Source organism: Zalophus californianus, chromosome 1, assembly GCF_009762305.2.
Source record: "Zalophus californianus isolate mZalCal1 chromosome 1, mZalCal1.pri.v2, whole genome shotgun sequence".
NCBI lineage: Eukaryota > Metazoa > Chordata > Mammalia > Carnivora > Otariidae > Zalophus > Zalophus californianus.
In genome coordinates, this window is record NC_045595.1 from 135,197,359 (window position 1) to 135,267,106 (window position 69,748).

The window sequence follows — 69,748 nt, forward strand, 5'->3', positions numbered from 1 at the left end:
GCTGGACTCGGGGCTTGATCTCACAACCCTGAGATCATGACCAGAGCAGAAACCAAGAGCTAGATGCGTAACCGACTGTGCCACCCAGGTGCCTGTGTATATAGATGGTTTTAATTGGTACTTCAAAATGATCTCGATAAATGGGTATTATCTTCATTTTATAGATGAAGAAATAGGAGGTCAGAGAAATTAAATGACTTAAGGCCCCACAGCTGGTTAAAGACGCAGAGTGTAGCCGTGAGCCCAGGGCCCTTTAAGCCAAGTGGCTTCTAGTATGACAAGAGCCCGAGACTTCCCTCAACTTCCATGGCTTGGTCTGTGATCCTCTATCAGTCCTGGGGTGGGATGGGGTGGGGGTGGGGCTGTCTCTCTGTGCCTCAGTTTCCCTCTATGTCAACTGCCCTGAAGCTTCATGAAGAAAGACATGGGATAAACTTGGTTCGACCACATCAGTCATGTAAGCCCCTCCTCTGTGCTAGCAAAGGAGCGCCCAGAAGTGAACAGATCATCAGCTCTGCCCCTCAGTTGTGGGAGGATGGGGTCCTTGACCTGCTGCCTACAGTAGGATCACCTGGGAGTCTTCTGTGCCCCATGTACCTGTATGCTCAGCTCGGGTGGGCTGGCATCATTTAGAAGCAGCCTAGGAGATGCTGCCTGAGTTGAAGGTCACTGGGTCTGGAGGACTATAGTCGGGCTGCTGGGCAGTGCTGAGACCAGCCTGAGGTAAAAGTCGAGACCTCCATGTCTGCCCGCCCACGGTGGTGTGCTGTGAACATTATCAAAGGGATCTGGGGGCAGGGGAAGCCTGGGGCGCTCTGGTCCCAGCCAGCCACTGGCTGCACTAGTGTACGTACCTGATGAAAGCTGGAAAAGTGGTGACTAAGCCCCCCTTGTTCTCCCTCCCACAGATGGAAACTGAGTCACGGAGAAAGCCTGAGGCTCTGGCTTAAGACCACAAATCCAACTGTGCTGAGATTGAATGTGAATCCAAGTTATTCGAGTTGGAAAGGTCCTGGGCTCAGGTCTAGCCTCTGGCCAGCTGTGTCACCTTGAACAAGTCAACTAAGGCCTCTGAGCCTGTCTCTCAGTGGCATGAGGAGGACAATACCTACTTCCCAAGATTGTTTTGAGGCTAGGCTAAACTAAAAAAGCACTACCTGGGGGGCACTTTGAAAACCTTAAAATCCTAACATAATACAATGTACTCTTAGACCACAAAAAAGAGGGAAGAAAGAAAGAAGGAAGGAGGAAGGGAAGGAAGGCAAGGAAAGAAAGGAAGACATACAAACCTCTCCCTTTACCCAGATTCAGCACTAGTCAAGCTCCTTAAATTCCTCTTGGATATTTGAGGAGCCTTCTTCACTTGGCTCGTCCCGGGTAGAGACTGATTCTCTTTTATCTCCCCAATTCCTGGAGTTTCCATGGCTCTACTCTCTGTAAGTAGGAAAAGAGGAACACCGATCCTCCCCACGCTGGAGTTTTTTCACATTTGGTGGGTCATTTGCGGCCCAAGGATGTAGCTGTTCAACCAGTGCCCCCTGGTGGTGACTCTTTTGAACCTCTCTAATTTCACTGACCGGGAAGGTTGGGGTTCAGAGGAGGAAGTACCTAGATGGATGGGGCTTAGGTAAGGAGAATCAGGCCATTGGGCCCATGCGTGACTTGCATATTTGCACTGTGGCCACTGTGCCCATCGTGCCAGCACAGGGGTGTCTAATGACAGAGACTGACCCATGTCCATTGCCTAGGTCTTTTCGTGTACTTGGTTGTTTCGTGTCTCTTCCATACTACTGTGCTCTCCGGTGGGTGTTAACATGTGACACAGAGATCTTCACCCTTTGGCCTACTCCCATATGTCTACCCATATCCTCTACCCCAGTCCGCCCCATCTTCATCTACCTATTTTTTTCCTTCCAGGCCCCTGACCAGCCAAGCCTTTAGCCACCATCCGCGCATTGTACCTATTTTGACTTCAGGACACTTCTCTGTACACTCAAAGGAAATGATGAGCTGCGCTCATAACTCATAAGGCCTATTTACTGGAGGGTTTTCACCCAGCGTTTTTCAAGGCCACCCCTGAGAGAGGCTGTAGTACACTTACCATCATTTGCAGTTGGCCGTAACCCCAGCTCTGGCTTTTTCTTCCTCCTTCAGCTGGTTGGATAGGAATCCCTATAGCCATGGATGTGAGCTGAAGGAGGCGCACTGAGACAACAATGTTGGGTTGGGGGCGCCATGGCATGGCTGGCCTGTACCTTCTGTTCCTGCCTCTGCTCAGTCCCGGAGGTACCATCTCCATTGTACAAGTGGCTGGTGCTGGGCCTGCCGGGCCTTCCATCCTGACCAGACCCAGCTCAGGACGGGCAGTTCTGGCTGCACGGTCACTTGGTGTCCCGTGGAAGTTTGTTTTGTTTTGCTGGTTGATGAATAGTTCTCTGCTGCAGATGGCATGACCTTGCTGGAAAGCTAAGGGGTCTCATTGTGAGTGTCCCATGGGAGCTTGCCACCAACCCCACAAAGCCTCTTTCCCTGCCACTGAACACTTCTACACCATAGTGTTGGCCGGTCATACGGTTCAGGGGACAGAGCTGCCAGCCTCTCAGGTAACACAGGGCCACTTGCAGACTCTAGAGTGGGGCAGGCTGAGTCCCCTTCCATCTCAGACGAAGCTCCGCAAATGAAACATGGTAAGTTCTTAGACAGAAAGAAAATGAGGTTGCTTTTTGCTGGCCCTTCTCATGTTGTTTTGGATCTTTTTATATACCTGTCTCCCAACTAACTGTGAGTTGCTCTGGGGCAGCATTTAGTCGCAGCTCCTCTGCCTACATAGCAATGTGATCCTGGGCGTGCCACCTCCCCTCTCTGAGCCTTGGTGTCCCCCTCTGTAAACTGGGAACATGTCAGTGCCCGCAGCACCGTGGAGCTGCGAGCATTAAGAAAGCACGTAGGCCCCTGGAATGGTGTCTGCACGTAATCAGCGATCCTTAAAGGCTGGCTATCATTCTTCTCCTCTGTGACCCTCTGACAAAAGATGACCCCACCCCACCCCCAGAGCTCAGTAAATCTGTGCTAATGTGTTAGTGGGTGTCGGTGACTTCATGTAACCCTTGGGTCACATGTGGTTAACATGTGTGTATTTTAATAGGCTTTTTTACAGTGACTCTAATGATGTGTGGATTGTTTGGGTGCTGTGGGGTTGTGCTCTCGAGTTGTAAACTCACCAGTTCTCCGCTCCCCATTATTCTTGGAGTTCTAGCCTAGTTCCTCTGCAGCCCTCACGGAACTGCTGGGTGTTTACGAGTGGTTTTTGTGGTGTGTGTGTATATATGCATGTGTGTTGTTTGTGCGTTGTTAATGTGTTATATGTATGCATATGTCCTATAGTTAAGTCCCCAGAAGCAGGAAAAAGATAGCCCCTACCTGGATACCACCACCTCACCCACTTCCACGGCTCTGAGCCCGTCCCTGCTCCCTCAACTCGACTGTGGGCAGCACCTGTGCCCTGATATCTGTATCTTAGTGTCTAACCCACGGCTTTGGCTAAATGTGTGCTCAATACAGCAGTACTTTGCTAATTGAATGCGGAAAAAAAAAAATCAGTCCTGGGATAGTCTTTTCTGGGCAGCGCTGCAGTGCCCTCTAGTGGATTTTCCCTGAACTTCTTAAGGTTTGAGGTTCCACCGCTCGGAAGTCTGTTTTGGGAATCCAGCCAGGCTTGGTCTCCATTGCTGTTTGTCGTTCTGCCTTGCAGAGAGGGAGGCTCAGTAAGAACTGAGGGTGTGTGTGGGCGAGGCTGGGGTGGCCAGGGAGAAGGGTTGAGTCAGTAGACCAGATCTGAGACCACTTGGCCCAGGAAAGTAGAGTAAGTAGGGGAAAGCCCAACCTTTCCCTTTCTCCCCGACCCTCTCTTCTTTTCTTCTCAAGCAGAAATGACTCAACAGTTGCCCTGATTCTGTTAAATTTTTTTTAAAGGGTACCTAAAATAAGATGACACATAAAGGTCACAATTCTCTTACACCAAGTTAATGCTTGCACACCCACATCTAATACATAAGTAAATCTTGTTGGTTCTGAATCTAAAACACATCCCCAATCCATCCTCACTGTCAGGTCATTGCCCAAGCCACGTTATCTACAGTCTGAATTATCCCAGTTACTCTACCCTCTGGGTTCTACTCTTACTCCTCTACACTCCAGACTTCATGCAGTACCAGAATGTTCCTTTATTCTTTATTTTTTTAAAGATTTTATTTATTCAGGGGCACCTGGGTGGTTCAGTTGGTTAGGCATCAGACTCTTGTTTTCAGTTCAGGTCATGATCTCGGGGTCATGAGATCGAGCCCCTCGTTGGGCTCCCTGCTCAGTGAGGAGTCTGCTTGAGATTCTCTTTCCTTCTCCCCCTGCCCCTCCTCCCCCCACTCGCATGTGCTCATTCTCTCTCATAAATAAATTAAATCTTTTTAAAAAAATTTTTAATTTACTTATGAGAGAGAGCGTGCATGCACGTGAGGGGTGTGTGTGGGGGTGGGGGTGGGGAGAGGAGCAGAGGGAGAGGGACAAGCAGACTCCGTGCTGAGCACAGAGCCTGATGTGGGGCTCGATCCCACGACCCTGAGATCATGACCCGAGCTGAAATAAAAAATCAGAAGCTCAACTAACTGAAACCTGAGATCATGACCCGAGCTGAAATAAAAAATCAGAAGCTCAACTAACTGAGACCTGAGATCATGACCCGAGCTGAAATAAAAAATCAGAAGCTCAACTGAGACCTGAGATCATGACCCGAGCTGAAATAAAAAATCAGAAGCTCAACTAACTGAGACCTGAGATCATGACCCAAGCTGAAATAAAAAATAAGAAGCTCAACTAACTGAGCCACCCAGGTGCCCCCAGAGTGTTCTTTTAAAATCGGAAGTCAGATCACATTGCCATGCCTTGTTTAATAATACTTTATTTGTCCCCTACTTCACTTGAAATAAAACCCAAACTCCTTCCTGTGGCCTACAAGACCCCATGTGTGGAAGAAAAGAACGATGCCACACTAGAAGGCAGAACAGGACCAATCGCTAGGGGTGACAGAGCGTGAACTTTGACCCAAGGAAGGATGAAATTTTCAGTAATCACAGCTGTGCCCGCTGTCTGTGCAGTGAGTGGTATGGTCCCACTATGGAGAGAGCAGAGCTGCTGCTGGAGACATCTCTGTTCAGGTTGGCTGGAGGCTGGAGTAGTGATCTCCTGTCACCTTCCTGCACCAGAATTGTGTATCTCTAGGAATAAGACATGTGAAGAGCAAATTCCCACTTTATTGGTGGTGGCGAGGTAAATAGAATCTGGACAGAGGCAGTAGCTCTTTAGGAAGAGAAACAGCCTCTGCTTCTTCAGGAACATGTCTTCCAGTGAGGCGCTCCATACTTGACGGGCAGCCCTTTCTGTTGGCACCAAACGTTGGGCAAGCCAAGTCTGTCTGCCTTCCCTGAAACCCTCCCCTCACTCAGTTCTCTTTTGCAGAGTTCTGGACACTCTTCCAAAAGCATGCCAGAGACTGTCCTGTGTGTTGGGGACGTAAGGATGAAGGGTACGTACTATGCTGTCAAGAAGTTCATGGACTTGGGGGCCCTGTTGGCTAGCAGTTACAGCACCTCAAGGAAGCTTGGACTGGTGGGGTAAGTGAGGAGGGAGAAGCACACAGGAACTGCAGTGAGTGAGCCCTCCATCCTGGCTGAGCATCAGCATCACCTAGGAAACCGTGTGGTCAAGGGCTCTGGAGATTCCAAGTCGGGGGGTGGGGGGGCTTCATTCAGCTCAGAGTCTGCTTAAGAGTCTCTCCCTCTCCCTCTGCCCCTCCCCCTGCTCGAGTGCACACTCTCTCTCTCTCTCTCTCTAAAATAAAATAAATAAATAAAATCTTAAAAAAAAATTACACAGTGGAAGCTTCTGTATTCCCCTTCTGATTCCCTCACCTCTCCCCTGCAGCCACTCTCTGGGAGTTGGGTACTTATCATTTTCACGCATCTTTATGTTTGTTTACCACCTATATGAACACTCATAAACGGCACATAATCCCCTTCTGTGTCACAGACAGTGTCACAGGAAAGAGATCCTCCTGCAACTTGCGTTTTTCTCTCAAAATTGTTTTTGACATTTATCCACGTTGATGCGTATATCTCTAACTTATGTATTATCATCACTTTTTAAAATTTATTTTTTTAAATTGAGATATAATCAACATATATCATTGTATTAGTTTCAGATGTTTAGTTTCAACACAATGATTTGATATTTGTGTATATTGTGACATGTCACTACAAGGATTCTAATGTCCATCACCACAAACATAGTTAGAATTTCTTTTCCTTGTGACAAGAACTTTTAAGATCTACTCTTTTGGCAACTTTCAAATCTATGATTCAGTCTTATTAGCTGTGGACATGATGCTGTACATGACATCCTTAGGGCTTATTTATCTTATAACTGGAAGTTTGTACCTTTTGACCACCTTCACCGATTTCACCCATCTCCCCCCACCAAACCCCTCCCCCAACGCCAGCCTCTGGCAATTACCAATCTGTTCTCTGAATCTATTAGTTTGCTTTCTTTGTTTTTTGTGTTTTAGATTCCACATAGAAGTGAGATCATGGAGTATTTGTCTTTCCCTGGTCTGACTTATCTCACTTAGCATAATGCCCTCAGGGTCCATCCATGTTGTTGCAAATGGCAGGATTTCCTTCTTTTCTGTGGCTGAATAATATTCCATTGTATATATGAACACATGTTCTGTATCCATTTATTTGTCAATGGATACTTAGGCTCTTTCCCTGTCTTGGCTTTTATAAATGCCATGAACATGGGGGTGCAGATACATCTTTTTGAGATCATCATTTCACTTCCTTTGGGTAATTATCCAGAATGCTATGACTTGCTGGAAGGCATGGTGGTTCTGTTTTCGTGTTTTTGAGGAACCCCCATACTGTTTTCCAGAGTGGCTGCACCCATTTACTTTCCCATCAAAAATGCACAGTGATTCTCTCTTCTCCACATCCTTGCCAATATTTGTTATCTCTTGTATTTTTGATACTAGCCATTCTGACAGGTATGAGGTGGTATCTCATTACGGTTTTGATTTGCATTTTCCTGATGATTAGAGATGTGGAGCACCTTTTCATGTGTCTGTGGCCATCTGGATGTCTTCTTTGCAAAAATGTCTATTCAGATCTTCTACCCACTTTTATTTATTTATTTATTTATTTATTTATTTATTTATTTATTTATTTAAAAGATTTTATTTATTTATTCATGAGAGGCAGAGAGAGAGGCAGAGGGAGAAGCAGGCTCCCAAGGAGCAGGGAGCCCGATGCGGGACCTGATCCCAGGGCCCTGGGATCATGACCTTAGCCGAAGGCAGACGCTTAACCATCTGAGCCACCCAGGCACACTTCTACCCACTTTTAAATTGGATTGTTTGTTTTTATCATCCCTTTTAAAAATCCGTGACTCTCTTGATGGACCCTTAGGTTGCCCTCAATTTTTTACTGTTACAGACAACACTGCCATAAAGATTTTTGCTCAGCTTTCTTTCTGCACACATAGGAGAGTCTCACAAGGGTGTACCCCCAGGAGCGGAATAACTGGGCGGAAGGCATGCGCTCTTCAAACCCTGTCTGCTCTAGGAGCGTGCCCTCTCCTGTACGTGCACAAGCCTACCTTCTAGTCTGTGCTTAGGAGACTTTTGTAGTAAGAACAGTGGAAGAATAGTTACACAGGAATGCATCTAGACTGTGTTCTTGGCTATGAGGTCCTCAGCAAAGTCTGGAGGGGGGTCGCTAAGGCAGTCTGTGCCGTTCTGAATTCAGAACATCATGCTGTGACACAGGGAGTAAGAGACATGAGGCACGCTGGGGATTTGGACAGGCTCGCTGGCCATCTCCACCAATGATCTGCTTCAAGGCATCATCCTTTTGTCTTGACCTTTTGTTCCAGAGAGTAAATAGGGAGCCCAAGCTTCTAGGCTTGCCTGTTTGTGACAGTTGCCCCAGTAGAATCACTACTAGCACCTCCTTTGACTCTTGGGAGTGTTCAGGTTTGAGAGTCACCCTAGTTATAAGAGTGGCAATTCAAATCCATTTCCCATCCAGACCGTTCCGATTTCTGATGCTCCGCTGAGATCAGTATGGATTTGACTGAGGGCCCGAGAGCCCATGTGTTGCAAATCAACACGGGAAGAGCCGCAACTGTTGCTGCAATAAGGCTTAAGATGGAAAGAGGAGCCCTCGGAGACTTTCAAAGGGAGCTGACTACAGCCCAGAATCCCTTCCCTGAGAAGGCTCTGCTGCTCTCCCTGAGGAGCCCTGGCCACGCTTCTCGGTCACTGCCCACAGGACAGCCAACTCCAGGGACAGGTGGTGCTGGGTCCCTCCCCGTCTCCTCAAGATCAGAATCCATTCCAGGCCACCAGACAGTGCTCCCTGCCAGCCCCCTCACGAAAACAGTTCCTGGATGTGCTTTTGTGAGTTGTGGCCAAGCTCTTGTGACAACACCTCCTGGAATAACAAAGGGATCCTTTATGGGCAGCCGGCTCCAGCTAACAGCTTGTGGATGGCTGGACTCCCTCTGGCACTTTCTTTTCTAGACGTGTGGGCACCCCCCCCCCCCGCCCCATCCCACATCCATTCAGTTCAAGACAATCTGGGATCCTAGCTAGATAATTGGGCCATTTGATCAACCTGAAGAGGTAGGTCAGGGAGGTATTCCAACACTGAAACTTCCGGAGGAAATGACTGGACACAATGGCAGATCTGTGGTGGGGGACAGCTCAGGGCATCCGCATTCGGTGGATCCCTTCCAGCACTTTGCTGCCTCCGGAACGAATGCCTGCAGATCTGCGGTGTGCTCATACAACAAAGGCTTCTCCTTAGAAATAAGTCCACACAGGATCTCCAGCTGATCAGCCTTGGAAGCTTAGCCTCTCCCTTTAAAGGGTAGACCCATTGAGGATTACTCCTACCAGTGGCCTTCAAGACTCCTCTGGGGATCACCACCTCCATGGGATCTGGGTTGAGCTGCCCCACCCTCCGGTGGCCCAGGAGACAGTGTACCCTCTTGCTTTTGGGCCTCCTCCATGATCCACGATGAGTGTGTGTGTGTGTGTGTGTGTGTGTGTGTGTGTTCACACACACATGCCTGTCACAGCACAGTTACTCTCGCAAGGACAGTGATGGTATCTTAATGATTTCATGCACGAGCAACAAGTTACCTCTTCACCTGGAAGGGGTTGGTCCCAGAAGCAGACTGGATAGAGGAAGACAGCGACACTGGCAAATCTTCTTTTCCCTTCTGCCTTTCTCCTCTGTCTCATTTTCTATTGTCCAGACCATCTCCATGTCTGGGGAGGTTGGCAACCAGCAAGTCCCAATTCACAACATTTCAGCTCTGGGAAACGAAGGCAGCTCCATGGTCTCCTGCTGGTCCTTTGATCACCCCTGGGACCATGGTGTGGGGTACACCTACTGGAGGGTTCACTGGAATCACATCCTTGGACTGGGGGAGAAGCAGTTCCCCAAAGTGGGGGAATCGAGCTGATCTTGAAGAGACAGAAATAACAGACGTGCAGGGCCGGAGCACAGAAGGCTGAGCAGTTCCTAAAAAGACCGATTCTGAGCTGGAGACCAGGACTGCTCTTGTAGTAGGGAAGACTCTGGCACCTCTAATAACCACAGGCCAGCCAGGTTATACAAGGACCATCCCCTCTGCAAGAATGACAGGTGATTATATCTACAGACTCTGAACATCATCAACAATAAGCAGATGTTTATTGAAGACCTGTTAAATGCCAGACGCTGTGCAGGCCTGGGGGGTCCGTGGGAGCAGATCAGATCCAGTCTCTGCCCTCACATGGTTCACCATCTACTGGATGCCCAAGGTCCACTGCATGGCCCCCACTGAGCCTCACCTCCACACCGGCTTTGGTTCCAGGACCACTGGGAAGGGTGGCCATCCATCATCCCCTAAGCTAACATTCTTAGAACGACGCTTGATGGGCATGGCCCATTTCATCCTGGCTATAACTCTATGAGGCAGACCTTGGGATTTAGGGTCAGAAACAGGCCTAACATAAGCAGAGAAGGAGAGAGGGAGAAAGGAGTTTGGAAGAGAGAGAGAAGGAGGGAGAGAGAGAGAATATGTTGCAAAGACACTGCATAATTCACAGAATTGAAGCAAAAGATGAAGAGGCAGGCCAGGCTTCGGGACGGACTGGGACAGGACCAGGGCTTGCCATAGCTGTGTGTGGACCCTGCTCAGCGGGGAGGCTGCTTCTCCCTCTGCTTGCCGCTCCCCCTGCTTGTGCTCCCTCTCTCTCTCTCTCTCTCTCTCTGATAAATAAATTTAAAAAATCTTAAAAAAAAGTTTGGGGACCAGTTATTAGGTAACTGCAACCAAACAAGCAGGAGAGGAAGGATTCCCTTATACCAAGGCTGTGGCTGAGATGGATGTGAGGACACGGAAGAACAGGAGCAGGAAAAGAAGTGCTAAGGAGTTGAAAATCTGTCATGACTGATAATGAAGAGGATGCGTGAAGGAAGGACAGCAGTCTACACGGACACTCTGCTTTCTGTGTGTGGGCACCTGGTAGATGGAACTGCCTGTCCTTCACTGAGATCCAGACCCAGAAGGAAGCAGTGGGGCTGGGGGCAAAGGGAGATGAGTATAACTTTGGACGTATTGGATTTGAGGGCATGGTGGGTTTGACACCCAAGTGGAGATGTCCAGGAGCCAGGGGACGGGTCTAGGGCATGGAAAAGAGCCACAGACACAGGTGTTGTCCCCCGGGGACCCTGTATTATGAGACCGACAGAAAACCGAGTCGGGGATCACGGCGTTGAGGAGTAGCTGAGAATATTCTTTGGGTTCTGCAGTTGTGTGAGAAGATGCGGGGGAAGGTATCTCATTTGGTACCGCACACCAGAGCGATTCTTTCGGCCTCTGCTGGCCCCACTGCTTCTCCGCGCTCCTCCGACCTGGGTAAGTCAGTCTCAACATTTTAGCGGCCATAGCGTTTTCTGAGCGCGGCCTTGCTGGCTCCCCAGTGTGCTTTATAACATTGCACACCTTGGTGGGAAGCTCCAGGAAGGCTGGGACCGTACCCATTTGGCTCATGGTTGTATCCCTGTAGTAGGTGGAATTATTACTCACCCTCAGTAGTATTAATAATAATAGTAGTAGTAAATGGTACTAGCATTTATTGAAGATCTACTATGTATTAGGTACTCCATTCAAGCTTTTATATGCTTCTTCCACTTAATGCTCAGAACTGTCCCATGAGGTCGGTGTTGCTGTTTTACAAGCGAGGAAACAGAATCAGAGGGGTGGAGTGACTTGCCCGAGGTCACCGAGCTCCTGAGAGGTGGCGTCAGGTTCCCAACCCAAGTGCCACGGATGCTGAAGCCCTGCTTTCTCTCCCTGCGCCCTACTTCCAGCTGGGAGCAGGACGGGCATCACATTGAGGGTGCTGTGGGGAGCAGCAGAGACCTGGGAAGGCCTGACAAAACGCATTCCGACAAGGAAAAAGCTGTGAGGTCTGCCCCCAAAATGGCAGCTTTGGAAAACAGAGAGGAGAAGATGCCTCACTTGTACTGTGTCTGCTGGAACCCTGAGGCAGATCAGGCACCATTTCTGGCTGGGCCAGGAAAGGAGCCCAGGATGAACTGACCATAGCCAGTACCTGGGCAGCTGCTGGGGACAGAAGACAAGCAGGGAGAAGGGGCTGGGCATCCCGATGGCCCTTTGCCCCCTGAGGTGGGTACAAAGGACCCACACTGCCCAGAGACCAAGGCCGGGCTGGCAGAGGAAAGGAGAGCCCCCAGCAGGTCTCACTGACCCCGGCAGTCCTGAGTAGGCCTCTGTAGGGACCCTTTTATATCAGGCGAGTATGGGGGAAGGAAGGGGAGAAGCTAGACTAAACAGCATAGTTTTATAAAGCAAATGGGACTGACTTCATTCTCTGCGTGAAGCTTAAAACCCACCAGGGACTTCCTATCTCCCTCACCTGAACTCCAAACTCCTTAACGCGGCCGTATGGCTACCGCTGACAGTCACCAGTGACTCCTGGACTGTCCCCCCAGCACGTATTTTATGATCTCCCTACCTGCCCCCCAACATTAGCCCTAGTTGACATCAGGGCCCAGGCCCTGCCCCCAAACCAGTCTTTCTGGGGCACCCTTCTTTTTCAAAAACTCCCCAGGTGATTGCATGGTGTGTCTGGGGCCATGGAGCCCGGCTGCCTGGTCTTTTCCCTCTGTCATTCTCCCCTGGCTGCCTCCTCTTCTTCTTGGGGCCTCAGCCTGGCCTCCGCTCAGTGTCTGCCACCTTGGGAAGGTGTCTGTGACCCCTCTCCTGGGCAGGGTGGGCTGGTGCCTGTCTCTGCCTGTGCCCCACAGCACACAGTAACTGTTCACTAAGTGGGCTGAAATGTCAATATTACATCAAAATCCGTCTCCCCAAATTTCCCTGAGTCCCCAATAGTCCCTCCTTCCTCGTTAAACCTGAAAGCCCCAGCCTTTTCCATTTTTTTTAAACTTTCCCCAGATGTCTATGGATATTAGTCCTTAATTAGCACTTCTGGATCCCTCTGGGTCCTCACTGTCCTCCTGAGCAGGGAGCTGGCTCTCTGTTCCTGCAAACATTAGAGTTTCCCCAAATAGCTCCTAGAAATGGAGTACAGCTGCTCCCCAAGAAAAGACAGTTTGTAACCCAGGGCTCCGCACAGGCAGGCTCAAAGGAACTGAGGCGTCCCCCTCTCTGGGAGACATTTAAAGCACCTCCACTTAAGATCACAGAGAGGTTTTGTCAATACTCATCCATTTCTTCCTCCGCCCTTCCTCAAGGGAAGCCAGAACCCAGCTCTTGTCAGAGAGGCTGTGGAGTAGCTTCAAGAGAGTGAAGGGGATGATCCAGGTTGGATCAGAAGAAGAGGAAGGCAAGAAGCTGCCAACTGACCATTAATTGGCTTTGAAACAGCTAAGAGCTTCACTTGGGTCCAAACAACTCCAGGCAATGTCCAAAAGCAACCGTGGAAGAAGAGGCCTTCACCTTTCTCCCCTCTTTCGAATGGGCGGCTCGGAAGTGGGGGAAGGAGCCAGGAATCCACAGGGCATCCTTCTCCCGCCGACTGCCAGGGCCTGGAGGGAAGCCAGGCTGCGCGCCTCCTGGGGCTTGGGACGGTGCCCGGGTACAAGGAAGCAGAGCCCCCGGCTCCCCTTCACGACGAGGAGGTGCTGACAGCAAGTGCCCCGGCCCAGCCAGCGATCCAGGGAAAGGACTGCTGCTGCCAAATCACTGGGTGTGGACAGCTAGTCTTTGTTGGATTCCTGGCTCCATGCACAGTCCCTCTCTGATCTGTTTCCTCACCTGAAAAGGAGGGTTTTGTTGAGCCAGGTATCCATGGTCCCTTCTAGCCTCGTCTTCCAGGGCTGGTGAGAAAGCAGAGGGGAACAGAGTGGGAGGAAAGCTCAGAGTGACTCAGGGAAAAGATGGGAATGGAGCGCCCTGTCTGTGGGATCTGGCGCGTCTGCATGGCAGCAGGCTCCTGCCTGGAGGTCCTGCCCATCAAGGAATGGTGGGAAGACAACTCTACATCTTGGAGGAGACATCCGATAAGGAAACTGAGGTCCAAGGAACTTTAAAGACACACAGAGGCGCCTGGGTGGCTCAGTTGGTTAAGCGTCCGACTCTTGGTTTTGGCTCAGGTCATGATCTCAGAGTCGTGAGATCGAGCCCCGCGTTGGGCTCCCGGCTCAGCACCAAGTCTGCTTGGGATTCTCTCTCTCCCTCTCCGTCTGCCCCTCCCACTTGTGCTCTCTCTCTCTCTCTCTCTCTCTCTAAAAATAAATAAATCTCTAAAAAAAAAAAAAAAGACTCACACAAAGTCACACTGGTAGCAAAAAGGGACCTTTGTCCACCACAGGGATGGCAGGTAGGTTTGACTTCAGGTGCCAACCCTGATTGATAAGGGCTGTCTATAGCACCATACTGAGGAAAAAGTTCAGAATCAATGAGCGATGTCCGCCAAAGTCTTGGGAAGGGGAAGTGGCAGCATAAATACCACCTACTGGCCATACTTCCTGACTTGGTCAGTAAATTGTTACTGAGAGACCACTTCATGCAGAGCACTGGGCCTTACACCGGGGATTCATTGTTCTCAGAAAGCTTACATTCTAGGAGGGGAGACAGACGATACACGTATAAACAAGTGACTAAATAGTATGGTCTCAATTAGTACGCAGGAGTATAAGGAAACGAAATAGTGCAGTGGGCTAGACGGTGACGGTGTGGAGGACGAGGGAGGGAATCAAAGTGGGCTGGGGGGTCACCTCTAAGTGGAGACCTAAATTCTGAGAGACAGCAGCTCTGTAAGAACTGGAAAAAGACCATCAAGGCAGAAGGAACAGCCAGTGCAAAGGCCCTGAGGTCATGCCTCCAAGGGACAGAGAGAGACCAGAGTTGAGGCTGTGTAGATAGCAGGGGTATGGGTGGGTCCACAGGACTGGGGTAAGGAGTGGCCATGAGACAGAGGCCCGGATTCCACCTCAGCCTCCCAGGCACTTCTACCTCCAGGTCTGTTCTCAAGCCCTAGAGACCTCTACCAACATCATTCAAGGCTCTAGACCACAGATGGGATCTTGGAGCTCATCTTGTGCAACCCTCCCATTGTAGAGCTAGAAAACCTGAGACCCTTTGGGGGGTGTGGTCAGTGGTGGAGGTGGGAGTGGTGAAGCCACCTCTCTGCTCAATGTGCACGTGTGGATGTCTAACCAGCCTCCTAAATGTAGCCAGTCCAAAATGACACCCTCAGTCCTCAACCCTGCCCCTCCCCGACCAAATGGCTCCTCCTCAAGTCTTTCTTTCTCTTCCTGTAAATGACCACCCACGCTGCTGTTCAGACCACTGTGCTACCACCAGCTTGGTCATCATCAACTCTTGCCTGCGGTCTCGTCACTGGTCTCCTTGCCCCCATCCTGGTCCTCGATCCGAGCCCAAAAAGCACTCATCAGATCCATCCCACCATCATTTACTGCCAACTTCTCTTCTCCCAGTTTCAACTTTCTTTTTTTTTTTTAAAGATTTTATTTATTTATTTATTTGAGAGAGAGAATGAGAGAGAGAGAGAGAGCATGAGAGAGGGGAGGGTCAGAGGGAGAAGCAGAGAAGCAGACTCCCCGCCGAGCAGGGAGCCCGATGTGGGACTCGATCCCTGGACTCCAGGATCATGACCTGAGCCGAAGGCAGTCGCTTAACCAACTGAGCCACCCAGGTGCCCTCCCAGTTTCAACTTTCTTGCAACAATCCCCAACCCACAAATCCAGGGACACGTATTTATTATCTTTCTTTTTTTAAAGATTATTTATTTATTTATTTATTTATTTATTTATTTATTTGCAATATATTGCAGAGGGGGAAGCAGGCTCTGCACTGAGCAGGGAGCCTGATGTGGGGCTCCATTCCAGGACCCTGGGATCACGACCTAAGCCCAAGGCAGACGCTTAACTGACTGAGCCACCCAGGTGTCCCTATTTATTATCTTTTTAAAGAGGATCTGAAGTTGGTCACAGCCACAGGGCGCATTAAGCCCCGATTCAATTCATAGGCACTCCTCTAGTTGTCAGCATTTCCAGAGAGGTTCGGGGCCTGGGTATTAATTATCATAGGGACCATTTAACAGCCACCTGCTGTGCTCCTGCCCTGCGGCCAGAGTATCACAATAGGCCTGCAAGGGAGGTATGGTCATCATCCCACCTTCATTCCCATGGATACTTGGACTCAGGAAGGTTCATCTTCTTATCACCCAGCTGGTGAATGACCATGCCAGGATTTGTACTCAGCAAGCTCTGGCTTCTACGTTAAGCTTCCTCCTAGTTTCAAATGGGCAAAGGATGATGGGCTCAGAGAGAGGGACCTTGACCTCCCTCTGGACATTTTCCCTTCATTCCAAATCAAAGTTCAGAGGCTGCTCCTTGGGTTCCTTGGCACCTTCTCAGCTTGGAAGGATAGGTTAGGACCTTCTGCCCGCCTGGCTCCAAAGAGATGGAGGTGGCCCAGCTTTCCCAATCTGGCCTGGCTTTCGGTCCCCATGCCTCCACCTGCCCCCCGCTCCCATCGGCTCTGTTGCCAGGTGGTCACCTTCCTGCCCCAGGCTGTTGTAGCCAGCACCTGGATGCCCTTCAGCCTGTCGGCCCCTTGATCAGGAAGCATTCCCGTGGGAACCATGGTGCCAACATCCGGTGAGGACGGGCCCTCTGTTACCTGCTAGCCCTACTATCAGGCGCAAGAACAAAGGAGCTTGGTGCCTGCCGCTGGGCAGGCTGTGTTTGTCCAGGGCGAGGCCTAGCCTGGCACAGCTGCTGAGCAAACAGGAGTGCCGGCCTTACAGATCCGCCTTACAACGAGCAGGGCTTCGGCTGAGAGGTGTTGCTGTCAGGCCACCTGCCAAAATACTACCCTGCCCAATGCCAACCAGCACCCAAGGGCAGAGGGGACTGTAGGGCAAACAGTCCTCTCTGGGCCTCAGGTTTTCTAGCTCTACAATGGGAAGGTTGCACAAAATGAGCTCCAAGATCCCGTCTGTGGTCTAGAGCCCTGAATGATGTTGGTAGAGGTCTCTAGGGCTTGAGAACAGATCTGGAGGTAGAAGTGCCTGGGAGGCTGAGGTGGAATCCGGGCCTCTGTCTCATGGCCACCCCTTACCCCAGCCTGTGGACCCACCCATACCCCTGTCTCTGGCTGGGAGGATGGACCGCTTTCAGAGCAATGTCGTCAAGCACCAGATCATGACTTCATTTGCTCTTATGGAGCTTCCAGGACTGGAACTAAGGCACTTCATGATCCAGAGGATTAACTATGACCATCTTGTTTCTGAGACCACCTAGAGTCTCCTCTTTTACATTTGTCCCCCAGCAATCTCTGGGTAGCTGGGGAAGGCCCTGAGAGGGCTCGTGGAAGGATGTTTCTCCAGCTAGGACAGTGAGAGGCGGCATGGTGATAGTCATTCTCAGATGTCAGCGAGCATCAGCAGCACCTGGAATGCTTATTTAAAATGCAGAATCCTGGGGCGCCTGGGTGGCTCAGTCATTAAGCGTCTGCCTTCGGCTCAGGTCATGATCCCAGGGTCCTGGGATCAAGCCCCGCATCGGGCTCTCTGCTCCGTGGGAAGCCTGCTTCTCCCTCTCCCTCTCCCCCTGCTTGTGTTCCCTCTCTCGCTGCGTCTTTCTCTGTCAAATAAATAAATAAAATCTTTAAAAATAAAATAAAATGCAGAATCCTGGGCCCCATACCCCAGAGATTCTGAGTCCCAAGGTCCAAGGTGGAATGGGTGGTTCAGGATTCTGAGTTTTTAAAAAGCACGTAGGTGATCCTAAGGTCTCTGATGAAGTGGAATTAGGGAGTCTAAAAGCTATACGGTCCTAGATGCAGATCCCACCCCCGTCACTTATTTGCACTATGACTTGGGGCAAGTCACCAAGGCTTTCTAGATGTCAATTTTGTTTGTAAAATGAGGTTATAATAACACCTTCTGCTTAATAAACAAGACCTATTTTTTCAGTGTTTATTGTACGTTGTAAACATTCGTTGAGCAAATGGGGTAGAAGTTCATTGCCAATCCAGAAACCGGTGGGGGGGGGGTTCCTCCTTCATGGCTCCATCCACCACGTATCTCTCAACCACTCAGTCACAAATCTCATGAATTCTACCTCCTAAAACATCTTGGACCTGCCCACTTTTCTCCATCCTTAGTCTCCACCCTAGTCCAAGCCACCACCTTCCTCTACCTGCCCACTGCACAGCTTCCTCTCCATCTCCTTATTTCTACCCTTACTTCCCAGGGCAGCCATGCTAATCTGATAAGGCAAAGCTTTTGCTTCAAGCTCCAGCTCTCAGGAAGGCCTTATGAGTCTAAAAACAATTCCTCTTGGCCCCCTACACCTACTTCTAAGTCTCCTTTCTGCCTCTAACTAACTCTACACTCAAGATATTCTGAACTTCGTTCAGATTCTTCTAGTGAATATCAGTTTCTCTTGCCACTGGGACTTCACACAAAGTGTGTTTGCTGTGTCTGAAACAGCCACCCCACCCGACCCCGTCTCCAAACACACATCTTTCACATACTACTTATCTTTCATATTTCAACTGAAATGTCATTTACTCAGGGCCAGATGTAGCTATTCCCCTCACATGTGCTCTGGCAACTCTGTCTTTCCTCCATAATAATACCTATTATACTCTACCGTGATGACTTCATGCCTGCCTCCATCACTAAACTAGCTCCAAGAGAAGGCAGACCTCTATTGCTGTAGCACCGGCAGTAATAGAGTCTATGCTCAAAGAACGGCTGAATGAGTGAATGAATGAATAAATAAAAGAGCAGAAGGCCCTGGTCATAGGATGTGTTGCGGATGGTGGCCCCCTTGATGGTGCCTAAACTCAGTTTAGGGTCTGGAGGTGCCTGGAGAAAAGACAGCCACGTGGGGGCGTCCCTGGGCGCGTGCAGACCACAGGGGGGCGCCCTCAGCTTGTTGTATATGACTGGCATCACTTCATACTCAGGTTCGGTTACTAGTGGCCAATTGGAAACAGGAGGCGGGGTTTTCGCTTGATTGACAGCATCGCTCCGCCCAATCTAATTCATCTTTTCCTTGGCCCCGCCCACTCCAGGCTTCGGAGACCCCGAAGGTGGGCTTGATGGAGGCGCCGCCAACTGAACTCCAGCAGAGAGCTCCCGAGGCCGAACCAGTGCGCCTGGCAGTCTGTGAGTGGGCGGCCCGCAGCTAGGGGCGGGGCCACGGCGCTGACAGGCAGGAGGCCGGTCCCGCCCCTCTCGCCCAGAGCGGCAGCGCCGGCGCTGGGGACAGCAGAAGTGAGTAGGTGAGCGGCGCAGCAAGATCCCTGCTCGGACCCCGGACGGCGCGCGCACCCGGAGCCCCGGATCCGAGTCGGGCCCGCGGCAGACCGCCAGATAACTGTGCCCCCGAACTACCACCACTTGCGCCCTCCCGCTCCCGCCAGCCTCCCGGAGGTCTCGGCTCCGAGCTCTCCAGCGCCCGGGATCTCCCTGGACCGGTCCGTCCAGATTCCCGCGGGTCCGACCTGCCTGCATCCCCCAGCATCGCCAGGCTCGGGCCGCCGCCTCGGTCCCGGAGCCGCCCGCCTGGATCGCACCCTTTCCTTGCCCGGATCTCCTGGGACCGTACGCGAGCGTTCCTCGGAGCCCGAGGAGCGGACCCTTCCCCGGGTGCCTGCAGCCCCGCCGGCGCGGCCCGGCGCGGCCCGGCTCGGCTCCCGGAGCCCGCCCCGGCCATGGCCCGAGCCCGCCCGCCGCCGCCGCCACCGCCGCCGCCGCCGCCGCCGGGGCTCCTGCCGCTGCTTCCTCCGCTGCTGCTGCTGCCGCTGCTGCTGTCCACCGGCTGTCGGGCGCTGGAAGGTGAGCGGCGTCGGGGGGCGCGTCCAAGGCTTATGGTGCCCGGGGTCGCCCGAGCGTAGGCCGGAGGGGGACCCGCGGGGTGGGTCAGATGCCCGCTGGGCGCACGTCGGAGGAGGCTCCGTCACCCGCGCCGCCGCTCCGGGGGCCGGAGGACGGGGTGGGGAGGACGCCCCCGGAGCCGCCTCGCAGGCTTCAGCTGGCTCCGAGGCCGGCGGTACGCGGATCGTGGCTCTCGAGCAGCTAGACTCGGGTTGAGCGTCCCCGAAAGTCACGGCAGCGCTGTGAGCTCTTGGGGGAGAACCCCGCACTCACCGCAGAGGAGCGGGGCCCTCAGCGGCCCGGGGAGGCGAGGGAGTGTGGGCGACCCACCGGGCGAAGCGGGGGCCTCTGAGACTGCCGCGGGGCCGTGGCGGGTGGGGGCGAAGCGGGACTCCCAGGTTGGGGGGGCGGCGTTGGTTAGGAAGCCGTTGGAGTTGACTGTGAGAGGTGTGAGTACGTGCACCCCGCTTTGTCAGGGGATGGCTGCGGGGGTGGAGAGGCGGGGGCCTGTTATTGTTTATGGTTTATGGAGCGCCAGTTACCCACGAAGTGCTGCGTGCACGGGCAGTGCGCTCTGCTCTGCGGCTCTCCTCCGCCTTCTAGCAGGACATCCGAGTGCTCGGGTCTCCGTTGAGCCCCGAAGTTCAGGGTTTTGCCCCATTTGCCGGTGGGGAAAGGCCGAGTTTCTCAATAGGTTGTGTGAAACCTACCCAGACGGTGCTGGGGGGGGGGGGTAGCTCCAACTTGCAAGCCACTGTACTTGGGTGAACAGGATGCTGTTGGCTCTGGTGGGAGAGCTCACACACATGTGGCCACTTGACACGAGCCTGCGGGAGACAGAGGCGCTGACACTGGTTACAAACAATAGAGGCACACACACAGAGTTTCCAAAAAATTTGAAGCCATTAAATGAGAGAAAAAAACCTTCCTTAATGTGGAGGGCAGGACACCACAGAAATTTGGGGGAAATTGGAATATAGACAGTACTTATTTTCGGCGTCTTTCACAGCCAATCTAGTCACTTTCTTCGTACAGAAACAAAAATATGAATTCTGTGTAACTTGGTTTGTTTGTATGTTCACAACTGGCAAACTTAAAGGTTGGAAGGAAGAAAGAGCACGGTTCTGAAAGAAAGGCATCTTCTGGTGCTTTCCAATTTTCTCTATGGAAAAAATGTTCCTATGAACCCCCACCCCCTTTTATCTCTGAGCCCACCAGCCCTGACAGACCGATTCACACGGGTGGACACATGCAAATCCAAGCAGACACACTGAGGTCGCGCCCACATGTGTGTGATAGGATCTCAGGCGTGAGAAACCAGTGTGGGGCTTTGTTGTTGATTGCCTCAAGGGTGTGAGCCAGGGAGCCTGTTGAGGTTCCCAGGTCTGTGTCTCTGTGTCTTAGCCCAGGAGGGGCAACAGAGGCACAGGCGCTTATGGGGCTGTGTGTGTGCTAGGCGTGGGGCCCTTGTCAGGTGTGGTGGGTGCTGGTGCTGCCAGTGGGGTGGAGGGGGTGTGGTTTGGGTCAGGTGAGCAAGGGCTACCCGAAGAGGCTCACTCCTTCCTCCCTTTCTTCCTCCTCTTCACCCCTCACGATCTGCTGGACCCTCAGTGGCAGGCCATAGCTGGGAGCTGGCCTCCAGGCCTCCAGGCCTCCAGTCCTCCAGTCCAGAACACTGAGGGGCTGACCAGGAGACAGAGGACCCATGAGCAGTAGCAGCACAAGAAAGAGAGGGTAGCAGGGCCCCAACTTGTCCCTCCTTCCCCCCGCCCCAGCTGTGTCTGGGGCTACTCCCCGACTGGGCAGGTGGTGGCTGGCAGGCCAGGCCAGTGTGGGGTGCCCCAAGGAAGTAGCAGTGCCTTCCATGTGTGGCTTTTACCAGTTCCTTTACTTTTGCCATACCTCAGATCTTAGGGTTTTCAGTTTGTGTGCAGGACAATGAAAACAAAAAGAGAGATGCTTTGGGGCGCAGACCCCCACACAGAAGTACGCCTACCCACTCAGGTCTCCCTCGTTGTGAGATGGATTAGAGTTGTAGGGAAGATTGTGTCCTTAATGTGTGTGGGGTGCTTAGCACACAGCCATTATTATTTAGGGATTAAATGCTATTATTATTATTCTAGGGTCTGCTCTCTGAGGAGGGACAGAAGTGAAACTGGTGTGTGCCTTACCTGCTGGAGGGAGGTTAGAGGAAGCGGGGGGGGGGGGTGAAGGGGGAAGGTTGGTCTGAAGAGAAAGTTGTCTCCCCACTTCCATCTCCCTTCAGCTCTGGGATGGGATGGGATGGGTTGAGAGCGAGGTCAGGGGCAGCTGTCTGTGTCCTGCCCATCCCCCAACCCTGTCTGGAGCTTGAGGGGTGAGGTGGGAGGACTTGGTGGTCCTGGGCTATGACCACCTGGCAGGGCTAGCTGGGACCCTCCCCACTCCCAAGCTTTACAGGCAGGGGATCCAGGCTCCTTGCTCCAACCTTCCATTTGGCTTTGCCAGGATTTGGTTTGCCCTGGGCCTAGGGGAGCCTTTTGGCTCTCTGCATCCGGGGGCCATTATATCTAGGCCCAGAGTCCTGAGTTGTGTGTACTGTTTCGGTCATGGATCCCCTGGTTAGGTGCTGTCTAGCACGTGGTTGCTCTACCTCCCTACATACTTGGGGTCCACCAAGACTGCATCCAAGGACCTCATCGGTTTTCCTATGAGGATGGAGCCAGGGTCCTTGCTCGTCCTCCTTGCTTGAGGAAACTCCTCTCACCTTGCCCTCTGACTGCTTACCTCTCCCTGCAAACACACACAGATTTTGCCCTCAGATTTACCCTCAGTCCTAAGGAAACGGGGCCACCTCCTTGCAGACTCTCCTTTCGAGTAGTGTCTCCCAGGCCCCCGAGCCAAGATCCTTCTCCCCTTCAGGACCACGAACCGGAAGGTGAGCAGACCAGGAACGAGCGTGGGATGCGGAAGGAAGTCTGGGCCGTAGGGGCCTAACCCCTTAGATGGGAGGGGGAGGTCTGCAGAGAGCCTACCCTTGTGAGGAAAGAGAACCGGTTGCCAGGTGCAAGAGGTGGGGTCGGCCGCAGTGCCCGTGTGCGAGGGAAGGAGGCGGTGTGTGAGTCCCTCTCGCCCTCTGAGGCAGCAGCCGTGGCCCTGAGGAGGTGTTCGCTGAGAGTGGACGCCAGGCCTGGGATTTCGGGGCTGGCTCACTCCTAGAGTTGCCTCTGGCGCCCCCCCACCCCATCCCTGTTTGTCACGAGCTGGCACCTCAGAGCTGCCGCCGAAGGATGGTGGCAGGTATTTGGGGGAACCAGTTTGCTCCTCACTGCCTTCCCTTTAGCCAGAGCTGCTGCTACCTCCCGCTCTGTGGCCTCAGCGGCGGGGAGCTAAAGCCCAAGCTGCCGTGGGCAAGGCCTCCGCCACTCGGCCTTACACTAATTAAACAGCATGAAGAGGCTGAATCACCAGGCCTGCATAGTTTGAAAATTGTAGCCCTGCCTGTTGTGCTGAGTCAAACTGGTTTGTCGGGATTGGGCAGCTGGGGAGGTGGGGGGGGAGGGAGACTGGGTACAGCTGGGCACCTGATGGGGTGGGAGAGGCCCCCTGCCCCAAGGGCTGCCCTGGCCCCAGATCTCCTATTGCCTTCTGCCCCCAGACCCCTGGCCAGAGCCACTGTGACTGGGATCCCAGGGAAGGGCTCAGAGGCCTCACTGAAGGGCTAGCTGTCCATCCGTCCTGGCTGGCTGGCAAGGCCAGAACTAGGGTGGGGGCATGGATGAGCGCTGAGGCATCTGGGCTCCTTGCTCTGTGCTGTCTCCTCCCTTCTCCCTCTCAGGTTTATTTAATTATAAATCCCCACGATCTGAAGGGAGGAATGGAAAACAAAATGTGTTCTCTGTTTTGAGATGCTCCCCTCCCCTCCATCCCAGAATGGAGGGCCAGGGGGCCATGGGTGGAGAAAGGGAGAGGTAGCTGGGAGGGGGGGTGAGTTAGGCTCTTCTAGGTCCCATAGCAACCCCCCCCCCCAGGCCCCCTTCCTCCTCGGGCTGACCACCCTGAATGTGCAGCTTGGTACACACATGTACACCCACTGACCCACAGGGTAGGGGCAAGATGGAAGAAGATGGGACAGATCCCTTGGGTTGGCTGGCCGAGGTGGGGACCCCATCAAGGAGGAGGGAGACCAACTCAGGGCCGGCATGGGGTTTTTCTCCCTCTCTTTGCAGGCAGGGCTATGCGCCTTCTTGTCCAGATTCTGCCACTCGGTCCACCTGCCCCTGCACACTCCACTGGCCTAGCCCGGGAGCATGACCTTCCCCACCGCCTTAAAGTCCCTCATCTGGAGCTTGGGCTTCTTGCTTTTGTCTCTGGGGTTTTTTGATTCCCTGGGTCTCACTGACACAGATGTGCGTGCTCTGTGTGACTTGGGACCTGGGGTGCTGTGGGGTCTGGCAGTTCCATAAAGTTGTGTGTACTTGGCCCTTCACCAGGGTTGGTGGCTGGCTCCCAGCTGCACCAGGGCTGCCCAGTGAGGCCCTCAGACACAGGCTGGGTGCCCAATGTATGTGTGGAAGTGTTGCCCAAAGCTCCTGGGGCTAAGTCTCTTCATGATGCCACCCCTCTCCAAGGGCTCAGTGCTGGGGACAGTGCCATTGTGCTGGCCGGGAAGTACCTGGGGAGGCCACACCCAGCCACACCCAGAATCATCTTCAGGTCCTTGCCCCATCCCCAGTCTCATGACCAGTCACCACTCCTGCCTTGGCCAGGGCCACGGGAAGCAGGTCTGGGGGCACACCTTGCTCCTTCCCTGCATCTCTGGCCAAGACTGGCCCAGTCGCTCTGCTTTCTTAGCAGACACTGCCTTCTCCTAGGCCTTCCTCCACCCCACCTGAAGACTCAGCTCATAGAAAGAACATGCTTGCAATGTGTGTGTGTGTGTGTGTGTGTGTGCGCGCGCGCGCGCGCACGCGCGTGCATTGCATGTGCGTGGAGGATGCACCTCTGAGGCTTTATCCAAACCATGGATGTGGGCATTAACACCGCGTGCTCCTGTGGCACGTTTGAGTGCACACGCGCGTCAGTATGTGCAGCTGATGCCTGCTGTGCGTGACTGCGTAAGAGCACGTCGTCGAGTCTGTATGGAGAAACTGGTGTTTGGGTTTGCACTTGACTACACTCAAGACTGTGACATGGGGCTGGCAATCGTGTGCAGTTGGGTGTGTAAGGAGAATGTACTGTTCGGTGTGCGTGCCCTCCATGTACGCCGATGTCTCTGGAAATCTGCACATATGAAGACTGTAAGAGCGAGTGTTTGCCTAAGGCAAACCAACTCCGTGTGTAGGAAAGCTTAACTGTATGTGAATGTCTAAGGGAGACTAATCTGTTTGTACTATATGCATCTGTGTGTCTGAAAAAGACAGACCATGGCTGTGTATGAAGCCGTGTGTGTGTGTGTGTGTGTGTGTGTGTGTGTGTGTGTGTGTGTGTGTGTGTTTGCGGGCGGCTGTGGCTTTGTGTGTTTTTGTCCACCGTATGTGTTGACTTGTCATTCTTTGGCCCCAGTGGCAGAGAATGAGCCTAGCCCCTGGGAACGGGGAATGCTTGTGCGGGTGTGTATTTGTGCACAGGCAAGAGCCACGCAGCTGCTGCCGCGTGGCCATTCTCTGTGGCCCCTTGGAAACCTGAAAGGGGTGCTGGTTCACTTCTGAGCGTTGAAGCCCCAGTTCCAGAAAGCCCCCAGGCCTGCTGTCCACTTCCCTGCTCACTTGAGAGGGGCCAGGGGGGTTTCCGGCCTGACAGAGCCCTGTAGCAGAGAGTGGCTGTCTGCCTTCTGGTCTCCCTCCAGCAGCCACATGGGGGGCAGAGGAGGATGGGGGTGCGGTTGGCAGCTGGGGAGCTTGGAAACTGCTCACTCAGTCCTCTTTCGTCCTTACCCCCGTACCTCATGTTCTTCACCCCAGCTTGAGTACGCGCACGCGCGTGCGGCACACACGTAGCCAAGGAAAGGTGGGCTCTGTCGGGTTGGGTCTGTCCCTCCCAATGCCACAGACGGATGGATGCTGGGACCCCCTCCATGCCCTTCCTGAGGCTGGGACACAGGCACCTCAGGGTCTCCCTCTTGCTGAAGGGAGCAGGCCCCTCCCCTCCCCCAGAGAGCAAGCCCCCTCCCCACCAGGGTGACCGGAGCCCTTCCTCCGGCACACATGACTCGAAATCCAAGTCCTCTCCTCATTAATGGGAAAAATGTGCCGAGATTGAGCGATGGCCAAGGCTGAGCGATGGCCAAGGGCCGATCCCCGCCCCCTCCCTCTCCCGCTCCCCAGAAATTAAACAGAAATGAAGAGCCTCCCTCCACCCCTGCCGCCCCCCCCCCATCCCCTCCCTCCCCTCAGTCCTCTCAGAGCCAGCACAGGGCTTGTTTTAAACTGTGGAGGAATCTGGCTGGAGGGGGGAGGGGGCTGAATATTTGGGTTTAAACAGTTCCAGATGGGTTTGGCACAGGCTGAGCAGAAGGAAGTGAGGGAGAGGGAGGAGGGAGGCAGCTCGAGGGAGCGGTGGGAGCCCCTGCCTGCTCGGGGCGGGCGGGTGGTGGGCAGCGGGCAGACAAGCAGGCGGACTGGCTGGCTGGCTGGCTGGCTGGCTGGCTTGGGGGGGAGGGGGTGCGCTGGGCTCAACCAGCTCCAGGGACAGGAATACTCTGGGCTGCTGGCTGGGGAAGAGGCTACTTGGAAACCTCCCTCTCTGTCTCTGTCTCCTCGGGCCTCCTTGTCTCTGCAGCTCACCGTCTTCTGTAGTCCTCAGTTGGCCACCCCACTGGCTGGTCCTAGCCAGCCGGCTCTGCACGTCCTTCCAGCTTGGAGCCACCCACCATCCGCCTCGGCGAGGCCCCTGCTCCACCACCTCTCTCCCTGCCTGTCTCTGGGCCCCTGCTTCTGCCCATCTCTCCTTGCCTCCTGTAGCCCCCTGCCAAATGTCTGTGTCTGTCTGTCTGTCTGCCAGAGAGGCCTGTCGGGCCAGTGACCGATGAGGCTGGGATGGCTCACCCTGCAGCCAGGTCCTCCAGGGACCAGCCACCTCTGATAGAAGAAGAGGGAGCTTCACTCCCCCTTTGCCTTACATGAGGGTCTGGGGCCACAGCTGCGTCACCCACCATCCTCAGCTCAGACCCAGACTGCAGGAAACCAGTGAAGGCCATAAGCCTGGAACGTGTGGGGTTTGGGTCTTTCTCCTCCTGGGCAGCCCCAGCCTGCCCTCTTCCAGCTCAGGGCAGAGGGGAGAATTGCTGGCTGCCCTGTCTCGCAGGATCTAGGAAAGGAGTTGGCATCTCTCTCCTCTCAGAGAATAGAATTGTTCAGTCAGAACCCAGAACCTGATTCCTAGGGGAGTGAGTTTATGTCGTTTCTACGTTAACGGGCCCCTCCTGTGGCTGAGCAAGGGGAAACAGATAAGAAACTGAAGCTTCGAACAGGATTGGTGCTGCTGTGACAAAGCCCCTGGCCCTGGATGCACAGAGGAAGGAATCTAACCCTAATTTGTTGGTTCAGGGGAGGCTTCCTGGAGGAGGTGGCAGCTGGATTGGGACTTACGGGATATACAGGAGCTTTCTAGGCTTTCTCTCTTCTTCCCTTCACACTGTAGTCAGAGTGCTCTGGTTGAGGGGTTAGTTATGGAGTCCGCTACCTTTCAGCCCTTCACCCCAAGTCCTAGCAGTTTTACCTTAGGCCATATGTTTACTTTATCTGGGCCTCAGTTTTCTCACCTGTAAAAGGGGTACACCAACAGCACCTTTATCCAAGGACTGTGGAAAGAACTGAACTAGCTTGTCATGGTGGCCCTCAGCCCAGCCTCAAAGAGTATTTGTGCCCCATCCCCCAGAGGTGTTTGAGTGGGAGGCTGGGTGGGAGCAGGCTCTGCCCTGTAGCTGCCCTCCCATTCCCCTGGGCATGTGTGGTGCCGGGCCTTTGTGTTGGGGATGGGGTCAGGGGAGGCCTGGGCAGCAGGGTCTGAAGGACACGGTCCTTTGTTCCAGGATAAAGGGCCTGGCACCCCCTTGTGTGGAGATTAGCCGAGCCTGTAGGTGTGTGAACTGGGCCTGGCTGTTGCCTCCGTAACCCCGGCTGGTGTCAGTAGCACACACGCACCTCCGACTGGCCGACCTGATGGCTCATGTCTTTGGGGCTATAACGTTTCCGGGGATGGCTGCAGGCTCTTCTCCAGGGCAGGGTGGCTGAGAGCTTCGAGGACTTGGGGGGGGGTTGGGGTGGGATGGGGTGGGTTGGGGTGGTGCCTGGTGGGAATCATTCTCTGGTGTCCTGGCCTTTCTTGGACGACCTCTTTCTCCCCATCCTGAGCATGGCCTCTGACCTTTGTTCTTCTCTTGCTCCCCAGAAACCCTCATGGACACAAAATGGGTGACATCGGAGTTGGCATGGACATCTCATCCAGAAAGTGGGGTAAGCCTTTCCCACCATCTCCCCTGAGTGCTGGTTGTCAAGTAGGCCACTTCCTCCACCAGCGTCCATTCCCCTCGCCTCACCAGGGCTTCAGAAGGGCTGCCTCTGCCCCCTGCCTGTCAGCTTCACCTCCTGTGTCATTCCCACCCCCTGCACCTGTCACCTTCCTTCTTGGCCTATGGGTACTTCTCACCCTTTCAGCCTTCAGCCTGTCTGTGTCCTCCTCCCCCACACACAGCATTTTTGTCCCCCTCTCCCTCTGCCTACCCCTCAGCCTGCCTTCAGCCTGTCACCATCCCTCTCCTGCCTGAGAGCTCTTTGCCTATCTTCTCCAACCATCTTTCTCCTTCCTGGGTCCCTGGGTAGGGCACTGTCTTGGGGACCAGGAAACCTTGGCTCCAGATCTCTAACTTGCTATGTGACTTTTAGCAAGGCAGTTTACTTTTCTGGGCTTCCGTTTCTAAACAGTTAAATTCCTGTAGTTCTGACATTTCTGAAATATTCTAATTAACCTCCCTAGATGGCCTTCACAACTCCACTGAGCTCTGAAACACTGGGGTGGGATGGCGCTCCAGGCCCTCATTCACCAGACCTGACTGTGTGACCTTGGGCAAGTCTCTGCCTTTGAGAGTCTTGGCTTCCTCTTCTGTAGAGTGGGGACAAGACAACAGATGTACCTTCTCATGGGGTTACAGTGAAGTTTAAATGTGATAGTGACAGCCAGTGTTCATTGAATGCGTGCTCTGTATGGGACATTGTTACAGGCCCATTGTGTATATATATATACATATATATATATATATGTATATATATATATGTATTTTTGTTGTTGTTGTTAAAGATTTTATTTACTTATTTGACAGAGACAGAGATAGCGAGAGCAGGAACACAAGCAGGGGGAGTGGGAGAGGGAGAAGCAGGCTTCCTGCGGAGCAGGGAGCCCAGTGTGGGACCCGATCCCAGGACCCCGGGATCATGACCCGAGCCGAAGGCAGACACTTAACGACTGAGCCACCCAGGCTCCCTGGGCCTATTATATATATTAAACTGATTTGATTCCCTACCGTGTCATTTTTATCCAATCAGCCCCATTTATAGACAGTGAAACTGAGGCACAAAGATAACAAATGTTATAGCTAGTAGTCCCATAATACTTATCAAATGCTCTAAGTTTTTTATTCACTTGAACTCATTTATTCCTTATATGGCTTTATTCTCGCCATGTTACAGATGGGGAAACGGTGGTACAGGGAGGTTGAGTGGCTTGACCCATAGTCACACAGCAAGGACTGGGATTTGAACCCATGTAGTCTGCATGCTCAGCCAGTACACCACAGAAGCATCTCTGTGAAGTAAACGTGGATCTGGGCATGTGGCAAGCACCTGGCACGTGTTGGCGCTCACTCTGTCTTTTTCACTTGGCCCATGCACAGTGGGAAGAGGTGAGTGGCTATGATGAGGCCATGAACCCCATCCGCACGTACCAGGTGTGTAACGTGCAGGAGTCAAGCCAGAACAACTGGCTTCGCACGGGCTTCATCTGGCGGCGAGAGGTGCAGCGCGTCTACGTGGAGCTCAAGTTTACCGTGCGTGACTGCAACAGCATCCCCAACATCCCTGGCTCCTGCAAAGAGACCTTCAACCTCTTCTACTACGAGGCTGACAGCGATGTGGCCTCGGCCTCCTCCCCTTTCTGGATGGAGAACCCCTATGTGAAGGTGGACACCATTGCGCCCGATGAGAGCTTCTCGCGGCTTGATGCTGGCCGTGTCAACACCAAGGTGCGAAGCTTTGGGCCGCTCTCCAAGGCCGGTTTCTACTTGGCCTTCCAGGACCAGGGTGCCTGCATGTCGCTCATCTCTGTGCGGGCCTTCTACAAGAAGTGTGCATCCACCACCGCAGGCTTCGCCCTTTTCCCCGAGACCCTCACTGGGGCCGAGCCCACCTCTCTGGTCATTGCCCCTGGCACCTGCATCGCTAATGCCGTGGAGGTGTCCGTACCACTCAAGCTCTACTGCAATGGCGATGGGGAGTGGATGGTGCCCGTGGGAGCCTGCACCTGTGCCACCGGCCACGAGCCAGCTGCCAAGGAGTCCCAGTGCCGCCGTGAGTGGGGACTGGCCTGGGGCTGGGGGGTGGGGAGGGCTCCTACCTGCCAGTCAGGGAGTTCTGGCGTCGGGTCTGAGGCAGAGGGAGGAAAGGGAAGAGGGGGTCTCGAGTGCACAGAATGTGCTGCAAGGAGGGAGAGGAGGGGCGTTGAGGAGACGCACCAGCATCATAAGAGATAAAAAAGAAACTAAAGAGACTGGAAGAGAAACATGGAGAATCCTTGGTAAGGAGGCCCCTGGGCAGAGAGGTGGGAGGCCGGCAGAGATGCCTGCTTTGTTTGGCCCCAAGTGGACACCCCACCCTGGAAGTACTCACTGGGCCTCCAAGCTGTGGGGGACAGGGGCTGTGGGCACTCACGCTTGGCCCTTTTACCTTGAAGTCTCATTTGCTCCTTGAGAAGCAGTGTTTACAGCACAGCAGTTGGGGGCCCAGTCTCTGAAGTCTGAGTCCTAACTCTGTCACTTAGCACTGGTGGGACCTTGGGCACGTTACTTAACTCTTGGAACCTCGGTGTCCTCGTGCGCAAGATGGGGACAATCCTGGGGCTTCCTCTATGGACTTGTAGTGGGCTTAAGTGAGTCAATGCACGTGAAGCTCTTGGAAAAGTGCCTGGCACGTGGCAACACCATCACCACCGAAGTGTCAGCCGTGACTCTCTTGGGAGCCAGGGGATGCGTGGGGGACAGGGATTCTCTTGTCCTTATTTCATACAGGAGGAGGTTAGGAGGCTTATCCGTGGTGGCTTGCCGAGACTCCTAAGACCTTACGGTGTACTAGACTTCCGGCTCTAAAACCCATTCACGAAGGGTTCTCATTCGAGCCTCAGTTTGCCAGTAAGGAAACGGAGTCTCCGAGAACAACTACAGTCAAAGTGTCATAGCTGGGAATGTGGGAGTTGGGGCTATAGCCTTGTCCAGTGCTCTACCGTGCAGGGCAAGATGCTAAGGGCCTTGCCTTCTATCCCTTCTGCCCTGGCACTTGCAGCCTGTAACTCTGAGGGGTGGGGGCTGGCTCTTAGCACAGCACGAGGTGTGAGGGGGACTGGCTGCCCCACCTGGCTGGGAGGCCCCGTGTTGGGTGTTGGCATGGCAAGGTGAATAGTGCCTTGCCCGGCCCCTCTCCACTTCTCTACAGGAACCTGCCCCAGACTTCCTCTTCCTAAGTGGAGAAAGGGGGTGGGGGTGATGAGCCTGACAGCCTGAAGAGGGGCTAACACTCTGCAGGTCCCTGGCAGGAAATGCATGCTGGTTCCCATAGCAACCAGCCTGGCCTGGCCTCTGCCCCCTCCCCCACTGGCTCAAAAGAGCTTGGGTGGAATATCACCTTAGTGAGAGGGAGATTAAATCCCAGAGAAAAGCATAACCCCAACTCTGGGCATTCCACACTCTGGATGACCTCCCCAGGGGCAATCATATATGGATAGAGTGACCATATGCTTTCACATGTCTGGGGTAGTCCTGGCTTATGCTCATTATCACATGATTATTACTAGCGGTCCCTTTTGCTCTCAAAATATTCCAGTTTGAATAATAAATTCTCTGGCTCTCATAGACAGGCAGAACCCCACAGCCCAGGACCAGGGGCCCCAGTGTAGATGACAAGAGAGGAAACTGAGGAGAAGGGATGTTCAGGCACCCAGCTCTGGGCTCGCTTTGGGGCCTGGGGTGCCCCTTGTGGATGCTTTGAGGCCTCTGAACTCCTGGTGACCCCAGCCTTCCTGCCTGCTGTCTTTTTCTCCTTTTCTCAGCCCTCTTCAGCCCCCACCCCTGCCCAAGGGCAGGAAGGAGCCGCTGCCCTGCTCCTGGTGGGTGGGGAGAGAAACTGGTCCTGGGAGCAAGGCGCCGCCTCTGCCTGCTCTGGGGTGGCCGTGAGGGTCCTCCAGTGATTTTCCTCCACTTTCAGGGAGGGGGCGGGAGCATCCTGGCAGAGTAGAGGGTGCTGCCAACCTGCCAGTGGTCTCTTCCCCACCCCACCTATTCCTTCTCTCTCCCTTCCGTGCCTCAACAAGCCCAGGCTGCCCAGGTGATGGGGCTGACGTCTTCGCCCGTGAGGCCCTGGGGTAGGGGTGGGGGGCCGGGGCGGGGAGGAATCCGCTGACGTGGGATTTCCACAGGGCAAAAGGGCCTTTTGTAGCTGCACTGGAGTTAGGCAATCCCAGCATAGCCCCCACAGTCTAGGAGGTGGAGGGGCCAAGACCAGGGCTGGGGGAGGGCCAGATTCTCACCGATCTGATGAGCACGCCCATCTTCTTCTCCCACGCAGCCTGTCCCCCTGGGAGTTACAAGGCGAAGCAGGGAGAGGGGCCCTGCCTCCCCTGCCCGCCCCATAGCCGCACTGCCTCGGCAGCCGCCAGCATCTGCACCTGCTACAGTAACTTCTACCGTGCGGATTCGGACTCTGCAGACAGTGCCTGTACCAGTAAGTGAACTCGTGGCCCTGCCCGAGGGCCCGAGACGGTTGCTATGAATGGCCGCTTTCCAGGTAGGGAAACTGAGGCTTGGGGAGGTGCAATGTTGTGCGCAACATGGCACAGCTGAGAAGTGACTGGCCCTGAGCCAGAATCTAGGTCAGCCGCCTCAGCCTTTCCACCAACACTGAGGAAGCGCCCACCAGCTCCTAGCCAGGCATCCGGAGCCATTGGACCTCTAGCCCCTCACTCTTCCCACTGTGTAGAACTGCTGTTCTCCTGGCCCAACCCCAACCATAGAGGGGGCCTCACATCCTTGGGGCAGCCCAGTGCCCTGCTTCCTCCCTGCTCTGGCCTTTGGTGCCAGGCATTGTGCCAGGTGCCAGTGATGTGGAGGACAATAAGATCCAGTCACTGTCCTAAAGGAGCTTGCCACCTGGTGGGAGAAACAGATATGAAAACAGGTCATGACTATATAATGTGCTAAGTGCCGGGCTGGCAGGATGCCCAGGAATTGTGCCATGGGGGTGCAGAGGATAGGAAGGAGGAGAATCAAGGAAGGCTTCCAAGAGGTGGTGACATCTCAAGTTGAGCCTTGAAGGCTAACTAGAGTCTTCCCAGTGGAGAAGTGTAGGAAAGCTATTCTGCTTATTAACACGGAGACAAGAGCAAGGCAGTAGGAAGCTGCTTGCGGTAGGCAGGAACTCTGGGTGGAAGGGTGGTGCTGGGGCCCTAGCTTACTGCCCTCTCCCTCCACCTTCCCTACAGCGGTGCCATCTCCCCCCCGGGGTGTGATCTCCAATGTGAATGAGACCTCACTGATCCTCGAGTGGAGTGAGCCCCGGGACCTGGGTGGCCGGGACGACCTCCTATACAACGTCATCTGCAAGAAGTGCCACGGGGGCCCTGGGGCCGGGGGCGTCCCGGCCTGCTCGCGCTGTGATGACAATGTGGAGTTTGTGCCTCGGCAGCTGGGCCTGACAGAGCGCCGGGTCCACATCAGCCATCTGCTGGCCCATACACGCTATACCTTTGAGGTGCAGGCCGTCAACGGTGTCTCGGGCAAGAGTCCGCTGCCCCCGCGCTACGCGGCTGTGAATATCACCACCAACCAGGCTGGTGAGGAGGAGGGGGCATGGGAGGGTAGGGCCTAGGTCATTTTCTCCCACACGGAGCTGAGGTTGCCCAGGGCCTGCCAGTGGACCACCAGGGGTCCCCTGGGAACCGGGTCCTTGGGAAGGACGCCAGGGCCCGAGGAGCCCATTGTGAGCCCCCGCACCCATCTTCTCTTAGCCCCGTCCGAAGTGCCTACACTACATCTGCACAGCAGCTCAGGCAGCAGCCTGACCCTGTCCTGGGCACCCCCAGAGCGGCCCAATGGAGTCATCCTGGACTACGAGATGAAGTACTTTGAGAAGGTCAGAGCCTTGAGGGGCAGGCAGAGGCCTTGGGGTGAGAAGATGACCCCCAGATAGCGTCAGGGGCCCCTGGGAGCAAGTACCTCTTGGGTACTGAAACAGCCACGGGTGGGCCCTGGGGGGCAGCAGGGGCGATGGGCCTTAGGGCCACTGAGGCGCCTCATTTCTCCCGGTGTTGCAGAGTGAGGGCATTGCCTCCACGGTGACCAGCCAGAAGAACTCGGTGCAGCTGGGCGGGTTGCGGCCTGATGCCCGCTATGTGGTCCAGGTCCGTGCCCGCACCGTAGCTGGCTATGGGCAGTACAGCCGTCCGGCTGAGTTTGAGACCACAAGCGAGAGAGGTACGTACCCTACTGCCCCTGTTCCCGCTCACCTCCATCCCTCCTCACTTTCCGTCCCTCCACTTACGCAGTCCCCTCCCGGTCTCCAGGCTCTGGTGCCCAGCAGCTCCAGGAGCAGCTTCCCCTCATCGTGGGTTCTGCCACGGCTGGGCTTGTCTTCGTGGTGGCTGTCGTGGTCATCGCTGTCGTCTGTCTCAGGTACTCCCAGGCCCGGCTTGCTCCCACGGGCTGGCGCGAGCTTCCCTGGAGCACCTTCGAGCCCACATGCCACAGAGGCCCTTGGTAGGCCCAGACTCTCCTCACTGCCCAGGCCCTCTCTAGTCCACACCCCTGACCTCATCCCATCCCCTGCCTGTCTCCTGGCACATCCCCTCGGGGACCGAGTCCACTGAACCCCTTGCCCAGAGACCCAGTAGCTGCTGTTACCACTACCTGTGGGGCCAGGCACGAGGCCGTCCCTGTGCACCCTCCCCCTCCTGGGAGCCCGAGGGCCCCCTGAACAGAGGGAGCTGTCGGCCTTGTCTCAGGCCACACCTCCATCCTGCCCCCTCCAGGAGGCAGCGGCGCGGCTCTGACTCCGAGTACACCGAGAAGCTGCAGCAGTACGGTGAGTTTGTCTTTTCTTCCTGCTCCTGCCGCCTCCCAGCAAAGTTCCCTTGGTCCCTGCAGGGCTTGGAGATACCCTTTTCCCCTGCCTGGGATTTCATCCCTCGTACTCCTACCCCGGATAGCCCCTCCTGCTTCCACTCAAGTGCCGCTTCCTGAGCCCCTACCGCCCTCCCGCTAGCCCCAGAGATGCATGAGAAGTGACCCCTTTCCCCAAAGGCAGCTAATCCTAGGAGAAAGACAAGATATGTACACACAGGAAAAAAGGAGAGGACAGTTTAGTGTTAAGCTGGGTGTTCCTGTTACAAAGGGCAGTAAGCGTTCAGAAAAGAGGAAGCCTTCCTGGAGGAGGTGGCCTTGGGCTGAGCCGAGCCAGGTGGGTTGAACAGGGTTTAGGGAGGTGGGGGAGAGCATTCCTGGCTAGAGGAGCCTCTGGAAGGTAATGGGTGGGGTGGGGAGAGTGCCCGACTGTGGGGGCAGTGAGAAGACTGGTTTGACAGCTGCTGGGGAGCGAGGCTGGGTAGTTGTGGCCAGTCCTCGGAGGGTCGTGAAAGGCAGGCAGAGGAGTTGGGACTTGACTCCACCATAGGTAATCCGAAAGGCTCTCAAGCTGGGGAGTAATACAATGTGAGTATTGTTTTAGGGAGACAGGTATGCAGGATAGATTGGTGGGAAAAGTCCAGAGGCAGAGAGCCCAGCTGGGAGACTATTGCAGTAGTCTGAGTGTTGAAGGCCTGGATAAGGTCAGGGGCAGTGGGAATGAGGGGAGGGATGAATCCGAGAGATGTTTCGACATGATGAGAGACGAGGGAGGAAGAAGAATAAGAATCCTCGGTGTCTAGCCTTTATGGTCACCAGTTCTCATGGAGGGAACAGTGAGGGGGTGGAGAAGGGGCGGGTTGGGACTCCAGCGGGGAGGAAAGACTTGGGAGGGAGGGTGTGAAATGTGCTCCCATCAGGGACTGGTGGGGGGGGCCAGTACGCTGGGCCTGAGGGCGCAGCCTGAGGAGTTCCCTCACTGGCCCCTCTCATGCCCGCCTTTTTTTCCTCTAGTTGCTCCTGGAATGAAGGTTTATATTGACCCTTTTACGTATGAGGACCCTAATGAGGCTGTGCGAGAGTTTGCCAAGGAAATCGATGTATCCTGTGTCAAGATTGAGGAGGTGATTGGAGCTGGTGAGTCCCCTAGTGCACAGTGGGGAGGAGAGGGGGCGGGGGGGTTACCCCAGGGAGGGGCCAGCATGCACTGGATACAAGGGCCAATTCCAGAAGCCCCTTCCTACTTGTGCCCTCTGCCCTGCAGGAGAATTTGGGGAGGTGTGCCGGGGTCGGCTGAAACAGCCAGGCCGCAGAGAGGTGTTCGTGGCCATCAAGACGCTGAAGGTGGGCTACACAGAGAGGCAGCGGCGGGACTTCCTCAGTGAGGCCTCCATCATGGGTCAGTTTGACCACCCCAACATAATCCGACTAGAGGGCGTGGTCACTAAAAGTCGGCCAGTCATGATTCTCACCGAGTTCATGGAGAACTGTGCCCTGGACTCCTTCCTCCGGGTAAGAGCCAGCCCCCAGCCCCTCTCCCTGCGCTACCCCAGAGAGCTGTGTTGGGCACACCGCCCCCTCCCACAAGGTCAGACACACCCTACCCTCTTCAAGTCTACAAATATTCACTGAGGTGGCCTGGTGCAGGGAAACAGCCAGGTCCTCAGAGCCAGAAAGACCCAAGTTCCCATCCCGACTCTGCCTGTGTGACCTCTGGCTTTATGTAACATCTCTGGGTCTGAGCTGCCTTAGTTATAAAATGAGAGCGGTGAGAGCTATTTGGATCCTCACCGGGGTTCATTGGGATGTCGTATACAGATACCCGCCACACAGTGGGCCGCTTACTTTCAGTGCACTCTGCACATAGTCACGGGGATAGGTGAGGCATGGTCTCCAGGGCCTTAGAGAGGGTAGGTGGAGGCACAGGGGGGCGGCCCTGAAGGTCTCGGGCGGGCCCTGGGCCAGTAGGGAGGTGATGGGCCCACCTGAGCCTGCTTGTTGCCTCCAGCTCAACGACGGACAGTTCACGGTCATCCAGCTGGTGGGCATGTTGCGGGGCATTGCTGCTGGCATGAAATACCTATCCGAGATGAACTACGTGCACCGAGACCTGGCTGCCCGCAACATTCTTGTCAACAGCAACCTGGTCTGCAAAGTCTCAGACTTCGGCCTCTCCCGCTTCCTGGAGGATGATCCCTCTGATCCTACCTACACCAGCTCCCTGGTACAGGAAGCAGCTGGGAGGGAGACCGGGGGCGGGGCCAACCAGGCAGGGGCTCGGGGCTGGGGACCAGCCCCGAGTCATAGGGTGAAGGGCGTGTGCCCCCCCCACCAGGGCGGGAAGATCCCCATCCGCTGGACTGCCCCAGAGGCCATAGCCTATCGGAAGTTCACCTCTGCTAGTGATGTCTGGAGCTATGGAATCGTCATGTGGGAGGTCATGAGCTATGGAGAGCGACCCTACTGGGACATGAGCAACCAGGATGTGAGTGGGGCCAGCCAGAGTGGCCAGGTGGGTGGGAGTCAGCTGGGGAGTGAAGTGGTGGCTCACTCCAGGTTTCCCTGTTCTCTCTTCAGGTCATCAATGCCGTAGAGCAGGATTACCGGCTGCCCCCACCCATGGACTGCCCCACCGCTCTGCACCAGCTCATGCTGGACTGCTGGGTGCGGGACCGGAACCTCAGGCCCAAATTCTCCCAGATTGTCAACACCCTGGACAAGCTCATCCGCAATGCTGCCAGCCTCAAGGTCATCGCCACTGCCCAGTCTGGGTCAGTATCTCTGCCTCTGTTCCCACTCTGCTTCTGAAGATTTATTTATTTATTGAGGGTGGGGGGCACATAAGCAGGGGGGAGGGGAAGAGGGAGAAGGAGAGAGAGAATCCCAAGTGGACTCCCTGCTGATCGCAGAGCCCGACACAGGCTCAACCCCACTACCCAGGGATCATGACCTGAGCCAAAATCAAGAGTCAGACGCTTAACCGACTGAGCCATCCAGGCGCCCCATATTCCCACTCTGCTCTTGGGCCAGCAGCCCTACCCCTGCTTCCCTTGCCATTAGGATTCACCAGGTCTTTCTCTTCTCCCCACAGCATGTCACAGCCCCTCCTGGACCGCACAGTCCCAGATTACACAACCTTCACGACAGTTGGTGACTGGCTAGATGCCATCAAGATGGGGCGGTACAAGGAGAGCTTTGTCAGCGCGGGGTTTGCAACCTTTGACCTGGTGGCTCAGATGACTGCAGAGTGAGTGTGCCTCAGATTTGGAAGGGCAGGGCAGGGGGCCCCGAGCAGGGCCCAGAGTGGTGGGCAGGAGGGGAGGGACTGACCCTGCCCTTGGTCCATCTGCAGAGACCTGCTCCGGATCGGGGTCACCTTGGCTGGCCATCAGAAGAAGATCCTTAGCAGTATCCAGGACATGCGGCTACAGATGAATCAGACACTGCCTGTGCAGGTCTGACACCTGACTCCCACTGGGTGGGTACCCCCCAAGGACTGTGCAGGGACTCTGACCAGCCGGCTGGACTTTTGGACTTTTGGATGCCTGGCCTTAGGCTGTGGCCCAGAAGATGGAAGTTTGGGGAAGGCCCAAACTGGGACTTCTCCTCCAGGCCTGTGCTCCCTCCCCAGGAAGTGTGCCCCAAACCTCTTCATATTGAAGATGGATTAGGAGAGTGGGTGATGACCCCTCCCCAAGCCCCTCAGGGCCCAGGCCTTCCTGCTCTCCAGTGGGGGATCCCCACCACCTCAGACTTCGCTGTTCTTCAGTGCTGGAGGTCCTGGCAGGGTCAGGTGGAGGATAAGCCTGGGTTCTATAGGGCCCAGCCCTGGCAGGGGTCTGGCCCCCCCCAGGTAGGCAGAGTAGCCCCTCCCTCAGGAATTGGAGGAGGGGACTCCGGGAATGGGGAAATGTGACACCCCATCCTGAAGCCAGCTGGCACCTCCAGTTTGCACAGGGACTTGTTCTGGGGGCTGAGGGCCCTGCCCCACCCCCACCCTTGGTGCTGTCATAAAAGGGCAGGCAGGGGCAGGCTGAGGAGTAGCCCCTTGCCCCCCAGAGACTGACTCTCAGAGCCAGAGTTTGGATGTGTATGTGTGTTCGTGTGTGTGTGTGTGCGCGCGCGTGTGTGTGTCTGTGCACGCACTGGCCTGCACAGAGAGCATGGGTGAGTGTGTAAAAGCTTGGCCCTGTGCCCTGCAGTGGGGCGAGCTGGGCCATCAGCGGAATAAAGGCAATAAGATGATTCTCTTGCCCCTTCTCTTTGCACCTCCTGAGGTGGGATTCCCTCATGCCCTCAGATTCACAGTCACTCAGGACCAGCCCTCCTCAGAATTCCCTGGAGTCTTTTGTTGGAGACCAAACTTACTGCATCTAACTTATTGCATCTTGTGCTTCAGCCTTATTGCCTCGAACCTCTGGGAAGTGGGCAGTAACAGGAGAGCAAACTGCCCTGGAGTGCCTTCCTGCTAAGGCCCAGGTGTTCCTGGGGTCAGGACAGACACTTCCCAGTCGGCTGGTGTTTGTGAGTCCTGTCACACCCATTGTCTCTGAGGGAGCTGAAGGTGTAGCGGCCAAGTGACCTTGGGACACAGAGGGCAAGAGCCTACACTGGTGTTCATATACAGAGGCTAGCTCCTTTCAGCAAACATCAGCCCAGAAGTGCAGCTACTCTTTCCGGGGCGCTTACTATGCTCCAGGCACTGGGCGAAAATGCTCCATTTATACATGGATCTTATTTAATCTCACAACAACCAGCCAGGGACGGAAGTATTTTTATCTCTTTTTTACAGAGGAGGAAAGGGAGAGGTTAAGTAACTTGCCCAAAGTCGCTGAGCCAGTAAGTGAGGCCTGGGGCTGGGATTCCCACCCAGAGACTGCCTGCACACTTGAAAGGTTCAGAGGATAAATAACAAGAACCAGGAAGAGGATTAAGAAAACAGCTTCTGGAAATGTCAAAGGAGAAATTGGGGGCGCTCAGAGGCCCCTTGGATACAGAAAGAGACCAGATTTTGGGGGGGGTGCAAATGCAGTCCTTTTTCCCAGTGTCAGGAAGGACCCTCCAGGCAGTAAACATTTTCTGGGCGTGGAACATGTTTCCAAGGTACCCGCATACGCTAAATTAGAGGGTCTCGACCAGACCCGGGAGGAGGAGGGGCGTGGGCAAAGCCTCGTACGTAGATCTCGGGGTTCACGCCTCGCGGCCCCGCACATCTCCCGGACGTCTGGCAGGGCAGAGTTCTCGGTGGGGCAGGTAGCGCGGGGTTGGGCAGCCGCAGGCCCGGAGGCGCGGGGCAGCTACTTCAGGCGCAGAGGAGCAGGCCTGCGAGGCGGCGGAGCGCTGAGGCTGCGGCGTCGTGCAGCGTCCGGGCAGCTGGGCGGCGGCCTGCGAGCCGGGAGCTGGGGCAGGGGAGCGGACGGCGCGCGGGGCGGACTGCCGGCCCGCTCCCCTGCCCTGCGGCTGCGCGCTCCCGCGCTCGGCTGCTCCGGCTGCTCCCGCCGCGCCCGCTCCTTAGTATTCCCCCCACGGAGCCGAGCGCCGCGCTGCAGCGTCTGGCCCGGGGGAGGGGCGCCCCGCCTGGCTCGGCCCGCGGCGTCCCCGGGGGGGGGGGCGGGGCGGGGCGGGGGAGAGTTCGGGAGGGATGTGGGCACCGAGCTCCAACGCCGAGCCCTCCAGCCCCGGCTGGGGACTGCTGAGGCGGGGGGAGTGGCGGGGGTCCGAGGTCGCCTTGGGCCCAGGCGCCGGAGCTGTCAGCGGCGCGAGGTGTCGCGGGCGGCCAGGGGAGGGGACGCGGGGCTGAGTGGCGTCCTGCACACCCCGCGCCGCATTCCCGGGCTGAGGGTTCAGATAAAGAGGAGGGGCGCTCCCAGCGCCTGCTCAAGTGTCCACTTCCTGCTCCTGAGGCTCCGAGGTGAGAGAGGGCCGGTGGCCCGTGGACTGCCCCCCTCAGCGCCCTACCCGTCACCTTAACAGTCTTAGCGGGAGTCTGGGATGGGGGCTCCGCCCGCAGAAGTAAGGTATCGCCCCCTACTGGGTCCGCGAGGAGGGCGGGAAGGGTGGACGTTGAGCGCCGGGGGAGGAGTGGGGGCCAGGAGCGGCACAGAGGCGGCCCTTGGTGTGTGCGCCCACGGAAGATTTCGAGGGAGGTCTTGAATCCAGAAACGCGGGGTAGGTGAGGTATTCTGTTGGACGTGCCCTGTGCAGCCCACCGCACACACCTCCCTCCAAGTGTGTTCAGATTTGTACTCCCCTGCATGCACACCTCTCTCCTTTCACTTAACCCCTGAAACAGCAGACAGGGCCACGCTGCACTTACCCAAGCCATACCCACAGCAGGTCCCCAGGTCACCGCTTTTATTCAGGTTCGCAGATTCACACGTCCTCATTGCAGACCTTCCCGCCCCAACCATCCAACCTACACAGGCTAGAGCTTCCATGACCGAGAAGGGGTGGGGGAAGGGACGCAAAGACCAGAAGCGCTAAAGCCACCCCCTTCTTGAAGGCACCTGCTTTGGTGCATTCCTACCTGGGGGCCTAACCCAGCCAACCTGTGTCTCACGGTGGGGGGCGGGGGGGGGGGTCTTGGGATGAGTCCTCAAGACCTCTGAGCAGGAGTGCAAGGAGGGGTGGGGAGTGGTTAGTGCAGAGAAAGAATGAGGGTACTCTCGAGGGGTCTGTCTGGCTTTTCTGGCAGCAGATAAGGAATGAGAGGTAGTGAGGTCTTACTCTGCCCAGTCTTAATTACACACTCCTGGGGGCAGAAAATTAGATCTTCCAAGTTAGTGCTTGAAGAGGGAAGCCAGTGGGGGTGGGGGGTGGGGGGAGGTATTGAGGCTGGGGGAGGGACAGCTATGGCAAACCCCCCTTATCCCATCTGCCTCAGAGGGGCAGTTGCAGCCCCAAATGACCCACTTCATGCCTCTCGCTGTGCCTAAGCTCAGAGAGCACGGACAGGTAGGGAAAGTAAGGTGCTCTAGGCTGTACTCAGCCCTTGACAGTATCCCCCTCCTCCAGGGTGGCCCCAGGGAGAGGGACCTGCACAGCAGCCCTTCGATTTAAGCCTGCGTGGCCAGACCGTGAATTGGAACCTGGAAAGCTGGGGTGACTGGGGGATAGTGAGTGCGAAGGGCTGCAGACTTAGAGTCAAAGCCCAGCTTCCTAGTCTGTGACCTTGGGCAGGTTGACTTCTCTGTGCCTCAGTGCCCTCATCTGTAAAAAGGAATAGTAATCACTTCAACTTCATGAGATGGTTACAAACATTCAGTCAGTGAATAAATGTAAAGGGTGTGCCAACATCATAGGACGTACTAAAAAATATCAGCTAATATTTTTATTAGTAGTTTAAAAGTTAAAATTAGAAATTTAAATAAAACATAGGAAAAGATAGGAAAATGCTGAATAGTGCTTGATGCATACAAAGCAGGAATGGAATAAAGCAAGGCACTTGGGGAAATCCACTAACCCCTTTCTCCTCATGGGGTCCTGGACATTTTGCTGCAGGCTTAGCCCAGGGCCTGGCCCACTTCCTGGGATAGGGCTGCTGGGGCCTGGGTGGTTTGAAGGCAGTGAGGGTACAGAAACTCATTAAGGGATAGAGGATGCAAGTTGTGAAGGGAACGTGGTTTCTGCATTTCTTCCCTTAGCACACTGATCCCGGGTCTGGCTTGGGGTGGAGGGCTCCCTCTCTCCAATATTCATTCATTCTTCAAATATCTGCTGGATATCTACTATGCGCTAGGTGTTGTGCCGGGCACTAGGAGTTTGTGATGAGCAAAAATAGAGACAGCCGCTGCTACAAAGAGCTCAATCTAATAGGGACATGGATGCTATTCAAATAATTGTACAAAGAAATGAATAAAATTACAAATCAAGGTAAATATTAATGGGTGTGGGACCAAATCACAGCTCTAGAGTCCTGACATAGTCTTGGGCAAGGCTGAGGGTCCTCTAACCAGTTATCTGGTTCCCAGGAGGGAGAGCCAGGGCCCCCATTACCACCCAAGTCCCCTTAACCTTTTGGTATCTGACCCTGAGTATATCTTCATTCACTCCCTCCCTCCCCCATTCATTTATTCAGTTGGGCCCTTCCATATGCCAGTCCCAGTGTATGGAGTTGAGGATATAGAGGTGAACCAGCTACAGCTCCTACTCTTTGGAGGTACCCACAGCTTAGAGGGGATCACTGATATATAAATCAGCCAATGCAATGTGGTGTGGTACGTGCTACAGTGAGGTAAGCACCAGGCACTGCAAGGAAGGGACCCAGGATGGAAATTCTGTCAAAGAAGCCTGCTTGAAAAGACCTAAGTTAAGCCTTGGGGGCTGTTAGCAGTGAGCAGGAAGGAGAAGGAAACATAGGCAAAAATCCTGGGGCTTGTACAAGTAGGGCAGTCTAGGGGCCCAGAAGCTGTCCTAACTCAGAGGATGAGGAAGGAAGAGGGTCAGGGACATACAAGGTTGACTAAGGCTTCCCCTCCTCATAATTCATCCCCAGCTAAGCCGGCTGCTTCTCAAAGCCCAGAGGGCCAGTCTTGGGCACCTAGAACCAGTATTCTAGAACTCCACTCCTTCTGTAGCCCTCTGGTCTACCTCTTCCCTGCTGCAAGGCATATTTGTCCACAAGCGTTTCTGAGTACACGGTGCATTCTATCCCTGTTTCTACAGAAGAGCTCAGAAAGATGACATGGCTTGCCTGAGGTCACAGAGCCAGTCAATGGCAACGCCGAGATCTGAATTGGACCTAAGCTCTCTACTGTTCTGTCCTCCTCCCACTGCATCAGGATACCTTGGGAGAGGCCCTAGGGGGACCTCGGGGCACTGCATCTGGATGGCACACCCAGGTCCTTCCTGGGCCACTTCAAAATGACGCTCTCCCCACCAAGGAGGGGGCTCTGCACACATGGGCAAGGGCTACCTAAGCTTTCCTTTTTCAGAGAGGGAAGGAGAGAGAGGAGAGCCGGGCCCCAGGCACTAAAGGCATTTGTCAGGAGCACAGTCCAGGAATACACAGGGTTCCAGCTTCGGGGTTGGGGCACAGGTTTGACAGGCAAGCAGCTCTGTCCCTCCACTGTTCCTCCCTGCCCCTCTCTGTTTCTCATTAATTATTCCCGTCTCATGGAGCAGGAATGAAAACAGACTCGGGATCTGGCTGAAGGCCTGCTGTGACATCAGCCCATAGGTGGCTGCCTTGACCCTGACTACTGGGGCCTGGGGAAGACCCTGTTCCCCACTTTGTCCTGCCATGACAGGGAGAAGGAGAGGCAGGAAGCAATTCTCCTGAACCCCTGTCCCTTCTCTGGGCACTGAACGTGGGGCAGGTGAGAGAGGTGGTACTGGCCTGGAGGGACCAGGCATGGGTGTGTCTGCAGGAATGTGAGGGGTACAGAAACTGGCTTTCCCCAGACACCACGGCCTCCCACACACCCTGCCCCTCCTGCCTGCACTGCTCCCCTGTACTGTTCCCCCCAGTCTCCTCTCTGCTTACCTTTGAAGGCACCTCCACTGCTGAATCTTCCCTTAGGCTCCCTTTGACCCATCTTCACCTCCTTCGTTTTTCCTGAGCCTCACGTTCATAGTCAGGCTTCTTCTGGGACTTGGTACCTGGCCCACCAGCTTCTTCTCGGCTCTAGCTTAACTTCTCACCTCCAGTGATCTTTGTCATCTTCTTCTTCTTCTTTTTTTTTAAAGTAGGCTCCATGCCCAACATAGGTCTTGAACTCACGACCCCAAGATCAAGGGTGGCATGCTCTACTGACTGAGCCAGTCACCCCCTCCAGCGATGTTCATTCCCAGTTGGCTTCCAACATCACATTTAGCTACACGTGGACCCTTGTTATCATCTAGCCATCTCCAAGATTGGAAGTCTGATGCCCCGGGCTCCCACCACTTCCTCCTGTCTGCCCAGTTTTGAAATATCTGGTCCCCAGACCCCTTTTTCTCCCCACCTGGGGGCCTTCTGGGGTACACTTCTCTCCCTACCCCACTTGGGCTATTCTCACTCCCAGACATTGCCACCGTGACCTCTGTGACCCATCCTTTTCTTGTTTTGCTAATTTTTAACAAAATTCTCTGATAGCAGCTGGTGCAGACTTTCCTATACTACTCAAGAGCCCCCAGTTGCCCCTTCTTCCATTCTCACCTCCTACTTTACTAAAATAACGCATCCTCTCAACAGACACCTGTTGAGATTTCCTCTTTGCCAGGCAGTGAGCCTTAGGCAATGGAGATAAGTGAGCTGCCCTCAAGAAGCCTGCAGTCCAGTGGAAGAGAAAGACAAGTGACAGGGTGACATAGAAATATTCCAGGTGTCACTGTTGGATTTTGAGTGACATCATGAGAACAGTGTCTTGGGAAGTGAGGTGAGACAGGTGTGGGATGCCCAGGAGGACACAGAGATGGCAGCAGGAAGGCAGGAGAGAAGGCCACAGTGTAGGTGAAGGGTAATAAGGCCCTACGTGGAGATGGGGTGAGGAGGAGGAGCTGTAGAGATGACGAGGAGGAGGCAGGTGTAAGGGATCTTGCGGAGGTAAGAAGCAACATGCTTAGTGACTGCCAGGATGTGGGAGGCGAGAGGCAGAAGTCTTAAGCCTGGGTGGTTCTAAACATTGGGCATTTAGGTGTACTTTGGTACCATTTATAGATTCAGAAAGTACAGGAAGAAGACAGTGTGAAGGCGAACAATGGGTTTGGTTTGAAGCTTTCAAGGAGAGATGCCCAGTAAGCCACTGTATATGTGGATCTGGAGCTCAGGAGTGAGGTCTGGGCGTGGAGGCCAGGGATGAAGTTCAGAGAGTGGGTGAGATGGCCTATAAGAGCCATAGAGTGAAGAGACCAGGCCGAGGTGGGTGCGTGGGGAATGCCCTCTCACTGCTCCTATGGGCATCCTTCATGCCTCTCTGAGAGTTCTCATCACACTACACTGTAATTGTTCCTGTTTGCCTTCTCTGCCTTGCTGTGTGCTCCTTGAAGGACTACTACATCTTTATGATGCATGTTTCCCAGGAAGATGGGCCTGGGTCTAGTGCAAGATGGGGGCTCGGTAATGCCTGGAGGAATGAAAGGATAGTAATAGTTATGTGTTGAGGGCTTACTGCATGGGAGGCACCATTCTAAGTGTTTTACATTTAGTAGTTCATTTGCTCCTTAGGACAGCTCTCCATTTCCAGTTTTCAGTTGAAATGTACTCTTACCATTTCCATTTTACAGACAGGAAAGCTTGGTTAAGAGAAGTTAAGTAACTCGTCCAAGGTCACAGAACCAGTAAGTGACAGAGCCAAGATTTGAATCCAGGTAGTCTAGCTTCAGAGCTGATGCTTTCTACTCCCACACTATTCTGCTTCTCAAATAAAATCTTAAAATAAGAACGTCTACTGTGATTACCATTATTGAATGTTTACTGTGTTGGGCACCATGCTGAGAACTTTATTAGATAATTCCCTATAAATAAGTTAAGAGATGAATGTATTGATGGGTGGAGTAAAATGTGTATGACATACGTATGTATATGTGGGCAAGCGGATGCATGGATGGGTGAATGAATGGGTAGATGAGAAAGTAAATGGAAGGATAGATGGAAAGATGAATAGATAAGTGAATGTATATACAAAGGAAGAGTAGTTGGGCGAATGAGTGATAGGTAGGCGAATGAATAGATGACTGGATATGTGGATGGATGGGTGGCTGGATGAAAGGATATGCAAGCAGGTGTATGGGTGAGAAAATGCATGGATGGATGGATGGATGAATACATGAATAGACGAGTGGATAGAAGGATGAATAGAGAGTTGGAAAGACTAATGGATGCACAAGCATAGATGAGAAGATGGATAACTAGATGAATGGGTGATAGATGGATGAGTAGATAAATGAAGGTGAATGGAAAGATGGATGAATGGTAGGATCAATGAATGGATAGACAATGGGTATATGGATGAAAGGATGAATGAATGGAAGACAACTCGATGATTAGATGGCTGAATGATTAGATGAATGGATGGTTGGATGGATGAGTGGATGTTTAGGTGGTCGAATGGATAGAGGAAAGAATTCCTATATTTAGGGCTATAAAAGAGAATAAGAAATACACAAATTATGGCCCCTACCTTTTTCCTTAGATACATCTATGCCTTCTCCTGACCATTTCTTCCACATTGGTATATAGAATCTGTCCTGCCCTACCCACCACTCCCCTAACCCCTAACTAGGCACCAAAGCCTGGTCCTCACCTATCTACCATCACCCCCAAGTATAGAGACATTCTGGAATGGATTCCAGCCATCCTGTTTCTTTTCCTGCTCTTCTGTCTTGATGTCCAGGGAAACGACCAGCCAGAGAAAATGCAAGTGGTGATTGTGAGGGCTCCTCCCTCTGTCCCCTGGTGTGTCTTTAATAGACCTAACCCTGGAACTCCAGGACCCAAGCAAGATGCCAGGGTTAGAAGGTTGTGATTAGAGTGGGAAATTAACAGGCATCGCAGAAAGTGTTAGGGACACAGTGTCGGGGGGAGGTGCGTTCTTTGGGGCTGGCAGGCCAGCTATATCTATTCTCAGGCAGAGAAGGGGGTTTTGGAAGAAGGAGCATTCAGGCAGACTGGAAGGAATAAGACCTTGCTGAGTCTGAAGACAGTATGCACCCCTGAAGGCATCCAATTGTAAGTCCTCAGGTCTATTACATGGGAACTGTGTGACCTTGGACCATTCACTTAGCCTTTCTGAATCTCCTTATCTGCAAAATGAACTAATAACATCCACCTCCCATGACCACTGAGAAGATGAAACAAGATGATGCAAAGAGAGTGTGTGGCACATAGTAGGCCATTAATAAAATGCTTTCAAGAGGTAATAAAGTACATAGATTTCATTTTGTTTTCTGGAAAGATAAACTCAGGAACCTCTGTTCTCTGTTTAGGAAGAAGTTTGCTTTTGGGGGGGGATGATTACATCATGGGTCTAGGGTCACCATGGCTTCTGGGTACCAGCATAGCCTCATGGGAAACTCCTTGAGAAGCTGTGTCCTGTTTCCGGTCCCCACAAGCTCAGGTCCTTGGAAACTTCCGAGGCCTGAGCAGAAAGAAATAGTGTCAGGGTGCAGGTGGGAGTGGGAGCTTGTCTTGGAACCCCTGAAGAGGGTAGACCCTCCCCAGAGCTCCTGACCCTCCTTTTCTGGGCCAGGCGCCAGGAGGCAGGGCACCCAGCTCGGTGCTTAACAAAAAAGAGCTGCTTGTTGTGGAGGATGAGTCATGGAGACCCTAGAATGGCCCTGGGAAGAAAGAGGGGGAGAGGGTTCCTCCCCGACCCAGGAAAGGGACTTCTCCCACAGCCAGATCTCGGTGTGGGGCATGGGGATTAAAGGAAGCCAGAAACTTGTATTTGCACCCTTCCCTTCCCACTGATTTATTTCACTTCTCTTGTCTCATTTTAGCTCTACCGTGTTTATGTTTTCAGATGGAAGAACAGAGGCTGGGAATCTTGCCTTGGGTTTCAGAGATGTCTGTGACATTGAATAGCTGGACTTTTGACTCTCCTGGAGACACTTTCGCCTCCTAAACTGGGCTTCAACTAGGCTTCAACACAGGATATATGAAGGGAGGAGAAGGGAATGAGTAGGTCTTGTATTAGACTTTTTATGTAGTGTCATCCCCATAGCAACCCTATGAGGTTGTAAGGAAGACAGCATTGCCCCATTTTACAGATAAGGAAAGCGAGGCTCAGAGAAAGAATGTATCCAAGGTCACATGCCTAGTAAAAGTTAGAGCCTGTGTTGAGCCCAGGCTGCCTGAGACTTGATAAGAATGGTCCGTACATTAGAGAAGGGACCTCGATGACAGGAAACCCACAGGGTCCTAGAAGAGGAGGCGAGAGGCTGTAGGGGCACAGGGAGGAGCGGGGTGCTGTTCTGTTTGACTTGGCACCAGGGCTCCTGGCTCCACGTGCGGCTCTGTGCCGGGAGCCCTGTTCTGCATGCATGAAATGAAGATGCTGAACAGGTGCCAACAGGGCCATACCCAAGCCCAGCCCCCACCCGAGGGCTCAGGAAATGACACACCTGAACTGCAGAACAGATTGTTGGACCCATCTCCAGGATCACCTCCCAGGGGAGGGGTTTGCAGATGGTTGCTCAGCTGCCCCTGGGAGGGAGGAGGGCTGAGGAGTGCCCTCCAGGCTGACCCAGACGTGGCAGCGCGGGGTGGTGGACATGGCAGCCTGTGGGTCAGGGGGCTGCTGCTCATGTCCTGCTGAGTGATCTTAGACAATTTGCTAAATATCTCTGGGCCTCCTACCCCTCTTAGGTAAACAAAGGGAGAAATTTTCTTCTGCCTACCTTCTTGGCAGAGGGCCTGGAGGAAGAGACCTCCTACCCCAAGGGGCTCTGACTCTGGGTCAGAACAGATCCTCCAGAAGGAGGTCAGGGAATAGAATCTCCGCCTGACCTCTCTGTTGGTAAGAAGTGATAGAAGAATGGAACAGCACCCTGGGGGCTGCCTGTAATTTTTTTTTTTCACAAGTCTGGCTGTGCATAAGGGGCAGCTTCCTCTTGACACCCTTTCTTTCGTATCTGAAACAGAGCTTTTCCTGTTCTTGGGGGCTAGAGAATATGTTCAGGGGCAGGCAGGGAGGGTTAGTAGGATGGTATTCACTCTATTTTGGCAACTAAACTCTATCGTGGGCAGGGCTGAGCTCTGGGCTCAGATCTAGAACATCATCTGCTCCTGGCACAGGTAGGGTGACTGAGGCTCCAGAGGAGACAGCCAGCAGAGCCTGAGCTCCCACATTCTCAGGCCTGAGACAGAGCTCGGAGCGGCCAGCCTGCAGGGCCCCCTGTTTGGGGTTGAAAGCTGTGTGGAGGCCAGGAGTGCCCAGAGAGGAAGTGGGGATGGCCTGTGTCATTTCAGATGGGGGGGCCTCCCTTCTTCCACACCAACCTTGGCTCAGGCAGCAGCTCAGGCAGCAGGGAGGCTGGGGGATGGGAGCGCAGAGCTTTGTAAAGGAGGAGGAAGGAATTCTGGTTGGAAATCATTCAAATGAGGCTATGAAACCAGAACCCAGTCTCAGGACAAATTGGCCAGATTTGGCCTGGGGGGAGGGGGGTAACAAGGGGAGTGGAGGATGTTGGGCCCAGGCTGAGGGGGAGGGGCTGGACAGGACTCCCGTTGTGTGTTCCCAAGAGACTAGGCTGTGATGGGTAGAGGGAGCAACCAACCCCCTGCCATCCCCTGGGCTGCCTGCCGAGACATAGGAGGGAGAAGTCAGGTGCCCCCGCTGCCCTTCTGGCCTGTCCTGGAGGGAAGCTGTCCAGTCCCTCAGAGAGACTCTCTAGGGCTGCCCAGCTATAACCCAGCGATGCCCCTCTCCTGTCCCTGTTCCTGCCCTACCTCTGAAGCAGAGAGGCCCCTGGGACTCCCCATCTTACGAAGTCCTCACTGAAAATTTTCTATTTCCCTTTTAAGTCCCCTGTGTTATGCTAAGCCCAGGACGCAAGGATGCACTCAACAGAGGGCTAGGTGGGAAGGAGTCCATCCCTGAGCCTTTGAGGTGTGACTTACAAAATGGATTCTCATTCCTTGTCCTAACTGGGGAGGTGTCTGGGGGCAGGGGGTGCCCTGGGCAGCCTGGGGAATGCCTCTCCTTCCTAGGCAGAGCTAGGGATAGCCATGGGTCGGAAATGAGGGGAGGGTGAGCAAGGGCGGGGTTCACTGCGGGGCCAGGCAGGGGCTCACAGCAGAGGAAAACCGAAGCCTTCAGAGACTCATCAAAGGAGCTGCTGTGTGAAAGGGGCAAACTTGGAGGGGTCACCCGGGTTCACGCAGCCTGGAGAGGGATGAAGGCCTAGTCTGATGGGGGGAGGGGGACGTGCCTGGGGCTGAGAGAGGGAGTGGCAAAGCACAGGACAGTAGGCTCCTCGTCCAGCGCTAGCTGCAGGCAGAGGTTCGCCAAGCTCTGTTCTCAGGAGAAGCTTTGTGTCTGCCTGTCGTGGTCCGGGTGTCAGGGCCCCTTCTTAGGGAGGAAACAGGGTTCCTCAGTCACCCCACCCCCATACCTCCATATCTCTATACCTCCTCAAGGGCCAAAATCAAGTCTCAGAGCCAGCCGGAAGCAGGACTCGGACACAAGCCATGACCCCCCTTCCCGCCCTCCTTCTGCCCGGATCCTTCCCTGCTCTGACCCCAGCCCTGGGGTCTGTCTGGCTTGCTGCTCCTCCAACACTATCCCGCCACCATGCGAAAGTCTGTCTTTGTCCTACCTTGTGTGCCCACCTCCTCCTCTGTGACTCAAGTCCCTCTCCATGGAGAGGGAACTGGAGACTGATTGGTACCCCCTTTCCCACTTCTCTCTGAGCCCACTAGCCAACGGGAAAACCTGTTCCCACCCACCTCCGGTGTGGGGGTCTCAGAGGCCTCTCTGCCCTTCTCCCTCCCAGAGTCCTCTCTGCTTACCCTCACTGTGGGTTCCCAAGGGTCTTCACCAACCTGCCCCCTTAGAGTGTGGGTCTCAAGTCTTGTTCACTACTCTGGACACCCCCACCCACCTCACTGAGCTCTCAGAATTCTCTCTGTCCTCCCCTCACCCCAGTGTGGATTTGCAAATTCTGGTCTGTGCACTCCCCAGTGGAGGCCCTAGAAGAAAGACACTTCTGAGGGAGGGAAGGGGGGGCAATCCAGGCTCAGGATGGGAGGGACCTCGGCTTCTGGCCCCTCCTTAGGGATCAGGCTGGGCCTGGACCTCTACTCTCAACGCCTCCTCTCCACTGAGGGGCCACTGTGGCGGGTGAGTGAGCTGGAGGGGGATAGGAGGGGCAGGGGAGGTGGGGGAACCGGTCTTGTGTTGTTCTTGGCTTGGAGCCCCCAGCCCCAGGGAAATCCTGACTCTGTGGAAAACTGAGCAGGCAGTCAGTCCGGGGAGGGGGGGGGGGAGTTGGAGGAGGAAGAGGAGGAGAAGGGGGAGGAGGACCAAGGGCTCAGGGTGAGGTGGGGGTAGGGGCTCCTCTCATAAATCAATCCCACCAGCTCTCAGGCCTGACAAAAACCAGAGACCCAGGGTCCCCTGGGGGCTGCAGCAGCGGAGGGGGGCACAGACCATCCGATGGGCTGTGCAGGAGGGAAGGCTGAAATGAGGGGCAGCATCCTGCTCAGAGAGTCCTGCCTCAAGCCCCCCAAAACAACAGGTGTGTGTGTGTGTGGCAGGGGGAGGGGTCCGAGAAAACAACTTCACAACTCCAGGAGCTGAACTAGGGTGGCTGTGACAGATTGATGTGGGCAGTGGGGCGGGGGTGCTCTGCTCAGCAATTCAGAGCACTTTTATTGCCCTGAATTCTGGCCTGGTTCAACTCCCGAGAAGCCCTGTGACTTGAGACGCGTTGTTTCACTTCTCTAGGCCTCAGTCACCTCAGGTGTATGAGGGTGTGGGCTTGGTCCAGTCCCCTGACACCGCGCTACACCCCTTCTCAGTGCTTGGCGGAGGAAGGAATGTCGCTCCAGAGCTGGCAGGACGGTGGTTAGGTGCCTACAAGGCTCTGCCCTTTATTACCTTTGGCCTTGGGCGGGCACATAAGCTCTCCTATCCTCAGTTTCTGCATCTGTCAAATGGGCATAATCATGCCTCCCTGGCCGGGCTGTGATGAGAGTGAAGGAGATAATGTATGTTAAGTGCCTGGCAGGGCAGATTCTCAGTCAAAGGCTGTTGATTTTGTGTCTGCCTCTTGGATATTTGCAAGTCTCTCAGGCTTCCAAAGCACTGCTTCTCTCCTTTATTACTCAAGTACTCATAATGATCAAGTGGCCCCAGCTCCCAAACACAGAAGCCCTCCCAGACCCACCCCCTCCGTATTTGCCACCACTCTGCTCCCACTCATTCTTCCTGCCACGGCTGGTGTTTTCCTGAGCTGTAGTCCCACTTGGCCACCGCCCTGCTAGGGACACCTGAACTCTGGGCTCGTGCCTTGTGGGCCATCACCAAAGGTCTGGGATGCGGAAGGAGGATGCAGCCAGCACAGTGTGGCCAGCCATGTGCACCAGAAGATCGGCCACCCTGCCCTAACAGCCTAGTCCTGCCAGCCATGGGCCTCTTCCTGCAGGCGTCCCATATGGGACGCCTATTTCAACCAGCAAAAGGGGTCGACTTTTTTTTTTTTTCTTAAGATTTTATTTATTTATTTGAGAGAGAGAGAGAATGAGAGATAGAAAGCACGAGAGGGAAGAGGGTCAGAGGGAGAAGCAGACTCCCCGCTGAGCATGAAACCCGATGTGGGACTCGATCCCGGGACTCTAGGATCATGACCTGAGCCGAAGGCAGTCTCTTAACCAACTGAGCCACCCAGGCGCGCGGTCGACTTTTTTTTTTTTTAAGATTTTATTTATTTTTTTGGCAGAAATAGAGAGCACAAGCAGGGGAAGGGGCAGAGGCAGAGGGAGAAGCAGGCTCCTCACAGAGCAGGGAGCCTGACTCTGGGATCATGACCTGAGCCGAAGGCAGATGCTTAACCAACTGAGCCACCCAGACACCTCTAGAAAATGTTTTCTTTGCAACTACATTATATTATTATTTCCCAGGAAACTATCTTTGACTAACTCAAATTCTGCCCTAAGCTCCCCTGGTCCACTCTCAGAATCACCTCCTTTTCTAGGCCTCAGGAATCTCTGGAGGGCAGATGTGGTTTGTTAGGGAATGGACAGGCATTATATGGGCTACTTCAGGTCTCTACTCTGGAGTCTGAACAGACCCACTGGGCTGGGCCGTGCCAAGGGCACAGCTTGGGGTGAGTTGGGAGGGGGCTGGTCTGATCCCCCTTGAAACCTCTACCTGGGGTTCCCCTTTCCCAGGAGGCCTTGCTTTCCTCTGGAATTTCATACCCTGATGCAGCGTCAAGGGACTGTGTCCCAAGATGCAGGGGACAGTGGAATCAGAGGCAGAGAGGGCCTGGAATTTGCTGGGTGGCTCTGGTGGGGACCAGACTACTGTTGTCTGAGGTGTGGGCTCCCCATGGTGAAGGAAGTGTGAGAAGCTGGAGGAGAGGGGATGGCTGCTGGGTATCCTTGTAAAGTTTAGAGTACCTTCACAAATCTATCTCTTCTACTAGATGCCAGCCCCAAGGGGCCCCCTGCTGTTATGAGGCCTCATCGTCACTTGGGTCACCCCAAGGCTGTGAGGAGATCAACCAGGTCCACTGGGACTGTCTAGAGAGATCATTTCTTAGACAACAAGTTCTTCACTCTGCAACCTTCCTGGCAGGTGGTCATCCGGTCTCTGCTTGACCAGTCCCAGGGATGGAGCACTCATTACCTCACAAGGCAGCCCCCTCTAGGCTGGGTAGCTGAGATGACTGAAAATGGATAATCCAGTGAGTATTTATTACCAGTCCTTCTGGGGGAGTGAAGAGGAGGTCAGGGAACACAGCTGTGGATGTCTCCATGAGGAAGGGAGGTAAGGCAGGGTTGCCTATTTGGGGTGAGGCCTAGGGTCCTGGAGAAAAGGCTCAGGCCTCGGAAGCAAGAGATGGGGTTTAAGTCTTTGTTCTGCCATTAACTCACTGTGTGGCCTTGAGGGAGTCCCTCCCTTCCCTGGGCCTCAGTTTCCATAACTGTAAACTTCGTGGGCTGGGCCTGGGGACTTCTAAGGGCCCTGCCCCTGGCAACGGATGCTCTTCCGTGAGTCTATGAATAGCTGGCACAGAGGGATCAGGTCTTGGTCCATGGGGGCCAGGCTGGCTCAAGAGTGCTCAGAGAATGGGCCCTGTGTGGGACAGGACAAGGTTCCCTTTCATTTCATGAGGTCTTGGCAGCAGCCCAGGGCCCACAGACTCTCCCTCCTGCCAAGGTCAACCCAACCCTGACCTGGGGGGCACAACTCCCTGGGGCAGTTGAGGTCAGGAGCCGGTAACTTGGGAGAGGGAGCCCAGTGCAGAGGTTCAGACTCCTGTCCTCTGACTGGAGTGAGGGTCTGAGCAACTTCAGCTCTGGGAGCCTCGTGTTCCTGACAGGGACCCGGAGTCCTACCCCACCCCACCCCCCTGCAGGCTTGGTGGTCCCTGGAAAGACTTCTACTGGCCTTGACGTCAGACAAGCCTGGTATAGAATCTAGACCTGCCACTTACTAGCCCAGTGACCTTGGACAAGTCACTGGCCCTCCTCACCTAGAAGTCAGGGATTCTGATGTCTAGCTTGCACGGTTGCTGAGAGGATAAGGCACATGAGGCGATAGCATGCACTCCACGCGGCATGGCCGTGATGACCAGTATCAGAGGCCCAGCTAAGCAGAGATGGTCACAAGGGTCAGGACGAGACCGGACTCTCTTCCTGCTGCTTCAACCCTCTGTCTTTTGGTCTGTTTGTCCATCAGGGAATGGGGGACTTCCAATTCTCGGGCCCTAAAATCTGCACAATTTGAAGTAGTCAAAACAAATTCTTCGCTCTATCTGTGCCAAGAGGACTCAAGGGCCTGGCCAGGCCTAATGGGTTCCAGGTGCCCTTGGTGCCCTGCAGAGGCTGAACCCGCGCACTGGCTGTGGCTATGACTTCCCCAGCAGGCTGGGAAGGCTCGATAGGCCAGTGTGGAGAGCTGGCACAGTGTAACGTGTAGAGCTCCCCACGAGGGCGGGCCAGCCGGCCCCTGAGCTGCAAAGGCAGGACACATGGGGGTTTCCAGGCTTTTCTTCCCCACCTCGCCCCACCTACCCCAGTCAGTTGAATACCTACCGTGTGTCTTGTCTGGACCTCAAGAGGTTCTGGGGTTGCTGGGACAATTTTCACAGACTAGTCAAACTCCTTCTCACAGGAGGCCAACTGTGAGTGACCTCCCAGAGAGGCTCAGGAAACCAGGTGGGAGCCCAGAGGGCATGAGGCAGGTTTCTTTTATTACCGTTATATATTAATTATCGGGTTATATAATCAAAGTGACAGCCGTCCTTTATTAATGGTGAACCTTGGGCTGGGTGCTGTATTCAGTGCTTCTCTGTACCTGAGATCATCAAATCCTCACAGCCCTCCATGGCAGAGGCTCACTCAAAGAACAGAGAGGGGGCAGGAGGCTCAGGGATACCAAGAGCCTTGCCTGAGGTCACCTGGGCAGAAACTGGCTGACTTGGGATTTGAGGGCAAGGCTGTCTGACCTCAAGACTGAACCTGTCCAGCTCTACTATGCTTTTTGCAGGCTAGTCCTGCCCTTCCCTAAAGAGTCAGGGACAGCGCATGTGTCTAAGTGTGAGTGTGTATGGGAGGGCCAGGTCAGAAGGCAGAGCAGGAGGGATTTTTCCCCTGGGGCCATGCCAGAGGCGCACATGCTCATCAGTGAGGCACACTGTCCCTTCTCCCCCAGTACTCCCAGTCGCAAGCCTCAGCCCTGACTTGCTACCTGGGCAAACACCCTCACTCCCAGGCTCCTCTCCACCTCTGGATTGGGCCCTCCCCAATCCTGAGCTGGCTAGCAGAGGGGACTGTTGGCATCGGGGCCACCATCTAATCACCCCACTCCCACCCACATCATCAGCTGGACCCTCTAGGACAGGCTGGGCAGTCACCATTGGGGAAGGACTGGAGACCCACTATAGAATTAAAGGTGGTGTGAAGGCATGATTGCTAGTGGACAGTTGCCTCAGCCTGCCTGTTTGGGTAATTATTAGTGATAATTTTTAGCCTCTGTTGTCTTAATGATCATCCCATACATAGAGACTTCTTACTGCTGTAACCAATTTGTTTTGTTTTGTTTTGTTTTTAAGATCTTATTTATTTATTTGACAGAGAGAGACACAGCGAGAGAGGGAACACAAGCAGGGGGAGTGGGAGAGGGGGAAGCAGGCTTCCCGCGGAGCAGGGAGCCCGATGTGGGGCTCGATCCCAGGACCCTGGGATCATGACCTGAGCCAAAGGCAGATGCTTAACGACTGAGCCACACAGGCCCCCCCACAACACCAATTTGTAATGATAAATTTATTTACATCTATTTAGTTAAATCTGTCTCCCTGCTGGACCGCAAGCTCCAAAGGGGCGGTCTGCTTTCTGGTGGATCCCCAGTGCCTGGCACAATGTTGCCACATAGCAGGTACTTGACAAATTTTTGTTGAACACCTTTGTGGATAATGAGTGTAACAGAGTCAGTAGGAAGCTAAGAAAAGATAGGTCAGGACCATGGAAGGAGGCCAAGAAGGGGACAAGGTATGAAGATGAAGCTTTTGGAGTCTGTCTATGGAGCTGGGGTGGGACTGCCCCCCTGAAGCCAGGTGTGGCTGGGGTGGGGCAGCTAAGCCTTAGGGCCTGTTCCTCTTCTGAGCTGAACCTCAGGAAGGCAATCAGAGGGAGCCCGTGGACTTAGGCCTCTCTTGCATCTCCAGACCCTCACAACCAAGAAGGACCACTAACCACCTTGTTTTCCCCTCCCACTGACCCTCTAAGAAGGAAGTTTGAGAAGGACCTCAATATTTGGGCCACTTGAGGGAGGGCGTGGAGAGCTGGGTCTAGACTAAAGCTGAGGATGGAACTTTTCCCAGCCTATGTCCCTGTCACCTCATCACCTCATGTCTCTAGAGCTGTTGAACACGGGACACGCTCTCCATCCCTCAAACTCCACTCTTAGCCCCAATAGTCAGGGGGCACGGAAAGGGAAGATGGTAGGAAGATGGTAGGAAGATCTGAGTTCAAAGCCAGCTCTACCACTTTCTCACTGGGAGACCTCGGGCACACATAGCTTCTCCAAGCCTCCAAGCCTCTAGAATGGAGATGCTAATCTCCACCTTGCAGTGTTGCCGCAGGGTTAAACACGATCACGTGTGCGGGGCTTGTCCAGTGCGGGACACTAAGTGGGCACCCAACGAAGGCCTGGGCTCATTCCTGCTCGGCCACCAACTAGCTCTGTCACCTTGGGGAGGATGCCACACTGCTCTGGGGCTCAGCTTCATTCGTCCAACAAGAGGGTTGGATCAGATCATCTTGAAGGCCCCTTCCAGCTCGGACTTGCTTGGTTCTATTCTGAGCAGGGAGCCCCACCTCTGGGGCAGGGGCAACATGAACATTCTTTCAGCTCAGATTCAACCCAGGCACATGCCTGCCCAGCCCCATCGCACATTTAGCCAGTAGCGGTTGCCACACTGGCCACGCCCTTGGCACCCCGCTGTTCCCCCACGCCCACCCCCACCCCACTTGCCAGGGCCACAGGTGGGTGGATCCCTTCTTGTGGGCTGAAGGAGCCTGGGAGGATAGAGGAAGAGAATGGGAAAGGAGAGGGAATGGGAGAGGGGCTGGAGGAGAGTAGCGAGGGGAAAGAGCAGGGCAGGACCTCGAGCCCTGGGGAATCCCAGGTCTGCCACTTTTTAGAGGTGTGTGTCCTTGGGCAAGCGACTTTAACCTTTTAGAAGCCTGTTTCCTCATCTACGAACTAATAATAATAACAGCAATTTAAAATCCCATTGGGTTTTTGTGAAGGAGAAATGAAATAATATGTATCAAGTGCCTGGCATTCTACAGTTTTCGTTCCCTGGGAGTGGTTGGGACAAACACCCCTCCTCGGTCTCCAGGGAGGGGCAAGTTCCATGAAAGCCCTGTGGGGGCGCTTGGGCAACTTTCCCGCAGGCCTACGGTCCTCAACTCGCAGCCGGAGCCTCCTCCCCCTGAGCTGGCAGCCTGGGGTCCTTGGCAGGGGAGCCCCAGCCCGCAGAGCAGGGGAAAGGCTGAGGCCCGAGCCAGGCCCCCGCCCCCAGCCGCACCGCCTTTGCCTCGGTACCAGCGTCTTTGATCTGCAACCTTCAGGGGGATTAAGAGTCTGAGAGCCCCTCTCCCCGGGGTCCCCCGCTCCCAGCCGCCCTCCCTCCGGGCTGACCTCCCAGTCGGCGGCCGGGGCTGGGGGCCGGCTCCGCCGCCGGTGGTCCCCGCCGCGCCTCCGGGCAGGCCACTTGGATTACAAGGGCAGCAGCGGCGGCTGGCTGCTTCGGGGAGCCGGGGGTGGAAGCCGGGGGTGGAAGCCGGGGGTGGGGAAGGGCTGGGGCCCCCCAGGGGGCGGGGCGAGGGGAGGGGCTGCGACGGGGGGGAGGGGCTGCGACGGGGGTGGCGCGGGGGGACCCGGCGCCTCCCGGCCATTTTGGCCGGGGAATCTGTGCAAAGTGTGTAAAAAGAAAAACTCTCCGGAGGAGGACGTAACCTTTTCTTAACATCTGGGGCTCAATTAGCTAATGACAGCAAAGCCTTCTCCGGTGTCGCTGACCCCTGGGCAGCAGCCCCGCTCCCCCACCCCCGGTATTTATACAGCTGCGGCCCCTCGCTGGGACGCGGGGCAGGGGGCTTGGCTGGGTTATCTCGGCGGAGATCCGCCGCCCACCCCAAAAAGAGAAAGGAAAGGCTTAGCACGCGGTCCCACCCACCGGCCCCGCAGCCCTCCGCGTCGAGCTCACTGTCTCCCTCTCCCTCTCCCGGCGCTTCCCGCGGCCTCATTGCCCCCGCCCCCCCGCCCGCGTCTCCTCTCCCACTCCTTCTTCCCCCGCTCCTGCCCTCCTTCCTTTCTCCTCTCCTCTTTTTGTTGCCTCTCCCTCTCTCCTCTCCTTCTCCCTTTCTCTCCTCTCTTTTGTCTCCGTTCTGCCCATCTTTGTCACTCCTTCACTCTCCCCCTCTGCTCTTTGTCTCCTCCTTCTTGCCCACCACCCCTTTGCCCGTCTGTCTGTCTTTTCTCTCCCCAGCGGCCTCCCCTCTCTAACTCTGAATAGCTTCCTTGTTCCTCCTCTGGGTTCCTGTCTCTCCCTCTCATACCAGTGCTTCCTCCCCACCTTTGTCTCTCCCTGTCTCAACCCCTGAATGCCTCTCTGTCTGTCCTCCCAGAGGTGCATCCCGCCCGCCCTGGCTGCCAGGCAGATATCCCCAAGGGGAGCAGGCGTAGTGCTGGGCCACCTCTGGGCCGAGCATCCTTCCCACTGCAGGGCTGGGCAGGCCTGGGGCTGGGCACTTGCCGACTGACCTGGATCCGCAGTGTGGGAAGTGTGGGAGAGCTGTGTTTGAGTCACCAACTCTTCATGGTTAGAGCCAGAGGGGATCCCAGGGGCTTCTCTAGATGTCCTGCCACTCCAGCTCCTGGGATCTCTACTTCCCTGCCACTCCACCCCACCCCAGCACCTCTTGAACCCAGGTGTAAGGCAGACACACACTTTCCCTTTTGTCTTCTTTCAGCACAGTTAAAACAGGCTGGAGTCGTCTTCTTTTTTTTAATTCACCAATACTTAGGAAAAAAGTGATAAATGCAGAAATTATACATAGCACAAAATAGTCATGTCCAAAGACATTATAGAGGAGCAAAGAGCACAGGATTTGGAATACGGAGCTGTGTTCAGCTTGGAACTCCGTTGTTTAAACACTTCTGTAATCTCGAGAAATCACTCGAGCCTCAGTTGCCTCTCTGTAAAATGGGGATAACAGTAGTTATTAAACAATAATGAGATTTATTGCCCGGAAGACGGCAGCCAGAGAAAGGGGAAGTTCTCTCAGTATCCCTTTTTTGTTTTCCTGGAGAAAATCTTGGAGTCTAGTACTTTTCTAGGATAGTTCTGTGTTCCAAAATCCTACCTCTTCTCTTCCAAATACACCTGAAAGTCTCACGACCCTTGCAGACTCCTCTATTCTTCCACTCCCTCTACAAGCGACCCCTCGCAGAGTCCCTTTCGCAGAACACCGCGGACAGCTAACATTTGCAAACAATGGAGGTGGGAGGAGGTCCCAGAGTTCAGGGGTTGAAGCTGGGTAGACCCTAGGCTCACTCTACTGGGACTGCGGCGGCTGCCTGGCATGTGGATCATGAATCCTCACGAGAAGCAAACGCAGAGGGTACTACGGCCCCTGATTTACACCTGGGGAAACGGAGACGCAATCGTTCAAGTACCACGGCTACCTGCGGGCAGAACCGGGACTGGAACCCAGGGTTCTCCCCTTCAGAGCCCAGGAGGGTTTCTCCCCACGGGTAACGGGTACAAGAGGGACAGGGTGCTCGAGGAGAGAGGCACAGCTGCTCCACTTTCTGGGAGCTGGGGTAGGTGGCCTCCACCCTCCGACCCCGAGGGCAGGCGGGAGGAGGCGGGGACCGAGGGTGGGGTGCCGAGCCCCGGCCGCCCCCGGGACTGGCTCCCCGCGCGCCGGGCTAGCTGCCGGCACCGGATGGAGAGTCCCGAGAAGGCTTAATTTGCAGGAAGACATTCTCATCAGATCTCGTCTCCGGCGGCCTAGCGCTGCTGCCGGGGGTCGGGCCGGGCTCCTCGCAGCACCCCTCCCCCCGGGCCCTAGCTGGACGAGAAACAGAGATGGTGGCAGCAGAAACCGGAGCCCCGGCGCCGGAGCGGCCGCGAGGGGCCGGGGCCTTTGAGGGCTTCGCTGCCTCTTGCCAAGGTCAATCCAACCCCTCCCACGCTCGGGCCGTGCGCGCCGCGTGCTCGGGGCAGCCGGCGGCGAGGGGCCGGAGGTGGGAGTCCCGGGCCGGGCAGGCCGGGGTGGGGCAGGGGCCGGGCCTCAGCGCCCGCTGCCAGTCCCGTCCCGGGGTAGGTGCTCGGAGACTCCTGGGCTCCCGGGAGGCTGGGAAGGGGTGCAGGGGCCAGAGGCTGGGACCCAGGCGGCGGGGTTGACTCACCCGGCGGAAATGGGAGACTAATTAGGGACGTCTTTATGCTAATATGCACCTGGCTGGGCTTTTCTAGGGCCAAGAAAGGGTGTAGAAAAGAAGGGAAGAAGTTCCGGCGAGCCGGAAACTTCCGGAAGCACTTGATTCCAAGATAAAAGAGTACTCGGCTCTACTGCTCACCCGCTGTGTGGCTTTGGGGAAGTTAGTTGGGGACCTCAGTTTTCTCCTCTGAAAAACGAGGAACGCGGGCCACGTCTTTTCCCAAGCTCATTCAGCAAAGAGGTGGAAGTCTGGCCCTCAGGTTGCTCTCGGAGGATAGAGGGGAGAAGGTTTGCAGGAGGGGTGAGGAGGCGGTGTGTATCAGGAGGAAGAATCCTGGCCGATGCAGAGCGTCGGAGTTGCAGAAGACAGGAGCCCGTTTCCAAGGGCCTGTGCCTGTCTCCACCGTTGCCCAGAGGTCAAAGTGAGGGGGGCTGGAGGAGGGAGGCTGAGCAGAGGTGCCCAGACAGATGGCAGGAGGATCAGAGGGAGGTGGCTTGGTGGTAAAAGAAGACGGGGGCTGGGGTGGGGAGCAGGGTAGAGAAGTGGGTGTTTAATGGTGGCACGCACCTGAGCTTAATCCTAAAGTTGGGTTGGCAGGGAGGGCTGGGTTAAAGATGCCGAATGGAAGGGGCGATGACTGATGGGGTCGTGTCCTGAACAAGGCTGAGGGCTGAGAGCTAGGGCACAGGTAAGGAAGGAACGGGAGACACACTGGGGTGGGGGAAGGAGAGGACATTTTGACCTGGAGGGAACACTCCGCATGGAGCTTACTCAGCTCAGTGTTGGGGGAGGCCTCAGTGTTGTCACTGAGTGAGGAGTAAGTGAACCTGGGGAGAGTCTGCTACAGACACCCTGTCAGGAGTAGGGTGGGGATGATGGAAGGGCTGATGAGCAGAGTGCAGCTGAGGCTGGATTACAGGAATTTGAAAACAACCTAAAAGAAACATTTGTGGGGATGGGAGAGGGCCTGGCCGTTCCTGCCACGGTCTTGCACCTTTCTGTACATTGTCTCGTTTAATGTCCATCACAGAGCGCAGCAAGTGTTATCCCATTTTACAGATGGGGAAATGTAGGCTCAGGGTGGTGAGGAACCTTGCCCAAAGTCGCTCAGCTGGTGACGGTTGAAGGCATGATCTGAACCCAGGTTTGTCTGCCTCAGAATGGAGGCTGCTTCTATTGTGCTCCACTGGGCAAGAGACCTGACCCTGGGGTTTCAGCAGTGCTTCCTTCCCCAGGTGTGGCCATCCTGGGCACTGACCCATTTGGCTGGAAGGAAGAGGCTGGGCTTTTGACCCAGTGCAGCCTGTCCTGAGCCAGCCTGAACTTAGCAGGAAGCCTCCACCCAGCTGAGAGGAGGGGGAAAGGGCAGGCTTCTTTTTTTTTTTTTCTTTCCCTAAATGAGATCAAACCATATATGTCGTTCTGCAACATGCTATTTTTTCTCTTAATATTTCCATGCTTATATATGTATATGTCTATTTAATTTTTTAAAGTTGTATAGTACTCCTTTATCTATTCCCCTCCCCCTGGACATTTGTATTGTCTCCAAAGTTTTGCAGTCACAACCAGCGCTTCTGTGCACATCCATCCTTGTAAGAATATCTTTGTGCCACCGAGGGTGTTTCTAGAGAATAAATTCCTAGAAGTGACATCATTGGGTCAAGAATATGCTCATTTTAAATTCTTATCATTAGTACTGAACTTCCCTCCAAAGAGGCGATGTCAGTTTACACTCCCCGCATCAAAACATGAGCGTGCTCATTCTTTTCACACCCCTGCCACCAGGTATCGTGTAGTGTATACAAATACTCGCCAATCTAGTGAGACAAAAAGTTGTGCACTTTTGTTTTCATTTTGATTTTTCTGAGTCAGTACAGCTCAGCCAAAGGCCCCGTAGCTGAAGAAAGCATCACTTGTGAAGGCCTGAAGAAGAGCTCAAGAGTGAGTAGCAGATTCAGGGCAGCTCTGAGGAAGGACGTAGCGCCAGGCATTCAGGACCTAGGCAAGGGGGTGCAGAATTCTGCTCTCTGCACACATTCCTATGCTCTGAGTGGATCAGGTGCTCTCAGAGCTCTGAGTGAGGGTTGGCCATGTTGGGTCTCCTGGCCATCTGCCAGATACCCACTGGGGAAGCCTGGTTCTGCAGAGGTTACAGGAACAAACTAACAGGCTGCCTGGGACACAGGAGGGCAGGTTCCAGGAGGGTGCAGGGAAGAGGAGAGTCACCAGGCTCTACGTGCTAAATGAAAACTGGGAGAGCCCTAGGCTGGGGAGGTGAATGATGGGAAGAGAATGGGACTCCAGACTCTGCTTAGCAAAGGTGCGGTGGGGTGGGAGTACCCTCCCCTGACCCGTATATACTTCTGTCCACAGCCTGTTCATGATACCATAGCTGATATTTTTTTGAGTGCTTATTATGTAATAAGGCGTTGCTCTAAGCATTTCAATTTATCGAATAATTTGATCCTTGCAACAGTTCTACAAGATAGGTAAAATTATTATCCCCATTTTATAGATGAGGACACAGAGGCATAGAGTTAAGTTGCTTACCCAAGGTCACGCAGCTTAAAAAGTGGCTAAGCTGGAATTTGAACTCAGGCCACAGGGCTTCACATGCTTCCAGCCATCACCATGCATGACTTCCTATGGCCTTCCTTAGCTAATATAATAATAACTACCATGAATTGAGAGCAGACCAGGCACATTACGTTTTTGTCTCTGATGCTTATAGCAAGCCTATGTAATAGTAAGTGTTACCCTTAATTTGAAGATGAGAAAGTAAAGTTTGGAAAAGCTGAATACCTTGGCTAAGATCATGCAGCTAAAAAGAATTTGAGCTAGAACTGAATGAATCAGAAGCCCTGCCCCTTCCACATCATCCCAGGGCCTTTTACAACATAAGGAGAGAACTCGCACAACCACAGAATGGTCAGGGCTGGAAGGATCTCCGAAACCATCTAATTGCAATCTCTTCTCATAGATGGAGAGATGGAGGGTCAGAGAGGGTACTTGCCCAGGGTTACACAGCTGATCTCAGAACAATAGCACATCTCCTGGGCTCCGGGTCTTCTCTGGAGATGAAAGGCTTTGCATCATTTTTGTAGAGAGGAGAGCACATGTGAGTGCAGCTTGGAGGGAGAATCTGTGTGTGTGCGCGTGCTTGCTTGGCAGGTATGAGCAGGGAGCTGTAGGCAGTGCTGGGGAAAGCCCTCCCTCATCAGCCGGCCGACTGGGATGCAGAGGAGCAGTTTGGAAGGGGAATCTGGGGGTGCCATTCTTTTCCTGTAATTAGAACCTGGAAACTTTCCCCTTCCCCTTTTTACCCCCTTCCCACCCACCCCCAATATACATGACCAACCTGCATAAAGCATAAACTGGTGTCCTGGACAGAACTTTTGAAGGATTCTAAGAGCCTCCCACCATCCTGGTGACCCAGAGACTGCCATTTCATCTTATTGGGCCACATGATAAGTTACCCATTGCCCTTCCCAAGGGTACATGTAAAAATGCAAAGTACCCTGGGACCTAGCAACATAGTGAAGAGGACATAGCAATCATTCACACCTTCCTGTGAATTAGTTTGTTAGCTGGGACAGCGTGTCTCAAACGAGGGTATCTATCCTCAGAATTCCTAAGTTCTCTGAATACTTTTAAAATTTGGGTCCCACTGGTATTAAAATATCTTAGCAGTCGTAAGGACAGGACTCTGAGGTTAAACGTTTGCATGGACGAAGATTTCAGTTCCTTAAGTTGTTGCACCAACGTGGGCCTGGGAGCCACTGGGAGCTCCCAGATGGGATCTGTGAGAATACCTTTCCTTGCGAGAGGTCTGTTCCTATGCAAGTTCCTGTGCAAGGATCATGGTGGCACAAGCTCTGTTGCAGGGGCCCTTTCAGCCCTGGCATCATGTCTACCACTGTGCTGGGGCCCAGAAATCTGGGTTCTAGTCTCAGTCCTGGGGTCACTTGGGGTCTCAGCTTCTTCAGGTGGAAAATTCGCTCTTCACTTGGTGGAGTGTCCTGGGGGTCAGGCCTCTGCCGGTTCCCGAGAGGGAGAGGAGATGAACGAGGTTTAAGCCTATGAGGTCCAGACAAGCTGGTGAAGGCACTGAGCCTGACACTGTCCCGTCTGATGGTTCAAGGCAGAGGGTAGGCAAAGCCTAGCAGTCTAACTGTGGAAGAGGTCACTTGTGCCTTCTGGGTACAGGTGGGCTTTGTGACAGAAGTGGCTTTGAGGGGCACCTGGCTGGCTCAGCCAGTAGAGCACGTGCCTCTTGATCTCGGGGTCGTGAGTTCAAGCCCCACATTGAGAGGAGAGCTTACTTAAAAAAAAAAAAAAAGTGGCAGTGGCTTTGAGCTGGGCCTTGAGTGGGTTGGGTGTGGTGGGCTTGTGGAGAGAGCCGAGGTGTGAAGTACATTTAGGGGACCACCTGTAGGACCTTGGGGATTAACTCATCCAGCTCTCTAGGGTACAAGAGAACATCATGAGGCCCAGATTGGCTCAAGGGCTTCCCCAAGGTCACATGGCCAGTTGGGACCATGCAGACAGCAAGGAGGTAGGCAAGAATGTGTTCAATCTGGAGCCGAGTTTGCAGCCTCAAGAATGTTTTCAGGAAGTCCAGCCCATGCTGGCGACCCCCTCTTACACCACACATTCCATGAAGCCCATGGCGGACTCCAGCAACCCACCCCTCTGCGGCCTCCAGGGCTCTGGAGGCCCACTGGTCCACAGACCTGGGGGTATTTTAATTTTATTTACACTCAACAAAACAGCCACATCCAGGCAGAAACCAAAGTGAAGGGAGGTCTTTAGCCCACTGTTCCCAACCCCTGGTCTTTGCAATGATGGAACTCAGATTGGAAAAAGGTATGAAAGTCAGAACCTGCAAAAGTCCTGCCCAGACCCCTCACTTGCACAGCTTCCTGGGTTGGGGGGCTCCCAGGGCCTTCAGCTAATGGGGGCTCTTGGGCACAGACGGCCTGTCTGCACTTGGCCCTGGGAGTCTTTCCTCTCCTTGGCTGGGGAGGGGGTGCTCTCAAGCTGTGCCCACCCCTTTGGGCTGGAGGAAATCCTCCCCTTGCACAGGCCTCTGGGGGTCCATAGCCTTCCATCCTATCTGGGCAGAGGGGGCTCATTGCCCCAGGACTAATGGGATAATGGTGAGGCAGTCAGAACGGGGCTGAACACAGAATGGTCTCGAGTCTTGTGCCAACTTCTCTCAGCAAAGATGTGGAAAGAAGAGGCTAGTGTGGGTGTCCATCAAGGATGTCCAAAAGCATGGCTGGGAAACCCAGATTTACCATGTCCTGTCTAGGTTTGGTTGCTGCTGCCATGACCACGGCCACCATCACCACCCCCACCCTTCACCTCCCCTAATCCTTCTGTCGCCTGCCGCCGCCCACCACTACTGCTGCCCAGTGTGATCCATCTACACTACATAGAATATAAAGAACTGCTATTTGGGTTAACCCTTCAACCCCTCTTCATTTGTCCAACCCCAGAAAGGCCCAACTATAGAACCCATTTCCCCAGTTTTGCTTTTGAGACTTCTCATAGAAGACAAAATTAAATGCCGTGCTCTTTAAGTTAAGGAAGATTATGTGTCTCTTGCCGTTCCTGATTTACCAGGCCCATCATTCTGTTCTGGAAGGAAATTGGATTACTCTGACAGAATGTGTTCTTTGGAAAGCAGTGCTGGTTATTACCTAATTCCTTATGACCTAGTGTTTGCAGATTGATTTTTTGACGACGTGTCCCAGTAGTTTTCTATTATAGCAGCTTGGCTGATGGGCCCAGCACTTCCAGAGGCATCTGCTTTCTCCCCCAGGTTTAAAAAGAGGCCAGGACAGGCTGCCTGGGTCTCCCTCTGTCTCCAGGCTCCTCACCAGTTCTCCATAAATCCCCTCAGAGTGAGAGCTAGGGATCTGACCCCACCTTGGGCCAATTCCTTAAGTACCTAAGCATGTAAGTCATCAGGGCCTGTGGATGTGAATACACAAGTTCTTTCCTCATTCCCTCTTGGCTTCCTGCCTTCTCATGATCCCATGCGGTGCCTCTTTCAGTTTTCAGATCACAGCTGACCTTTTTAGGCTAAGAAAAAAATAAAAGCCTCTGCTTTTTTAGTGTCATTGCTTATAGGCTTTCTCTCCCCACTCAAAAGGAGACAGCAATCTCCTTATCCCCTTTCGTTGGCCTGTTATAGTTAGAAAATGTTTTTCTCATTCTTTTGCCGCCTTGTGCAAGTTGTATCTCATTTCTTTCCCTGAACGACTCTTCTGATTTTATCTCCACAGCCTTTTGTTATTTTTCTGTATGTACCCCTCCTTCGTAACCTGGCCTGATTTCCACTTTCTTTGGCACGGCCATTTTCATTTTAGTTCTCTGGGAAGCTTTCTGCATAACTAGCAAGTAATCTCCGGACCTCTTTTAGCTGTTTTATGCATCAGGAGAGTTTCATTCTCTTCTCCTAATTTTGTTGCCTTATGTGGAAATGTCCAATTCTCCTTAGAGAGAGCCTCTACTGGTTCCTCAACTCAGTATTTATGCTTTTCATCTTGGTTCCCAAAGCTTGGTGCGGAAAGCTTTTAGAAGGGGTCAATTTCTGGATCTTGTCTGAGTTCTTGCTTTTTCTTCCCTTTCTCTCGGGTGGCGGTCACCTTTCTCATATGCTCTTCCATCCTCCAGTAGCGTTAGTGTGTGTCACACCTAGTTGGCCCCTGCTCCCCGGGACACATATTGCGGTAAGCACAGGGGACAGGGACTAGCACCTGGATGCGGTCACTGGTGCCGAGTTTGGGTGTGGGCACTTACCAGGAGTGTTTGGTTGCCATGGAGGGCTCTCTCTGCGCAAGGACCCATTTGTTCCTTCTTAGACTCCCTCATTCCTTCTAGAACTTCTGTTTTTGTCTGGGGCCCCACCAGCTGCAGGCTCACAGGGTAGATGGGTCTTGCTGAGAGTCAGGGTGAGGATGACCTGGAGGAGTGCACTGCCTGAGTATGGTACACAGACCCGAAATCAGACTAATTACAGAGAAGTGGCCGTTGCAAGGCGTGAAGACAATGGTGTGTGCGTGATGTGCTCTGCTTCTGTACTGGGGGAGGTTTCTCCAAGAAAACCGCACTAGAGCAAGGTCTTTAAAAGTTAGGAAGGCGTTCGCCAGGACGGGGGATATAGAAGGGCATCCCGGGCGGAACAGGTTGACGCAGAGGCAGAGAGGGACGACTGGGACTGGCCATGTGGGGCAGGCAGAGCCTCCGTACTCCATGAGGGCCGGTGGTCTTCCTGGCTCCCCGCCGTCTGCGCGGATCTTGTCAGGATGGCCCTGCCCAGGCCCCTTTCCCGTGCCTCCCCGGGGGCCCAGCGCTCCCAGTCGTCTGCCGTTGTCTTCAAACTGGCCTCCTCAGTGAAGACTTTCTCCACCCAGCCTGGCCGACCAGTGTCCCAGTGTCCCTGCATCCCTGAGAGGAGACACGGGACCTTATCCCTTCCCTCTTGCAATGGCTGTGACAGTGGGACCTCCACGAACCCTTCTTGAATCCCTCCCCCCCCCAAGACAGGGTTGTTCTCTCCCCAGGATCCAGCTAAGCATCCTCTACACTCTAGATTAAATTTTTTAAAAAGATTTTATTTATTTATTAGAAAGAAAGTGGGAACACGAGCGGGGGCGGGGAGGGGCAGAGGGAGAAGCAGACAGACTCCCTGCTGAGCAGGGAGCAACGTTGACAACAACGTCCCAGGACCCTGAGATCATGACCTGAGCCAAAGGCAGACGCTTAACTGAGCCACCAGGTGCCTTTGGATTACATTTTTTTTTTTTTAATGTCTAGGAAACATGGAAAATACAGATTAGCAAACATTTAAAAATAGTTTCAAAAATCACACATAATCCCCACCATTCAGAGTTAACCTTGTTGACATTTTGATGTATATCCTCCCAGGTGTGTAACTGCCTTTAACAAAACATGTGGTCAGCAATATGGGCCTCTTTCAGAAGTATATGCAGGTCCCCCTCTTATTTTAAACCACTACATAGTACTCCACTGCTCCTGCCTGAACCACTGTTTATTTAAACCTGGAAGCTTGATGAATGGTGCTGGCGGACTTTACCAAAACAACCTTCCTCCCCTCCCCGCCCCCCAGCCAGACTCTCCTGCATTTTCTTTCTTTTTTTTCGATTTTATTTGTAAGTAATTTCCCCACCCATTGCGTGGCTCAAACCCACAACCCTGGGATCAAGAGTCGAATGCTCCACCGACTGAGCCAGGCAGGCGCCCCGATTC

The 69,748-nt window shown here is 54.3% G+C and overlaps 1 protein-coding gene across 2 annotated transcripts; it reads left to right on the forward strand.

The window, feature by feature from the left end:
• The first annotated feature begins 18,735 nt into the window (after positions 1-18,735).
• EPHB3 (EPH receptor B3) lies at positions 18,736-39,104 on the forward strand. 2 transcript variants are annotated; one of them, XM_027587744.1, is made up of 16 exons: positions 18,736-19,465; positions 27,875-27,939; positions 29,373-30,045; positions 32,311-32,466; positions 33,224-33,574; positions 33,749-33,873; positions 34,055-34,214; positions 34,304-34,412; positions 34,769-34,821; positions 35,874-35,996; positions 36,124-36,371; positions 36,868-37,083; positions 37,195-37,344; positions 37,437-37,630; positions 37,951-38,106; positions 38,212-39,104. In XM_027587744.1, the coding sequence occupies exons 1-16, from the start codon at positions 19,342-19,344 to the stop codon at positions 38,318-38,320; spliced, it is 3,012 nt and encodes a 1,003-aa protein (XP_027443545.1). In that variant the 5' UTR covers positions 18,736-19,341; the 3' UTR covers positions 38,321-39,104. The 2 variants fall into 2 exon arrangements, with proteins under 2 accessions (XP_027443545.1, XP_027443544.1); XM_027587743.1 differs by having other exon boundaries at positions 36,868-37,344.
• The last annotated feature ends 30,644 nt before the right edge of the window (positions 39,105-69,748 follow it).

Coding starts and splice junctions, on each gene's coding strand:
- EPHB3 (XM_027587743.1), top strand. CDS start 19,342: ATGGCCCGAGCCCGCCCGCCGCCGCCGCCACCGCCGCCGCCGCCGCCG. Junction 35,997..36,123: donor TGAGGAGGTGATTGGAGCTG/GTGAGTCCCCTA, acceptor TCTGCCCTGCAG/GAGAATTTGGGGAGGTGTGC. Junction 37,345..37,436: donor GGGACATGAGCAACCAGGAT/GTGAGTGGGGCC, acceptor TTCTCTCTTCAG/GTCATCAATGCCGTAGAGCA.